This window comes from Geotrypetes seraphini, chromosome 14 (genome assembly GCF_902459505.1).
Source record: "Geotrypetes seraphini chromosome 14, aGeoSer1.1, whole genome shotgun sequence".
NCBI classification, from domain to species: Eukaryota; Metazoa; Chordata; class Amphibia; order Gymnophiona; family Dermophiidae; genus Geotrypetes; species Geotrypetes seraphini.
The window spans coordinates 1769871-1841959 of record NC_047097.1 but is presented as its reverse complement, the minus strand read 5'-3'; the positions used below and the strand labels follow the sequence as shown (position 1 = coordinate 1841959).

Here is a 72089-nt window from a genome sequence, read left to right as displayed (position 1 = left end):
TAAAGGGCCTAGGAATAACATACAAGTCCCTACATACCATGACACCCAGCTACATATCAACCAAACATCCTCCATATGTCCCAAACAGACCACTCCTCTCCCAGGAGGAAACACATCTGCAAATACCTCCTGGTCGTGCCCTCCAGCTCCAGAGTGCCAGAGGCCGTTCCTACTCCCACTTCCTACTAAGTTATTAGAATCAACTTTCTTCTCACATCAGATCCCTCAAAAGGCTTCTGAACTTCAAGAAAGCAATACAAAACTTATCTCTTCCCATAAATCCAGTCACTCCCTTCAAACCATATGTATTCTAATGTGCGCTGAGCTAGATCCACTCTGGTTAGTAACTGAAGATGAAAATAACCGTGTTAACTTAAAGACCAAATTGCTAACATTATTGTACAAATATAAATTCATAATTTGTCTATGCTTTATGTATGTCAACCTTGTTACCTGTTCTAAGCTTGTTGGGGAGGATGGGATATAAATCTAACCAAATAGATAAAATAAACAAAACTTTTGTCTTTCTTGTGCGCTACTCCACTGCAACTATTTGAGTGTTTCTTCTGCAGCCTAGACAGGGCCCAAATTAAGCAATATCTAGAATCTGGTAGGCAGCTCACTGCTGCTGTGATATAGACTGTGGATGCAATTATGTCTTATCATTCATTATAATTACCTTTTTATCCTTATCAGCTGTGTCAGTTCCTTGAAATTTTGCAAATGATGCTTGTGTATGCAAAAATTCAACTTGATGGCAAACATACCCATCTGCTCCGTGTTTTTCACCAATCATTCCTTAGATGTGATGAACTCAGCAACAAGGAAGCAGAAGTGGTGACAATTAAGTAAATCAATGCAGTTTGATTTGTGTTTGCCAGCGGAAAGCTACCTTATGGAGGGACATAATCAAGCCACGATGCTAGGATAGCTGTCACTATTCAGGAATATCCAGTTTATTGTACACATCATCAATTATTATCTGCACAGCAAAAAAAAGGTTCCTTATTGGTGATGCAACGTGACCTGGCTCAGTTCACCACTAAATACACCTTTATATCTAGGGGCAGCTGGAGGCACAAATTGACTGCTAGATGTGCTGTTTTCCTCTCCTAATCTGAACATGTGTCCTGAAGCACATCCTTGTACTCCATCCAAAAGGGTACATGTTTTTGCTGAGCTCGGAAGCACAATTTTCAAACATGACATTATGTAGCCAAGTGACTTGGGAATTTGCCATTTTAACATTTACTTCAGATCAGATTGACATGACGCCTCATGCCGGCATAGAAAATGCAGTTCTCCAATAATCTAGATTTAAGGTAGTTTTGTCCATTTCAATTAGTGTTCCGACAAATGAAAATTAAACAAAAATAGATAACTCAATGAAGAAGGTCACGTGATGCAAGGTTCCCTACTAGGAGTCACTGCCCAGGAAAAAGACCTAGGTGTCTTAATTGATGATAGGTTGAAACCCTTTGCTCAGTGTGTTGCAGCAGCTAAGAAAGCAAAACTCTTTTATCAAAGCAAATTTCCCTATAGGAAATAATGGAAACTCAGACAATTCATTCCACAACCCCAAAACTTTAATACACAATACTATACGTACTCGTATTGAAAGACCTTGCTCATTTAGAACAGTCACTACACTCCTGCAGCATCAGAGAGAGAGAAGAGCCATCACATCAGTTGTGATGTGCAGGACTTACATCCTAAATGGTGAGATCCTAGCAAGGACTGTGGCAGAACGTGACTTGGGGGTGATCATTAGCGAAGACATGAAGACTGCCAATCAAGTGGAGAAAGCTTCATCCAAGGCCAGACAAATCATGGGTTGTATCCTTAGGAGCTTCGTCAGCCGTAAGCCCGAAGTCATAATGCTGTTGTACAGATCAATGGTGAGACCCCATCTGGAATATTGTGTACAATTCTCACGGCCACATTATCAAAAAGATGTGCTGAGAGTTGAGTTGGTTCAGCGAATGGCCACCAGAATGGTCTCAGGACTCATGAATCTCCCGTATGAGGAACGGCTGGTAAGTTGCAGCTATACTCACTCGAGGAACGCAGAGAGAGGGAAGACATGATCGAGACGTTCAAATATGTCACAGGCCGTATCGAGGTGGAAGAAGATCTCTTTTTTCTTAAAGGACCCACGGCAACAAGAGAGCATCCATTGAAAATCAGGGGTGGGAAATTTCATGGCGACACCACAAAATATTTCTTCACCGAAAGGGTGGTTGATCGCTGGAATAATCTTCCACTACAGGTGATTGAGGCCAGCAGCGTGCTAGATTTTAAGAAAAGATGGGATTGGCATGTGGGATCTCTTCATGAAGGAAGTTAGGGGGTGGGTCATTGGTGTGGGCAGACTAGATGGGCCGTGGCCCTTTTCTGCCGTCATTTTCTATGTTTCTATGTTTCTATGACCTTGCATGTTTATCATGTTAAAATTTAATAAAATGTTTTGTTTGTCTTGCAAAACACTTGCAAACCAAGTTACATGCAATCTAAGGTTTTACTGTATTAGGAAAAGAATGGAAAACAAAACTGAGAATATTATGTTATATCTAACTGGAAACTGCTTGATTTTTCACGACTACAACAATCATTCGGTATTTCAAAATCTCAAAATTATAGGTGATTGCAGTTGAAACAGGCCATTCAGAGTGGGTTCCCTGATTGACAGAATCTCAAAAATCATTATAGCTTGCAGGTCCTATGCTTCCAGACAGATTTGCCGGGGCATCAGGCCGCCCAGTAGTATAAATTAATTCCTAAATTCTTGAATAAGAAAAGAGACATTTGGAGCATTGAGATAAAGCAGTATATTTCTGCATCTCGATGGCCATGAATTTGGACTTGGAGGATGAAATGTACAGCGTCAGCATCTATGAGACAAACATGTTTTTTTTTTTGTTATATAGATCTTTTTGGATCCCTGTTAGGTTACACAAATTAGACAGTTCTAAATCTAATAGATGCTGGCATTGTCATTTAGACATTGGGACACTGGATCATCTGTTGTTCTATTGTCCTTTGATACTCAACTTCTGGAAATCAATATGGGAACAGATTAACCTCATACTGGAATCAACAATCCCTTTGACGTATGAGCAGGGCCGGATTTTCCTATAGACTAACTAGGCTTCAGCCTAGGGCCTCAAGATCAAGAGGGGCCTACATTCAAATTGTTAGCAAAATTAAAATTACACTATTCTAAAAACAGTGAACACTAAAACACTGAGTCCTGGTGGCGTGAGGTGTGCTTCTGTGTCACTCCTCACGGCGCCTGCGCCAGCGACTCATCAAAATTCAGCCGGGGGTGGGGAATCCGAATTGCACACGTGCTCCAGCTCCAGATCAGATCCCGCTGCTCCTCTCTCCACCCCCCCCCCCCACCCCTTTCCCGGCTCCGGAGGGGAATCGGTCTCAGCCACGGGTGGCTTACATTACCAGCACCTTTATTTTTGATAGGTGTCATAAGGTACGATTCTGTATACGGCGCCTAAGTGTGATTGACACATGGTTGGTGTCCTTTTTCTAGCTGCCTGCCAATTTAAGCTCAACAACTATAACCCTAAAGAATAATCTGCCAATAAAATCAAAACTGAGTTTTCAAGAAAAAACTGGACAGAACTCCAGTTCTCATGGAAAAAATGTTTGGAGAATGTCTGTTAATAAATAATGGATATCAGTTTGAGCCTTGGTGATGCCGCACAAGAGATTATTTGGCTCAGGCAGATACTCATTAGTGACTAGCACTAGACCTTATGGGGGTAATAATCAAAAAAAAAAGTCTAAAAAGTGTCCTAAGTGGCTACTTGGACGATCAAAAAGCCTGATCGTCCAAGTACCCATAACCAAAGCTGGTTTTTAGATGTATCTAAAAACAGCTTAGGTCTTTCCCCTGCTACTAAACGCACAGAGAGAAAAGAGGTGTGTTTAGAGGAGGGGAAAGGGCGGGCAGTGGGCGGGAGGTGGGCCGACCTACACCTAGGCGTACAACAGGTATAACCAAAACAGTTAAAGGTTGTCTAGTCGGCACTTAGACCTTTTTGACTTAGACGAAATAAAACCAGGTCTAAGTGCCGAAAAAGGGGCCGTTGAGCTGATGGCCGCTGGTGCCATCAGTTCAGCGGCCCGGCAACCTATCCATCGCGGCAGGTGAGATGCCTCATCTCCCCTACCGCGATGCCATCACTCCTCTACCCGAACTGCTGCGACCCGCGGCAGTTCCGATAGAGGAGTGATGGCATCGCGGTAGGGGAGATGAGGCATCTCTCCTGCCGCGATGCATCACTCCCCCCCCACACACACAACATCGGGTTGGGCCCATGTGCCTAAGGCACGGCCACAGGAAGGACCTAAGGCTCCCTGGCCAATTCTGATTGGCCCAGGCGCCTTAGGCCCCACCAGTAGGCGGGGCTTTGGGACGGCTGGGCCAATTTGGCCCCATTCTGCTGTGGGCTGCCTGCCGGACAGACGGGAATGGCTCCCGTCTATCCGGCCAACGTTAAAAAGGTACGGAGAAGTGGGGTGGGGTGGGGGTCGTGGGCCCAATTGAGTAGTGGCAGGGGGGTCGCCAGGGCCAGGAGGGCTTGGGCTCCCTCCTGGCCCAAGCCAGTCGCGGTAGGGTGGTCGCTGGGGCCACGAGAGCTTGGGCTCTCTCCTGGCCCGATGTTAATTGGCAGGGCAAGAGGGCTTGGGCTCCCTCTTGCTCCGAGGTTGTTTGGGGGGGGGGGGTCGCGGCTGCCGCGGGGCAAGAGGGCTTGGGCTCCCTCTTGCCCCGATATCATCGGGGGTGCCGCGGTTGGCCAGGTGAAGAGGGCTTGAGCTCCCTCTTGCCCCGATGTTGTCGGGAGGGGGGGGGGGGGTCGTGTTTGACATGGCAGGAGGGCTTGGATACCCTCCTGCCTGGATGGTTGTGGGGGGGGGGGGGGGATTCTGTAACCGGTGTTGTTTTTGACAGACACCGGTTACAGAATCCAGCTTTTAGGCGAAGGAATGGCTTAGGCGTTTTTTTGTTTCATTATGGCTGAAAAGTGTAGACATGGTGTGGGTGTACTTTTAGACGTAGTGGTGACTGGGCGTTTAGGCAGAGGAAGGCCATAATCAAAACAAGGACGTTTGTTTTGGTTATGGACACTTTCCCTGCTTCTGGGTTGAACGTTTAAGGACTTAGGCCAAAAGGGGACTTAGACGCTTTTTTTGATTATGCCCCTCCACGTCTAAATAAGGACTGCCTCATGTATGAGTATCTGCCTGAGCCAAATAATCTCTTGTGCGGCATCACCAAGGCTCATACTGATGTCCATTATTTATTAACAGACAGTTTTACTGTTTTTCATTCTCCAAACATTTTTTCCATGAGAACTGGAGTTCTGCCAATTTAAGCGCCATTTACAGAATCTGGCCCTTAGAGCCCGATATTCCCCAAAAAGCTGAGTTCCTAAGTTATGCTCATTTGTGCCCTATTTTCAGCCACAAATTCATCTTAATTTGGAAGCTTAAAAGTTATGCTAATAAATTTTGGCCCGCCATTCATTTGCTTAGATTTATGAGCAAAATTTACAAGCCTGATGCTGAAAATCGGTGCTTAGCTCATAATTTCCTTCCCCTCCCATTCTAAATCAGCCCTTGTTTTTTATACTCCTAAATTTAAGAAAATTACCTATATCATTTCTGTCATTGGCAAACAAAAATGAGCAGAAAACCTCCCATAAACTTTCATGGTTTTCTTCATGTTCCATCAATAGCATGCATTCTTAAAAGTGTGCACACTATTTTCAAAGCATGTAGACAAGTCACTGAAACCATCCGCGCAATGCACGGTGGTATCAAAAAGGGCAAACAGAATGTTAGGAATGATTAAGAAGGGGATCACAAACAGATCTGAAAAGGTTATCATGCTATTATACCGGGCCATGGTACGCCCCCACCTGGAATATGCGCCCAACACTGGTCGCCGGACATGAAAAAAGACATAGTACTACTTGAAAGGGTCCAAAGAAGAGCGACAAAAATGGTTAAGGGACTGGGGGAGTTGCCATACGAGAGGCTAGAGAAACTGGGCCTCTTCTCTCTTGAAAAGAGAAGACTGAGAGGGGACATGATCGAAACATTCAAGATATTGAAGGGAATTTACTTAGTAGAGAAAGAGAGATTGTTCACCCTCTCCAAGGTGAAGAGAACGAGAGGGCACTCGCTAAAGTTAGAAGGGAAAAGATTCTGTACAAACATAAGGAAGTTCTTCTTCAGTCAGAGAGTGGTAGAAACCTGGAATACACTTCTGTAGGCTGTTATAGGGGGAAGCACTCTTCAGGGATTCAAGAAAAGGTTGGATAAGTTCCTATTGGAACAGAACAGACGCAAATAAGGCTAGACTCAAATAGAGCACTGGTTTTTGACCTAAGGGCCGCCGCATGAGTGGACTGCTGGGCATGATGGACCACTGGTCTGACCCAGCAGTGGCAAATCTTATGTTCTTATGTACACACATGTGAAAACTGTCAAGAAAGAACATGCACTCTTCTAAAAGAGCACTCACTCTTTGTGAATAGTGCATGCGCTTTCCAAAGGGCGTGAGCTCTTAATGACGTTCTTGTGATAAGATAAGGGAATTAAAAAACAAAACAAAATGAATATAGGAAATGACACAAAATGAAAATGTTCTGGTTGCACAGCCCTAATGATTTTTCATTTTCATAATGTGGACAATGTTCACTGCAATCAGCGGTGTTTGTCTAGCAGGTCGTGCCAGCGCACTGGCCAGGAATCTTTCATTATCAATATGGAATATTCTGGAACTTGTTTCCTTTTCTCCATTGCAGCAGCCTCTAATTTTTGGGGGGGAGGGGATTACTACTGACTGCAAGCCTCCAATACATTATCCCCTAAACTCTGTAATAAGCGATACATGTCACATATTCAAATTAGGATGCATGCCCAGTTTCCATACACACTTGACTTGAATAATGAGCCAATAACAGGGATATTAATGAGCAATTAATGTGCTAATTAGTTTAATTAAATGTACATGTGCACATTTAGGGTTGGGGATTCACACCTATATTATGTGTGAGTCCATAAAAGGTGAGAAAATGGCCGCACCTAAAGTTAGGCGTGGTTCCCGGTAAGAATTGCTGTTCTATAAATGGCACGTAACTTTAAATAATGTTGTTTATAGAATAGTGCTCAGGAATAGATTCTATATACAGCACCTACAAAAATCTGCACTCGTTTTAAGAAAGATTTGGACAAGTTCCTGGAGGAAAAGTCCATAGTCTGTTATTGAGAAAGACACGGGGGAAGCCACTGCTTGCCCTGTATTGGTAGCATGGAATATTGCTACACTTTGGGTTTTGGCCAGGGACTAGTGACCTGGATTAATCAACATGAGAACGGGCTACTGGGCTTGATGGACCATTGGTCTGACTCAGTATAGTATTCTTATGTTCCTACGTGAGCCAAGTATAGGACAATCAAGCCATTGTAATATCACTGATAAAGGTGGCTCTGAGACACTGTGAAATGAGGCATTATGACATCATAATCTCAGCTGTGGAATGTTGCTCTCATTGGGGTTCCAGAATCTTCCTATTCTTTGAGATGCTGGAATGTTGCTACTCCTTGGGTTTTGGCCAGGTACTAGTGACCTGGATTGGCCACTGTGAGAACGGGCTACTGGGCTTGATGGACCAGAGAAGGGGCAGGACCGTGGCAGAGAGAAGATGCTCCGAAGCCGTTCAGCAGCTTGCAAAGATCGCTAGCACCAGCGATCTTATTGCAGGGGGGACAGGCAGGCAGGCAGGTCTTCGGGGGGATGTAGGCCTTCAAGGGGGGTACAGGCCTTCACATGGAGATGCAGGCCTTCAAGGGGGGACAGACCAGGGGAGGGGGGCCCTGGTGTAGAAGTACACGGAGGGAGGGAAGGAGGGAAGGGGGGGTTCAAAGAGACGTGCATATGCCAGACTTTGGGGGGGGAAGAAATAATGGGTCTGAAAATAGAGGAGAGGAAGAGAGATGATGGACCATGGGATTTAGGGAGGGAAAGAACAGAAAGGGAGAGGTTGGACACAAGGGATGGTGTGGAGGGGGGATAGAGATACTGGATAGGAGGGTAGTTGGGAAAAGAAAGGGAGAGATGGTGGACCCTGGGGTGGTGGGGAAGGAGAGAGAGATGCTGGATGAAAGGGTAGTTAAGAAAAGATGATTCTGTGGATGGAGACGAAAAAAAAGAAAGATGCCAGACCTCTGGGGGAGGGAAGGGAAACGGAAGGGGAGGACAGAGATGGCAGATGGATGGTTAGCGTGCAGAAAGGAGACCCTGGCAAGCAAGTTATCAGAAGACAACCAGAGCCTGGGACCAACAAGATTTGAATGACCAGACAACAAAAGGTAGAAAAACTAATTATATTTTCCCTTTTGTGATTACAATATGTCAGATTTGAAACGTGTATCCTGCCAGAGCTGGTATTAGACTGCAAATGTGAGCTAGGATTTAAGAGAGAGAGGAAAAGTCTTTTTTGTTTGTTTATTTTGTTTACACCACAGTGCCAGTGTGGTTAGGAGAAGGCAAAGAGGGTGAAGAGGCTATAAAAGGGGTGACGAGGCTATAAAAGGGGTGAAGAGGCTATAAAATAAACCCACCAGGATGTTTGAAAAAAACACCCAATTGGGCAGGAAAATCGAATCGAAAAACCAATTCAGTAGGCTGAATCGAATTGAATCAAAATTTTTTTTCCTGAATTAGGCAGCACTATTAAGCACGGATCCCCCTAATTTATAACTGTGGGGTCCTTTTACTAAGGTGTGCTAGCCGATTTAGCACATGCTGTAGGGATGGAACACAACGAACACACACACAGGATGCGAGTCGGGAAGGAGGTGCTGCCAGTGGCTAGCTCCGAGTCACTTTTATTATGCTTCTAAGCTAATGACATTATAGTAACTCCCTCATTTACACATCTAATGAATGGTGGATACAAAGGTACATGCTTTTACAAAGGTACATGCTTTTACATCGTGATCACCCTCAACTCTGCATGTAGGCAAGGGCCTGATTAACACATGGATAGAACCTGAGTCTTTGCACTTATACAATTGCCAGCTAATGTCCTTTCCAAATAAGATAAAATAATCTGTAAATGGCTAACTGTTTTGCTCCTCGGGGAGAGTGTTGGACCTTGCAGGAATAAAAATCTATTCCAAACACATAAATAAGCGGACATCAGTATGAGCTCTAAGAGTATAAACGTGGGATTTTTGAGCTCAGGTAGCAACTCATAGGTGACCAGCACCAGACATAAGTCTAAATGAGTGCTGCCTCACACATCATTTAGTCCTTAATGTGCGAACCCTATAAATCAAATATTAATAAAATCAAGATCAAATAATCGCTCCGGGGAGAAAAAGTATTTAACATATATTCTATAAACTCCCTAGAATGTGCCCTAACTATTCTCTATAACAAATCATATCTAAAGTGCAAATGCTTTAAATATGAATTAATACAATTGATAGAAAATGGATTAACAATACACATTAGTATAACAAAACCCCTCACAGTGCCCTAGGGGGAAAGAAGCACAAAAAATTAACTGTAAGATGCCTAAAGGAAATTACAAGAAATTCATAAAAAACATGAACTAATAAGTGTCCTTATCCACATCAGAAAGTGCATTGTGCATACAAAAAGCAACAAAAAAAAGAAATCCAACCGAATCTGCAGAAAAACCATCAAAACAGGAAAACCAAACAAAAACTGCTGACAATGTACACGATGCAGGCAAGAATTTATTGTACCAAAGTTAAAATGCAGTAATAAAAAACCTTTTACCAATCAAGAGACCCAACACGGTCCGTGTTTCGGACAACACGCCTTTGTCAGGGTGAGTGATTTGTTTTTTGGCAGCGGCTCTTGGTGTAATACACAGGCATTTGTTGTTACCTTCATTTTTTGCAGTACATTGTATACCTTATTTACCATGGACCCCTGACAAAGGTGTGTTGTCCGAAACAAGGACCGTGTTGGGTCTCTTGGTTGGTAAAAAGGTTTTTTATTACTGCATTTTAACTTTGGTACAATAAATTATTGCCTGCATCGTGTACATTGTCTGCAGTTTTTGTTTGGTTTTCCTGAATACAAAAAGCATACATGAAAATACCCTAATATTTGATTTATCAAAAATTCATGAAAACACCTATAAATAAATAAATATTTCATAAAAACACATATAAATAGGTATTTAAAAAAAACATATTACATCAAACTCAAAAGGTACCAATCAATATGTATGAAAAAAGAGAAAGTCTTGGAAAAAAGTCTATAAAAAGTTCATATTGCTTCCAAACAAACTCATGTTGCTTCTTAACAATCCATGTGATACTCGTAGTAGTTCATCATAATTCATTTAACTAATAAGGACAGCTTAAATAAGATAAGGGTTAATGTGTGACTGGGGTTTTATGACAAGAGGGGAGGGAGCATTCTGTCACAAGGTGTAACATTTTCCCTTGCTTTAGAATGGCTACGTGGGAAGAGGGGAATGGGAATAATTCATAATTCTTTCACAGGGCCTCGTAATATCAGTGTGCTGATATTATCCCCGTTTCAGATCATTACTACAACGCGCTAGACGCTAATGCATCCATTATATTCTATGGATATGTTAGCGTTTAGCGTGCGCTAAAACGATTAGTGCGCCTTAGTAAAAGGATCTCTATATGCACAACTTGGAGGAATGCCCCTGATCTGCCTATGACCCTCTGACTTTCACACCCCCTTTCTGGACTTCTGCATAAAATCTAATTAAAACCTGTTAGCACCAATAATTGCTCATTAAGATCCCAATCATTGGTACTTGGTTCATTATTCAATTAAATTGGGAATGCAAACTGGGCATGTGCCTAAATTTTCACAGGTGATTTTTTAGTGCTTTTCTATAAAATTCAGAGAGTCAGCAGATTTTTTGGTGTGTCAATTTTTTTAAGCACCTTATATAGAATCCAGTCCTAGATGCAGAATTTGAGATACAATATCATCGCATGATAGCAAAATGAACAAAAGGACACACATCTGTGTTTTTCATTGATTTTGTTGATAAAATAATAGCAAACTCTTATTCAAAGCAGGGTAGTAGCATACTTGCTAACAAATATGAAGATTATAATTCAGATATTGAGCTTGTTAAGGGTGCAATGGTTGGCATTAGAAAAGCGGACGTGCAGTCCTTCATTAAAATATGAATTTGAATCAGAACTGGTAAGTGTTAACACGAAAGTTGAGCCCTAAAGGATAAGGTATCAAGCTCAAGCCTTGCAGCGTCATGGTAACTTCAACATCAGATAACCTCACTACTTAATTTAGTTAGCATTGTAGTGTGTGTGAGTACATTAAGTGCAGTGAAAGAAGGATGTCTATTATCAGCACAGACAAGTAGAAAACAACATGCAGCAACAGACTGTGTAAGAGACATGATATCCATGAGGAAAGGCCAAGGGATTTGTGTCAGCAGTTTTTCTGGCTTTTAACGTGTTTTTGAGCATTGGGTTTTGTAATGTATCATTTACATTCTGCGAAGACCCAATGAGGCCCAAAATGGACAACATACAAGTAACATTCACAATAATACAGGACAAAAATAAAATGCAATAGATATTTTTTAAACAAATATGCTTTCAAGCATCTTCAGAAAGAGGAGCGAGGACTCACAATTTTATTCTTTCTGAGAGGAGAAAGAGGGAAGAGGACATTCTCTTTCTGAGAGGAGAAGAGTAGAAGACATATCTTTGGGTAACTCTACATTATTTTGCTATGAGCTTTGATAAGTATGGGGAGAAAAGCTAAATTGTAGGTTCCCTTCTATAGACAATTTAGATCTTAAAAGAGCAAATTTTACTTAGCTAGTCTCCATAGAATAATAGACTTTTATAGTTCTACAGTTTTGTAAGTGTGAATCTTCTGCTAGAGATTGTCTCTGGCAGCCAGAGCAGGGTCTGGCTTAGTCTCCATTCCATCCTGTCCTCTCCTCTCATGCTCTCTCCCCCCCCCCCCTGCAGCTCATTTCTTTACTTATAGTCTTAATTTATCAATTATTCTAATTAGGCCAACAGGAGAACTCTTTACTACATATTTTTATTATATTTCAGTACCTAAGAATCAAACATTAAATAAGCATACAATATAACCCTAAGACTCTAAGAAACAAACACTAAATAAAGCATATAATATAATCCTAAGGCTCTCTGTACTAGTCTTAATATAATCCCAGTATCTTGATAAGGTTTAATTAATTAATCAAATCAATAATAAGAAGCAGACAGTAGTCCAGCAGCAAGAAGGGTGCTATCCAGTCTTTTGCACTAAGTGTCACATGTATGATTTTCTCCCAGTTGTTGAGAATTTATATGTGTGTACTTGCTGCAAAGAGCTCCTAGCTCTCAGAGAATGAGTACGTTCCCTTGAGGCTTGAGTAGCAGACTTGGAGGAGCTGAGGGAGACAGAGAATTACTCAGAGGAGACCTAAAGGGATGTTGTAGAGAAGTCCCACCTTCAGTCTGATAGCTCTAGGCTGCATTGGAGAGAGGTCTCCTAGAAGAAGAGCATGGTGAAGTAGGAAATAATCCTGTAGCCAGGGGATGCAATAGCCTCTCGCACCAAAGAATGTGTTTCCAGGGGCTTCAGCCCCAGAGGTAACGGTTAGGACAGCTGTTGTAGTAGGTAATTTGATCATTAGGCAAGTAGATAGCTGGGTGGCTAGTGGACGTGAGGATCGTCTGGTCACTTGCCTGCCTGGTGCGGTGGCGGACCTCATACGTCACTTAGATAGGATATTAGATAGTGCTGGGGAGGAGATGGCTATTTTGGTACATGTAGGTACTAATGACCTAGGAGAATGTGGGAGGGAGGTTCTGGAAGCAAAATTTAGGCTCTTAGGTAGAAAGCTGAAATCCAGATCCTCCAGAGTAGCATTTTCAGAAATGCTCCCCATTCCACATGCAGGACCCAATAGGCAGGCAGAGCTCCGAAGTCTCAATGCGTGGATGATGGATTTAGATTTGTTAGGAACTGGGCAACCTTCTTGAAAAGGGTAAGCTTGTTCCAAAAGGATGGACTCAACCTTAACTGGGATGGAACCAGGCTGCTAGTGCTAACATTTAAAAAAGAGGTAGAACACCTTTTAAACTGAGATGTGGGGGAAAGCTGACAGCCGCCAGGGAGCGGATGGTTTGGTGTGAGGTATCCTTGAAGGATACTATTGAAACAGGATATTTAGGGAGTCCCAGCAAAGAGGTTTCAATAATGGTGAAAGAAAGCCAGGAGTGTTTAAGAGGATGGCAGAGTAAAAGACTCAAATTTTCCCTGTCTTCTCAGCAGCCTGTAGTTACAAGGAAAAAACACAATTTGAAGTGTCTGTATACAAATACTAGAAGTCTAAAAAAAAAAAAAAAGGAGAGTTAGAGTATAAAGCATTGAATGATGAGATAGATATAATAGGCATCTCAGAGACCTGGTGGTAGGAGGACAATCAATGGGACACTGTATTACCTGGATATAAATTATATCGCAAGGATAGAGTAGATCAAATTGGAGGTAGATATAGAGATAGAAATGAATATTCCACCAAGTAATGAATAAATAAATTTAAAGATAGAATTAAAAATAAATAAGTAAAATAAATAAAAAATAGAGAAAAAAATAAGTATCAAGAGAAATAAAAAATATATATTTAAAGTACTCTCCCCTACTGGATCGGGGGAGGGGTGTAACTATGATCAGGTGCCCTGCTGGAGAGGGGCTCCCGATACTGCTGCTGGTCTCGGTGAGCCGTTGGCACCGCTTCTTTTGAAAGTGTTCTCCCCTGCTGGATCGGGGGAGGGGTGTAACTGTGACCAGGTGCCCTGCTGGAGAGGAAACTCGCAGAATACATAAGATCAAAATATAAATAGGAAGTGAACAGGATACTTAGGCGATCTGAAGTAGAGAGTAAAGAAGAAAGAGGAAAAAAAGGGGAAAAAGACTAAAATAAAAGGATATGGAGAACAATAAAAGTGCTAATGTGCTGATATCCATTAAGTACATATGAAAAAGTGCTACATGCTCAACGTAAATCATAGCATGAACCGCAATTGAATAAGTGAAATGAAGTGGACATAGGGGACCTACCATGGTTGATAAGGTTAAGGATAAACCGCAATAAAAATGGTATAAAGCTAAGGTAAAAGAAAACATTCATAAAAAATGTAAGAGTATACAGTAAAGATAAAAACATTAACTTATAGTTTATGTTATCAAATTCATATTATGTTAAAAAAATTAAAGAAGTAATCCTTTATTAAAAAAAGTTCAAGTTAAAAAGAAAGTTCATGTTATGAAAAGTTCACGTTAAAAAAAATTAATATTAAAAAAAATCCATGTTAAAAAAGGGGGTTAATTGATTTGGTCAGCGCTACCGAACTGTCCATCATGCACTGCTTGAAATCATTGTTTAGAAAAAGTCTAGGGTTATAAAAACATATATAAAAGACACATTGGGATAGGTATGGAAATAAATATTTGGGCACCATTACAGAATGTACTGCTGCCATACATATATGTGAAAGCCGTAATGAGTAAAAGTAAAAAATAACTATATGTTGTGACAGGGAAGCTCCTGTCACGTTGAAAACTACTACTAGAACTCCCCAGAATGCAGCTCAAGGCTGGATAAAACCAGGCATGGAGTCAGGACAGCTGGCTCAGGCAAAAGAAAGCAAGGTTCCAGCACAGCTGAAGAGCCAATTAAGAAAGGCTCTGCAGACCACTGATTTCCCCTATCACTCCTTTCCTGAAGTCAGGGAGAAACCTGAGGCTAATTTAGAAGGGGGTGGAGTCAGACCCCGGGGTTGGCCTTATAGGAAAGATCAATTTACTACAGAGGGAGGAAGGGAGGAAACGAGAGAAGGAACGAGAGTGAGGAGAGAGGAGAACCAGAAGGAGTGGTTGAGAAGCCAAACTACTCACGTGGGTTCCAGGTCACAGAGGGTGCCTCAAGCCCAGCAGGAACGTAGGGCAAGAAGCCCACACCTAGGGAAAGGTGTTACTGGCCTGGTGAGGTATTGTGACTGGCAACTCAAGTCCCAAAGAGCAGGGCTGGGAAAGTCTCCCCAGAGAAAAGCTGCAGATAGTTTTGCAGACGTGCAGAGAGGGGGAGGGGAAGCACAACCAGAAAGAAGTGAAGAAACTTCAAGCCAGAGTTCCCGGGAGTGTGAATGGGAAATGGGCAGCGTGCTAAGTAATGAGATAAGTGAAGAGGGCATGGACCTGGGAGAATATGATGTTTGCATGTCCTAAGTTAAACTCCTGAAGAACGGTCTCCTATTGTTGGTATACCCGACAGCATGAGCAGTGCGGGCCAAGTTAACAAGGTGCTAATAAAGTGTTAAACAAATGCAGAGAGCTGAGAAGGAAAGGCTGGACGCAAGCCGTGCTCAGCTAACTAGGCCCGTAAAAGGTGAAGATCAGAGAGAGAGCAATTAAGCCCGGCAGGGGCTACGAGCCAAGGAAAGCATTAACTGACTTATACGTTTGCTGGTATTTTACTTGTGATAAGGAAGTACAATCTTGCTCCTTAATAGCACCTGGACTGTAAGAGTATAATGTGGGAGAAGCACTCGAAGCACTGTAACCAACTGAAGTGAATGTTTTATGTTTTTCCTTCTGCTGTTTTATTTTCTTTGAACTTTGGGTTAGTAATAAACCTGATACTTTATTCTAAAGAATCCGGTATCCGGGTCTTCCTTCCACTGCCCTATAAAAGGCGTATCAAAAATTTTACTTGTGGTCCGGGCCGCAGTTTCCCACTTACTCAGGGACGGGCCCGGCCACAATGTATAGCCAAAAAAGACACCAGCCGTACCAAGGGGTATGCGCGATCTGTACAAATAAATAAACTTAAAACAAGCAGAATAAAGGTAAAATTTGAGCTTACCAAAGATCATGAGCCGGCAGTGCAACGCAAAAAATAAAAAGTCAAAACTTAGCAGATTATTAAAATAACATCATACAATAAAATAACAGCATACAATAAACAACTTTCACATGTGCCTTAAAATAAAAAGCCAAGCAATTATAAGATTACAAAGTAACCAAATTTGAAAAAGCAAGTCGAAAAAAATGGGCTTTCAAACTTTTCCGAAATGTCAAAAAAAAAAAGTCAGAAGGATAGAATCTGGAACCGTGTTCCATAGTAAAGGTCTGGCTACTTGGAACATGAGTGATTGATTTGCAACGTTGGAGACAGAATGAAGAGTAAGAACAGCCAAAAAAAGTTCTGTCTTGTGATCTCTCCCCCTCCCCCCATGCTGCCCTCAAAGCTGTAGTACATTTTGTTCCCTCCCTCATATTGCCATCTCTGCTGTACGCACAACACTAATTATACTGCAAGGCTGCACAGCACCACAACTCTTTGCAAGCTGTGGCTGCTACTGCTGGCCTACTTCCTTCAAAAGAAGAAGTTATGTCGGAGAAGACAGGCCCGGAAGATACAGCTGCTGCGTGTTGAGACCCATGGTCCTGCGTGCCTTTGCTATATATTAGGGCAGCAAAGGTAGCAGCAGGAGAGAGGGAACTTCTGCTGTCAGCTCTGCTGGTCATGCTTCCTCTGATGTCAACTTCCTGTTCTGGAGGGGGTTAAGGACGGGCAGAGTGATAACTGCAGCTTTGAAAACACAGTTTCTGTGCTTTTTTAAAAAAAATTATTTTCATTTTTTTGGCACATAACTCCCTGGAGTACTTGGCGAAGGCAGCTGGTAGAACAGGGGAGTCAAAGTCCCTCCTCAAGGGCCGCAATCCAGTCAGGTTTTCAGGATTTCCCCAATGAATATGCATGAGATCTATTAGCATACAATGAAAGCAGTGCACGCAAATAGATCTCATGTTTATTCGTTGGGGAAATCCTGTGTTATAAAGCAGTGTTTTTCAACTCGGTCCTGGAGTACCCCCTTGCCAGTCAGGTTTTCAGGATATCCACCATGAATATGCATAAACTTGATTTGCATACACTGCCTCTATTATATGCAGATTTCTTTCATGCATATTCATGGTGGATATCCTGAAAACCTGACTGGCAAGGGGGTACTCCAGCACCGAGTTGAGAAACCCTGTTATAAAGTGTTTGTGCTATCCCTTTCCTGTTGACATACATGTTCCCTCCCCCCACCCTCAAAGGTTCTTAACTTGATCCATCCCACCTTAGCTTCTCCAAACAGTTGAGTCACCCACCGCCTATGCTTGTAAGTTTAAATCAGGGATCTCAAAGTCCCTCCTTGAGGGCCGCAATCCAGTCGGGTTTTCAGGATTTCCCCAATGACTATGCATTGAAAGCAGTGCATGCACATAGATCTCATGCGTATTCATTGGGGAAATCCTGAAAACCCGACTGGATTGCGGCCCTCAAGGAGGGACTTTGAGACCCCTGGTTTAAATGGATAAAAAGCCATTTTAAACTTAGAGATACTCAGCAGTGGTAAATAAACAAGTAAATATCTTTGCACAACTTTATACACATTTCTTATCTGTATAAAGTTACACCTGCTATTTCTGTGGCAGCATTTATACATTTAACTTGAATGGATAGTGGCTGAATAAGGCCACTATCTGTATACATTTTCAGCTGGCATTTACCCTATTCTAAACCTCACCCCAAATGAAACATTTAACTTTTGACCGTATAGTGATCTATAAGTGTTGGCTGGTGTGATATTTCAAGGACTTGTGCAATCAGCATCTGCTGTCAGCCATATAAATCATTTTGAGAAAAAAAAATGACCTGTTGATATTTTCTGGGCCCTTTTGTGTTTATTAAGATTTGATACACCGCTCTAGCATGCCACAGACCTAAGCAGTTTACAATGCAACAATTGATTAAAGAAAGGAACTCCATTGAAGATAGGAAAGACTTACTCTCTCATGATTCTGTGCTATTTTGCTTCAGAAAGCCTTCTCGAGTTACATCATGCTTCCTCTCTGGCCAAATTCAAATTCCACCTCAAACCACATCCTGAAGTTGCTTTTAAGTTTTAGGGGCCCTTTTACCATGCTGTGGCAAGCATTAATGCGTGTTTACTGAATATTAAGATGAGGTTAAGGCATCCCACATTAAGGGGTACACGTGCACGCTCTACCCACACACTACATACATTTTATTTTTTGGCTGAAGGGATGTGGTTGGGGAGGAGTGTGGCGTGTCTGTGTTAGTGCAGTCACATTGCCCACTGATTAGTGTGTGATCAGCACATGAGCTTACAAAATAGATGGTGGTAAGGGCTCACATGCTAATTTTGGTAATGAGTGCTTTGAGTCCCCTTGTTTCCAACAGTTTAATATTAACTTAACAATTAATATCTGTTGAATCCCTTTTGTTTTGTGTACATTAGTGCATGGCCAGATTTGGAAAAGGCAAGCAATTAATTCTAAAATCAGGCATTTATTTTCACCCATTGTACCTTCCATGTTTTCATTTACATCAGGGGTGTCCAACCTGCGGCCCCGTGAAGTATTTTGTGCGGCCCCGGTCGAGGGCGATGCAGTGCTTTCCTCTGCTGCCCCCAGGTGTTTACCATCATGTCGGCTCCCTCCTCTGTCTTGCTGCAGCGTTTGCGCATTTGTGCGGCCCTAGAAACATATTTTTCAACTGATGCGGCCCAGGGAAGCCAAAAGGTTAGACACCCCTGATTTACATGGAACTGTAGGCAAATGTCTGTGTAATATTGAGAAACTGGAACAATTTGTGGAGTGTGTTCTGTAGCCCGCCCAGATGGAACAATCGCCTTGCAAAACACTTCCAATGAGCAGCCCCACGAAAGAGACTTGGGAGTACTGGTCGACAAGTCAATGAAGCCATCTGCGCAATGTGTGGCGGCGGCGGCGGCGAAGAGGGCAAACAGAATGCTAGGAATGATTAAGAAAGGGATCACAAACAGATCGGAGAAGGTTATCATGCCGCTATACCGGGCCATACTACGCCCCCACCTGGAATACTGCATCCAGCACTGGTCGCCCTACATGAAGAAGGCCACGGTACTACTCGAGAGGGTCCAGAGAAGAGCGACTGAAATGGTTAAAGGGTTGGAGGAGTTGCCCTATAGTGAGAAATTAGAGAAACTGGGCCTCTTCTCTCTTGGAAAGAGGAGACTGAGAGGGGACATGATCGAAACCTTCAAGATAATGAAGGGAATAGACTTAGTAGATAAAGACAGGTTGTTCACCCTCTCCAAGGTAGAGAGAACGAGAGGGCACTCTCTGAAGTTAAAAGGGAATAGATTCTGTACAAATGTAAGGAAGTTCTTCTTCACCCAGAGAATGGTAGAAATCTGGAACGCTCTTTCGGAGTCTGTTGTAGGGGAAAACACCCTCCAGGGATTCAAGACAAAGTTAGACAAGTTCCTGCTGAACCAGAATGTACTCAGGTAGAGCTAGTCTCAGTTAGGCCACTGGTCTTTGACCTAAGGGCCATCGCATGAGCAGACTGCTGGGCACGATGGACCACTAGTCTGACCCAGCAGCGGCAATTCTTATGTTCTTAACAAAAAAAATCCTTCCCACCATAGCTTTGGAAAACTACTTAATATCTCAAATAATTCAGACTAATGTATTAAAAACAAGTGAGTCACTACACAGGCAATTAGCGTTTCACTTCTATTGTTTATGTGAGCATCTTGAGCAGGTGCCGTGCCTTCTAGTCTCCTCCCCCTACCTCTTTCTCCAAGGCCTGGATCCAGCTATCATAATTTAATTGGCACTTACCCAGGTTTTGTTTAAAAGTTGGCAGCATGCTTTCAATGGTAATAACTTTTCAGTTGGTTATATCCTGTTCTTAAATGTTTTGATTTCCTAGAGAATTGAGTCAAAATTTAGCAATCAGGGGGACTATGAGGGAATGGGTGGTACCTGCATGGGTTTTCATAGGCTCACTCCCCTCATTGAGGCTGAAGTTGAACCACTTTAGAGCAGGTTATGCTGACCTGCTGGGTCAATGGGGCAGGGCTCAGGCAAGGAGGGTGGTTAAATATCCTAAAGCTGAATAATTTGGATCGGGAAGGCCTGAGTGAAGAGGTTTGCAGGAAGAGGCCTTGAGCAAAAAACGTCTCCAAGGGAATGACGACTGAGACTACACTAACTGAGGCGTGTGCTAGGAAAAAAAGTAGACTAGACAGAGCTAAGTGTTTCACTGGGGTGCAAAACAGTAAGCAGACAAGTCGGCCTCCAGAAGTTAATGTTACGTAAACAGAAAAGGCTGCCAAGGTACAAGAGAACCTAGCAGAGTATTCCTAAAATGTATAAATTTGCTGTATGATTGGAAGGGACTTGAGGTGGCATTAGTTGCCAGTGTTTGGGCCTGGCTATCAACTAGCCTCATGAACAGTGTTGACTGAGAGACTGTATAGAGAGAGAGAAAAAAGGGAGGCTCTACTTAAAAGGTCTAAGCCTGTGAAGTAACAGAACTGACCAAAACCCCTTTTGTGTACATAAAGTTCTTGTGACTTTTACTTGCAGCCTGTGTGTGAGTTTGCTGCACTTGTGTAAGAACGTGCAACCGGCCAATCAGTAACCATAGGGTAATATTTAAACAAATTTTACACAAATGAAAAAAAGGCTTAAGTGCAAAAAGGGCCACTTTAAAAATTTCAAGCGAAAAAGTTGACCCTGGTTGCTCCACAAACAAAAATCCAACAGAAACAAAAGGCTCTGAGGAGAGTTGATGTTCAAGATGTAGGCTTTATTTGGAAATCCACATAAAAATATCTAGGACCCAATACACTGGGAACTCTGGACCCAACACGGTCTGTGTTTCGACAATACAGTCTTCCTCCAGGGTCCCTCTTGGTCCTATGATAAGAGTGTGTGGATTAAGGAATAGTCCAAATGAACCGATTCAAAGAAAACTTTGCGCTGATGAGAGAAAGAGAGAGAGAAAATTGCACAGTGTCTCCTTTCCTTTATAGAACAGGCTCTACTAGGCACCTTCAAAAAAATTTCTGCAGTTGATTTTTTAAACACTTACGTATTAAATATCTCAAAAGCAAATTGTATCACTTTTCCACATGATCACCCTGTTGCCTGACTGGTCACATGACATTCTATGACACGCCCTCTTGCCACTTCCTGCCCCAACCATATTCCGCGAAAATATGAAAGTGAGGAAACATTTTGAAGAACCCTCGTAGATTTCCCTTTATAACATTGCCCTCATGTCATTTCAAACATACATTTCAGGAGTCAGAGCTGGGGTTTGAACTTGTGTTTGTACTTCTCAATTTTCCCTCATACGCATGTACAGTTTTGAGAAAATTAGTCTACACTAAACAGCAGATGTAAATGTGTGTGAGTACTTTAGCTTACACTGGATCATTTTCAAAGGAAAAACATGCACATTCTTTCTCTCAGAAAATCAGTATAACTTCACTAGGCAGACCCTCATAATTTTCTTTCTAAATGAAGACAGCATCTTACAGGTACTAATTAACCAGGGTTCAAGGTACACTCTAAGCCTCTCTAGTTTACATAACAGTGGCCCTCTTATACTATGATGTGATGGAAGTTTTTACTGCAGCCCATGGTGCTAAATGCTTCAACGTTCATTGGAATTCTATGAGCGTCAAAGCAGTTTAGGAGGTTTTTGGGTTGTTGTTTTTTTTTTAATAATTCTTTATTCATTTTCAAAATTACATTAAGTGTTAAATATACTCATTCACAGTAACAATAAATATATCACTTATAAACAATCATTGGTACATTACATAAATTCTTATCCCTTTCCCTTCCCCATCCCTCCCAACCATATACTCCATTATATAATATATGTAATAATAAAATACCCCCTCCCTACCTCATAAACTGATAAATAAACTGGGACATGATAAAAAAAACCTCTATCACAGCTTTGTAAGGGGGGAGGAAGGATAAGACTGACTTTTATGAAGTTAACCTAGCTGGCTAATTGTTGAATATTGGCACTTAATCGGCCATGTGTAAACTTCACTCTCAGAATGCCCCCAAATTAACTGGTTTATCTGTTCGGTACTAGCCGGTTATTTTTAGCGACATTAAACAGTTAAGTGCCATTAAAAATTAGCAGTTTATCCTGAACAGGTGATTTAACTGGACAGGAGCTGTTTCTGCCTTGTTAAATTGCTTTCAATATTAACCCCTTAAAGTTTTGGGGGTATCTCTTAGAACCTCCCCAATAAAACTTGTCTATTCACACTCATGAGCACTTTAATGCATTTAGTACTTTAAAACATTTTTTTAAGTAATCAGAGCAGTTTATCAGGTAAAGAAGGTAAATGTCTGGCATTCATGAATTCAAATATTGTTCTTAAGCAAATAACTTTACTTCCTTATGACCTAATTCCTTGATTTCCTCTGGATAAAAACAATGTTAAAAATTCATTCTCCCCATAGAAATTATCAGGGCCGGCTCAAGCGACTGTGTACGCTGAGCCAACATTGCATTACAGTCCTCCCCACCCCCAATCCTGCAGTTTGGTGCTTTTCTTTCTGCCCCCCCCCCCCTACATGTGATCCACCATCTCCTCCTTTTTCTCAAGTATCCCCCTCTTGCTGGACCAGGTGAGATGGTGGCTTAGGGCACTGGTGACAAAAAGTGTCAAAATCCCAATCTGGCATCTATCCCTCAGATTTTGGCATCTTTTATAACTGGTGTCCTGAGCAAGGGCGTCACTTGTTCAGCAGGAGGGGGAGCCTAGAGAGATGAGGACATACCGGATCACATGTTGGGGGGGGGAGGGGAGAAGAAATATACCAGACTGCATGTGGGGGGAGGGGGATGCCAAGGCAAAAGTTGGCTCAGCGCGCCACAGTCCCTTGAACCAACCCTGATGAGAACTTCCATGGGGAGAAAGAATTTTAATATTAGTTTTATCCAGAGAAAGTCAAGTAGTTAGACTTAGAGGGGACATGATAGAAACCTTCAAGATCATGAAGGGCATAGAAAGAGTAGATAGGGACAGATTTTTTAAATTATGGGGAACCACAAGTACAAGGGGGCACTCAGAGAAATTGAAAGGGGGAACAAACGCCAGGAACTTCTTTTTCACCCAGAGGGTGGTGGACACATGGAACGCGCTACCGGAGGATGTGATAAGCAGGAGCACGCTACAGGGCTTCAAAGGATAGGTACCTGGAGGACAAAGGGATTGAGGGGTACAGATAGGAGAAGAGGTAGGTTATAGGGATAGGATTAGAGGATTAGAGGCAGTTACAAAATTAGGCAGGGGCACTGTTCAGGCAATTAGGCCTGATGGGCCGCCGCGGGTGCAGACCGCTGGGCAAGATGGACCTCTGGTCTGCCTCAGCGGAGGCAACTTCTTATGTTCTTAGTTGGGACATAAGAAATGTAACCACACCCCTCAGAGCAGAAGCCCTGACTTACTTTACCCACTATTGTTGTAGCCACTGACCAGGCCAATACCTCAGGCAGTACTTTCACTCCGAAAAACGTGGGCACAAATAAATAGGAAAAGGGAACGAGGAACACAGCAAGCAACAGTTGCTGTACAAGCATTATATATAAATGACACAGAATCAGGATTTTATTTTAATGTTAATTATATTTTTTCTTTTAAAAGAACCTATCTATATCCAGTTCACAAACTAGAAAAAATACAATTAAAAACAATTGGTAATCTCTAATTAAAAATCTTCTTTAAAACATCCTACTTAACATTTCAATGTTTAAAAAATATAACAAAAAGTATAAGTGTTTTTCCTGGTTTCTCCTCTAGTTCCCAAGTCTCCAGACTCTACCAACTCACATTAATATCAGATAAGTATCTTCTTAGGTTTCAATAATTTACTCTATTTTCATAAAAGAAATGGTTCTTTGGGTGTACATCTCATTTCCTTTTCAGCTCCAGTGATACCCCCCTGAAGGCGACGTCTCTCCACCTGCAGACAAGTAAACTTAGACTGATGCTTTCAGTGTTCCAATTTAGAACTGTATCCTCCCTTTTTAATAAGTCCAGTTTCGGGACTGTGGTACAGCATGGGGTTTGTTTGGGTTTTTTATTATGCTTTCTTCTGTTTTTGCTTTGTGTATGTCTTCTTAAGCTTCCATCTTATCTTTCTCTTACCCTGGGGGGTTTAAAGAGTCTCAGTTCCTAGGGAAGGTACTCTATATATTACTTTGGCTCCTGTGGGAAGCTAGGGTTGGAAGGGGAGGGGGGGGGATTGCGGTGGAATTTTGTTTTGTTGCTAAGTTTGTACATTGTTGTGGTTTGTCTTATTGTATGTAATAAAAAATTGTTTACACATAATAAGTTGCCACCAGATCCGCCCACAGACATAATATATCCTTCCCCTCTCTAAACGGCATTCTCCATGCTGGCAAACTGGGAAAATCCCTTCTCTTCAAAATCACAGGTCTTTGGAACAACCTCACTATCCCGCTGCGGAACCTGGTCTCCCTTCAATTATTCCGCAAACAATTGAAAACCTGGCTTTTCTCTAATATATAATACTTTTTCCCCCCCCTTCTCTTCCCTCTATTTATATACGCTATTTCTTAGCTTGTAAACCGTGCCGAGCTCCACCTCCGTGGAGATGATGCGGTATATAAACTTATGGCTTAGATTATATTAGAATAAGTCCAGTTTTGCCAATGATTTGAGTACTCAATCAAGTAGGAACTTTTAAAATGAGAGCAAAAAGTCAGATCTCTACAAATAATATCAAATTACTACTTATTATGACTGGGGTTGCCATTCAACAAATTACGTATAATTGGAAAAATTGGAGTAGATCAAATTATAATTTCTGGTGGAATTCCTTATGTCATGTTTATAAAATGGAAAGATTTATTGCATTATAGTGGGGATGTTTCAGGAAATTTCAGGATGTGTGGGAGCCATTAACAAAATATTGTACTGATTAGATGAATTTTTTTTCCCCTTAAATTTACAAATTTAATTGTGAGGATTGGGGGGGGGGGGTGTAATTTTACTGTTGCTTATTGTATAGGGTATTGATTATATGATAGGAAAGGGTGGGAAGGGTGGGAGATAAAAGAATATTATTTGTACCATTGATGATTATTAAGTGATATATTTATTGTTTATTTGTTTGGACATATTATTACACTTAAAGTAAGTTTGAAAATAAATAAAGAATTTTTAAAAAACAGTTATATTTCTCAACATAAGGCTCATTTTCAAAGCACTTAGGCCGATTGTGTTGGCGCAGCTTTGGTGAGCACATATATTGATATATATTTTTTTGTTAATTAGTAAGTATGATTACACTATATTTTCACTGTTTCACCTCACACACGTGAAGACTCGATGATGGTCTGGTGTGTTGGGCTGGTGCCTACACACGGATTATAGTATTGAATGTTAACTCACTCATCTGACTTCTTAATCCACACTGAGGTCTTCTCATACTTTAAATATCATTTATTTATTTATTAGTTCTCTCCTTGCTGTGCCCCACAGCCGGCAAAACAGTGACACTATTTGAACTTTTTTGTTATACTTTAAGTGGGTTTTGCTAACCTTGATAGTACTTAATTGCAAAGCATGCGGGGAGTGTAAACCCAAGCAAATATACCAGTGAAACTAGCCAGAAACTGAATCCTTTCAGTATTGCAAAACCAGAGAACATGCCTGACCGATATGCTGTGGATAAGTTTTCAACTGTACACGCACAGGGAGAGAAATCATAGAGCAATCCTTGCTCACTAGTCAGTGCGCTATAAATAGGCATCGTAATATCCGCTAAAATAAAACCCTTAGCACGCATGCGCAGTTGAAACTTCGTGCGGCTGTGATCCCTGATCAGTGGCTCCATGTTGCCGCATGCACAGTAGGAGCCTTCAGCGGTTTGCAACACGTGCAGTGGTTTCTCCAGCAACGTTCCTGCCCCAATATCCGATGCCGGCTGACTTCTGACAATGCTTCTTCTTTTCACCCCCGGACCAGCAGTGGCAGCAGCCGTGGGGCATTTGCTAGGCTGGCCCACGTCGATAATGCAAAGCGGGCTGGCCTAGCAAAAGCCCCGAGGCTGCCCGGCCTAGCGGATGATGGACAGTGAGCAGGTAAGGGAGAAGGGGTACTACTGGACGGGGGAGGTAAAAGGAACGGAGAAGGGCTACTGCTGGACAGGGGGAGCAGGGAAGGAATGATGCTGGACATGGGGGAGGTAAAAGTAAGGGAGAAGGGAAGACAGACAGGGGGCAGAGAGAAAGAAAGAAAGAAATGCTTAAGTCTAGCACCTGTTAATATAACGGGCTAAAAAACTAGTATACAAATAAAATGATTTACCAGAAGGTCCCAGAAAGATTTATTTAGTTTTTTCCTTTTTAAAGCATAGATGTCTTTTTTTGGCAAAGATATTCAAGTAGCTCATTATTTATTTCACAATTTACTGCTGTTCATTTGCACATCTGCTTTAATATTGTATGTATTACGCATAATACAATTCTTCTAGGTACACCACTATAGAAACATAGAAAATGATGGCAGAAAAGGGCCAGGGCCCAACAAGTCTGCCCACTCTAATGACCCACCCCCTAATTTCTTCCTTGAAGTGATCCCACATGCTCTTATCCCATTTTCTCTTAAAATCCAGCACGCTGCTGGCCTCAATTTCCTGCAGTGAAGACTATTTCAATGATCAACCACCCTTTCAGAGAAAAAAATACTTCCTGGGTGTCACTATGAAATCTCCCACCCCTGAAGTTTCAAACGGATGTCCTCTTGTTGCCGTAGGTCCTTTAAGAAAAAAGATATCTGTCTTCTACCTCAATACGGCCCGTGACATATTTGATACGTCTCGATCATGTCTCCCCTTTCATCTACGTTCTCGAGTGAGTATAGCTGCAACTTACGGAGATCCTTGAGTCCTGAGACCATCCTGGTGGCCATTCGCTGAACCGACTCAATTCTCAGCATATCCTTTTGATAATGTGGTCTCTAGAATTGTAAACAATATTCCAGATGAAAGGTCTCACCATGGAATCTGTACAGCAGCATTATAACTTCGGGCTTCCGGCTGATGAAACTTCTTCGGATACAACCCATCTTTTGTCTAGCCTTGGATGAAGCTTTCTCCACTTGATTGGCAGTCTTCATGTCTTCACTAATGATCACTCCCAAGTCTCGTTCTGCTGCAGTTCTTGCTAAGGTCTCACCATTTAAGGTGTAAGTTCTGCAAGGATTTCTGCTGCCAAGGTGCATGACCTTACACTTTTTGGCATTAAAACTTAGTTGCCAAGTTGAGGACCAATGTTCCAGTAAGAGTAGGTCCTATGTCATACAGTCGGGCACTGTGCTTTTGCCTACTATGTTGCATAGTTTGGCGTCATCGGCGAATAATGTAATTTTACCTTGAAGCCCCTGAGCCATGGGCTCCTTTTACTGCGCTAGCAGTTTTAGTATGCGCTTGGCACACGCTACAATGCCTCGTGCGCTAAACGCTAATGCCTCCATAGAGCTGGCATTAGTTTTTCTGCATAGCGCGGGGATTAGTGTGCGCTAATCTGCAGCGCACGCTAAAAACGCTGCCGCAGCTTAGTAAAAGGAGCCCTATATCTTTCATATTCACTTATCTCTTACACTCCTAGCCATTCTCTTAAATCTCTTGATGCACATTGTCTTGTGTTACCATCACCAAAAAGGAGCACACTACAAATCCACCAGAAACTTCACCTTTTTTTTCAGTTTGCAAGTTGTAGAATGAGCTCCTTTCCACCATAAAATCAGAAGTCTCCTTTCCTAAATTTAAATCCCCCTTAAAAACTCAATTTTTTTTATGAGACACACTGGACTGGAATATTTCTATTGCACTTTGTGATTTCTGTTGTTGGGAGGGGGGGAAGACAGGGATGGGAGTGGAACTGGGCTGAATTTTGGTACTTGCTGCTTACTGTTGTACACTACGTTGCTGTTTATTTTTTGAAAACTTAATAAAAAAACATTAACCCCCCCTCATTTTTTAAGAATTGGCCTTTGGACTCCGGGAGACTGATTAAGGGGGTGTCCATCTCATGACGATATTGTCTACATCAGTGTTTTCTCAAGTTTTCAGGATAACCACAATGAATATGCATGAAAGAAATTTGCATATAATGGAGGCAGTGCGTGCAAATCAAGTTTATACATATTCATTGTAGATAGCCTGAAAACCTGACCGGGACCGATTTGAGAACTCTTGGCCTACACTAACTAATGGCACTGAATTTGGCCTTCGTTAATTACTATTTACCGGTATCCCCTCCTTCACAAAGCCACACGTTTTTAGCGCTGGCCGTGATAGTAACAGCTTGGATGCTCATAGAAATTCAATGAGTGTCGGAGCGGTTACCGCGGTGGCCGGTGCTAAAAATGCTAGTGCGGCTTTGTAAAGGAGGGGTGTATGTGATTTGAGCGATTTCTGTCCTGTCATTTTATGGCATTCATTTCATGTACCTTTTGGCATTTGGTTTTTATTCTGTAAATCACTGATCGGTGCACCTGAAATGGCAGCATTGAGCAAACATAAGGTGTGCTAACCGATTTATGGGCATCTTAGCATTTAGCGCGTGCTAAGCTGGTTAGCGCACCTTATTAAAAGGACCCCATAAGGAAGTAACCTCCTAGAGCAGGGTAGGCAATTCTGGTCCTCGAGAGCCAGAGCCAGGTCAGGTTTTCAGGATCACCACAATGAATATGCACGAGATGGATTTGCATGCACTGCCTCCTTGGGATGCAAATCTATCTCATGCATATTTATTGTGGCTATCCTGAGAACCTAACCTGGCTCCGGCTCTCGAGGACTGGAATTGCCTACCCCTGTCCTAGAGCTTTGTTGCTGTTTTCTCAGCAAATGCTTGTGTCAGGGATCTCAAAGTCCTTCCTTGAGGGCCGCAGTCCAGTCGGGTTTTCAGGATTTCCCCAATGAATATGCATTGAAAGCAGTGCATGCACATAGATCTCATGCGTATTCATTGGGGAAATCCTGAAAACCCGACTGGATTGCGGCCCTCAAGGAGGGACTTTGAGACTCGTGTTGTAAGTGCTTAGAATTTCACCATGAAATTTTACATCTTGATTTGTTGTTACTATCTAGGTACGTTTATGTGCCGAATAGAATGAAATTATCTTTAACAAGGTGAAATTACAGACTTTTTAGTATGACTACCTAGCTATTTTCATGTGTTTAAAAATGTTTTCATTATTAAACTGCCATTATTTGAAGAAAAAAAATAAAAGTAAAACCAATGAGGGTACCAGCCTACTGTTGATGCCACAGTGACGTAGACTTTTAAGCAATAATTTGAATAATTTATATCTGATAAGTTACAGATAATTTATTTAAGAGCATTTCAGATCAGAAAAGCCAAGGGCAAGGTGTTGGCAGCGGATCTAGGACTGCTTGCCTGCCACAGGGACCGATCAACAAAGTTGTTAAGAACTTCCTAAAAGGACTATGTTAAAGCTGGGGGGGGGGGGGGTGGCATTTGGAGCATTTATAGTGGCTGCAAAATTCGGATACATTGTTAATAGTATCATTTGAATGATGTTTTAGCACAGTCTTATCATAGACTGAAATAATCAGTGTAGTTTTTATTGCTCCATGCTCCAATCATTGGCCAAAAAAACCTGATTACTATTCTTTTAAATTTTTTCTAGGTTTATAATTTAGTTTAGTGTTTAACTTTTTTTTGACTTTTGTTGCTTAGTCTATACTATAAAGTATCATGCAACACTTTTCAAAGGTTGCCAGAAATGCACTTATCCCTTAATTTGAAAAAAAGTGACAGCAAACTACTTATCTTAGTCAAATGATTCTACTGAAAAATGCCGACGCAGCCGGCGTTTCACAGGATTTATTCTTATCCGCTGCTTCAGGGCCAGTGTTACAGCATCAAGACATATTACTGCTACAACAGGTTGTAGCAGTAATATGTCTTGATGCTGTAACACTGGCCCTGAAACAGCGGATAAGAATTAGAGAATGACACGGTGACAAAATTCATCACCGTCCCCGCGGATAACCGCAGGAAATAATCCCATGTCATTTTCTAGTGTCTATTTCAACCTCAGTCCTTCTACACCAGCATTCTTCAAAGCAAAGCTTGCGGGTCAGTGGTTGTGGCCATTCATACTCTGATTCTTCCCTCTCCTTAAAGAATGACATGAAGATGGTTTCCCGCGGGGACGGGAACGGTGATGAATTTTGTCACTGTGTCATTCTCTAATAAGAATAAATCCCGTGAAACGCCGGCTGCGTCGGCATTTTTCAGTACAATCATTTGACTAAAATAAGTAGTTAGCTGTCACTTTTTTTCAAATTAAGGGATAAGTGCATTTCTGGCAACCTTTGAAAAGTGTTGCATGATACTTTATATCATAGACTAAGCAACAAAAGTCAAAAAAAGTTAAAAACACTAAACTAAATTATAAACCTAGAAAAATTTTAAAAGAATAGTAATCAGGTTTTTTGGCCGATGACTGGAGCATGGAGCAATAAAAACTACACTGACTATTTCAGTCTATGATAAGACTGTGCGTAGGGCTCCGATTCTGAGGCCTTTTTCCCTGAGCAGTAAAGAAGAGCTGGTATATGCACTTTTCCCTGTTATAGTGACTATATTATGGTATATTGAATATTTATGTCACTCGGGTAGGTTAATTTCAATATGGGTAGTTTCCACCATAAATCTTCATTAGTCAATTTTTCAATATATTTTGAATAATTCAGGTCTAACAGTCAATGGTTATGGAAACTTAAATCAGCTTAGATCATACATATACAGATTTCATATACAGTAGAAAGATTGTTTTACCATTCTTCTGAATCAGTTTTTCATAAAGATACAAGGGTGGTTTTGAAAAGTTTGGTAAAAAAAATCAAGTTAAACAACATAGAGCTCCTTTTACGAAGGTGCGCTAGCGTTTTTAGCGCACGCACCAGATTAGCGCGTGCTATAGTGCGCGCTAGTTGAAACTCTACCGCCTGCTCAAAAGGAGGTGGTAGCAGCTAGTGCGCAATTTAGCATGCGCTATTCCACACGTTAAAGCCCTAGTGCACCTTCGTAAAAGGAGCCCATAGTTTCCATCGAGGGCTACGCACTTAGTCCAGCAAGCTTCCGGTTTTTTCATATTGTAGGAAAAACAGCGTAGAAAAAAAAAACCCAATGAAAGCTCGCTGGACTAACCTCCCCCTCCCCTTTACAAAACCGTCGCACAGTTTTTAGCGTTGGCTGTGTTGGTAACAGCTCCGAAGCTTATAGGAATTCACGGCCAGCACTAAAAACCGCGCTACAGTTTTGTAAAAGAGGAGGTAAGTGTATAGCCCTCGATAGAGAATATGTTGTGTAACTTGCTTTTTTTTTTAAACCAAATTTTTCAAATCACCTTCAGATATGGCTGTTCTTATAGTCTTAAATTAATCTACCTGTAGTTATTACATTAATATTAAAGTTACTCAATTCTAAAAGCTGCTTACACTATAAGAAATTATCTCAAACTATAAGAATATTAGATGTTAATTTGCTTCCAAAAATTTTTAGTCTAGTGTTACAAAAATACGGTTTCTCTACATCATTCGCTACAGTAATTAACCCCCCTTTTACAAAACTGTAGCGTGGTTTATAGCACCGGCCATAGCTTTAACAGCGCCAATGCTCACAGAATTCCTATGAGTGTCAGAGCTATTACTACTGCAGCTAGCACTACAAAATGCACTATGTTTTGTTTTGTTTTTGGGTGGGTTGGGGACTATTCATCCAAGAAATGAAAACAAACTGTTTACCTATCATGCGCCTTGCTTAACACTCCAAGAATTGTTGTGTCAGGCATTAACCATAGATAGAAATTTATTATTATTTTTTTTTTACTGTAATGTGCAGCTTCCATTGAAAACTATGAAAATACAAAAGGAGAAAATAGTCCCTGTAATAAAGATGAATTTTATTGAAAACATATATACTTAATACAAAAATAAATAAATATATCCATTTTTTTTTTATACTGGCAAGATGCTTATTAAGCGGAGTTCGCACTTCCCTAACACAAAGTCTCTTTTCATACTGTTACCCTTATTCACAGCTTTTAATTTTATAGATCTGTTAAAAAGGTCCTCTTTGCATATACCGTCAAAGAAAAAATCCTCATTGAAAATCGGGTTCCTGCTTTTCCTTATCACGGTGCTTTTCTGTCTTTGCACTTTCCCTGGCCCGAGAGACAGACTGACGCAACAGTTGATGCTCTTTGAGTTCACCGACGTATGATAAAGTCCTTCGGCGCTAATCAAGCGGATCCGAAGCCTTGCGTTTCGCGGACAGTACTCGGCGGACAGCCTCAGCAGGCCTCCTCTGTCCAGATGCACCGTGTTTTCCCGGACAAACCTCTCCCTGCTGTACACCAGGTCTAGCGGGAACATCTCCGGGGATGCAGGCTCGATCAAGCCCTCCGACGCCCTCCTGATGACGCTCGGGCTACTGTCCGTGGAGCTCCCCTCCTCCGTGGACAACGAGTTGTTCCTGGTCATGACAGATTTGTTGGGGACTTTGAACGCCCTGCAAAATAGTCGCTCTTGGCTTAGCGCTTTGAACAGGGAGCTGGATCGGTGGAGAAGAGGCGAACCGAAGGGAGACGATTCGGCGGAAGAGGTGGTGTCACTGTCCAAAGTCCCTTGTCCGTGCGGCGGTACGTTTCTGGGAGACAGCCTGGCAGGCACGGGGTTAACTCTGAGCGAAGGAGAAGCCCCTTGGCAACAGGTGCCGGATCTAGATCTCGGGCGCGCGGAGGGTTTCGCCAGTAAGTTGACGGGGCCGCCGTGGAAGAGGGACTCTTTTCTCCTGGTGTGGGGGCTTTCCAGCAAGGTGCAAAAGCCGTAGGAGGTTTGGGCTTTGGGCAGATGCGGCAGGGACAGCGCGGCCTGCGACTGAGGGTCGGCGTTGGTATCCCCGGCCCTCTCGAGCCGGGCGACGTGCCGCTCCGCGAAGGCCCAGCCTCCGGGCTCCGAGACGGCCACGTGGAGAGCGGGAGAAGATCTGTGGTGAGGGGCCGGCCCGAGCTCCGGGTGGGCCGTCAGCCTGGGAGGGATGCAGAATTCGGGGATCTGGTCGGGGGTCAGCACGTTGGGGAACGCCGCCCACCTCTGGAATCTGTCGGGGGAGAGTCGCTGTTTCCCCGGCATGATGCGGTCGATCTCCAGGCAGGAGAAGGACAGAGCTCCGCGGCTTCTGCTGCTGCTGCTGCTTTCCGCCGTGTCCCGTAACCTGTCCAGCAGCCACATCGAGAGGTTCGCAAGAAGTTTCTGTAGAACAGAACCGGCGACAATCGCGCTCCTCGCACCTGCACAACACCGGGGAAAAAAAGAGCAAAAATTTGCTATTGCTATCGTTAAGAAAGCATCCGAAGTTTTGACACTCTTGGTATGGCTGCGACTTTTACATAGAAATCTATCTTTTTTTTTCAATTCCCCACCCCGTTTTCATGCAACTTTATTTGAGAAACTAATCATTGCAGCTTCCACCTCTAAAGGGAAACGCATGGTAAAGACATTTCAGCAAACCGGTTTTAAATTTCCAGATTTATAAGGGGTGAACATGATGCATACATACCTTCAATTCTGATGCTGCAGAGGCATACGCGAGCTCTAAAAGATCCAGCTCTTCTCATTTATGTCAGTTTTGCAGCCAATCAGAAAATTCTCTCGGCGTTCTAACCACGCCTCCTCAGAACTCGACGACCTTCCCATCGAAGCTATTCTTTCTGTGAACCGGGAGCGCAGCTTCGCCGCCTCTGTCGTTGCTCTTTAAATTCAGGGACGTCTGACGAACCCCGTCCTAAAACCCCACCCAGAGAGGCAGGTCTTAAGTGACATCATGAAATACCGTGCTCTTCTTCCGTCTGCAGTGGTGCGGAAGGTCTAGCAAGAAAAAAAAAAAATAGGAGCAAGCTGTTTTTTCTGTTCTTTGCAGAATTCTGGGGAAGGGGATGAGATTTAGTATACCGCCTAAGCGATTTACATATTATATATAGATTCAGTACTTATTTTTTTTTAATCTGAGACGACATCATTGTTTGTCAATTGTTCACTATTGTTTGTAACTTTGATTAATGTGAACCGCCTAGAACTCCCTGGGTATGGCGGTATACAAAAATAAAGTTATTATTATTATCATAATGATTATACTTGTCCAGAGTCACAAGGAGCTGCAGTGGGAAATTAAAACCCTGTTGCTGCACTATTAGTCCACTGCTCCAGTAAGCACTGTGGCTGGAGGATTGCTGGAGTTACAATTTTTTCTATTATATTTCTTTTTTTTAATAGAAGTCTTTATGTTTCTTTAAATGAGAGCCTTGATAATTTCCTAAGTGTCCTATCTTGCACTGCTGGGACCCAGGATCCTGCATAATTCAGTATGAATAGATTCTCTGTTTATGGAAATATCCAATTTATGCAGTGTACATAATTCATTTTTAATTAAGGTTTTACATTTCTCCAGTGCTGGTGTATGTATATGTGTTATAGAATTTATTTAGACTGGAATAAAACATTTTTGGGAAACAGAGGAAAAAAAAGGGGGGGGGTGCTGAAAAGTTCTCAGCCCGACCAAGAAGAGAATGAAGTGGATATGGTTCAATCAATGATCTGAATTCTGAAACTGTCAAAAACAAAAAATTTCGTTTCTGTAAATTGGCACTTAAACAAATAACACTCTTTTCAGCTACAGTGGCAAAATAATGCTCAGAATTTAGGAAGTTGGGGCTAAGAACTTTTCAGCATCCCCTGGTATACTTTTAAACAAAGTCCTTGATCCTAAATGTAAGATATTATAATGATTACAAAATGATTCACTGTCCTTGTCTTCATAAAATGTTACATTTTAAATAAATCATTTCTAGAATGTTAAATTGTTTTCAAGGATGTGCAGATGCAATTTCATTGTTCTGTTCAAGGTCAGTCAATCATGCTGAAACTTGATGGGGCCTAATACCTGGCTGTAGACCAGTGGTCTCAAACTCCAACCCTTTGCAGGGCCACATTTTGGATTTGTAGGTACTTGAGGGCCTCAGAAAAAATTAGTTAATGTCTTATTAAAGAAATGACAATTTTGCATGAGGTAAAACTCTTTCTAATTTATAAATCTTTCCTTTTGGCTAAGTCTGAATAATAATATTGTCATTTATAGCTAAAGAGACCTATGATCAAGAAACTGTTTTATTTTACTTTTGTGATTATGATAAGAATACCGAGGGCCTCAAAATAGTACCTGGCGGGCCACATGTGGCCCCCGGGCCGCGAGTTTGAGACCACTGCTGTAGACTATGCCTTCTTCAATTTGAGGCAGGTATTGGGGACCCAAAGCAAATGCCAGACAGAACATAAGAATTGCCGCTGCTGGGCCAGACCAGTGGTCAATCGTGCCCAGCAGTCCGCTCACGCGATGGCCCTTAGGTCAAAGACCAGCGCCCTAACTGAGACTAGCCGTACCTGCGTATGTTCCGGTTCAGCGTGCATGCGACATCCGTGCATGTGCAGAGGCCCTGAGAGGGGGTGTCAGCAGGATAGAGGGCTGGAGAGAAGGAGAGGCACTGGCGCCAGCTGATTGTCTACAGCAGTGTTTCTCAAGTTTTCAAGTTTATTAGGATTTTATATACCGCCTATCTAAGCGGTTTTTACAATCAGGTACTCAAGCATTTTCCCTCTCTGTCCCGGTGGGCTCACAATCTATCTAACGTACCTGGGGCTATGGAGGATTAAGTGACTTGCCCAGGGTCACAAGGAGCAGTGCGGGGTTTGAACCCACAATCCCAGGGTGCTGAAGCTGTAGATCCAACCCCTGCGCCACACACTCCTCCTACTTTCTCAACTACTTCAATCTAAGTACCTCCTAAGTCTAACAAATATCAACTGAGTACCCCAACCACAGACCTCCCTAGGCCCAAGCTCTGCTCCAAATCCCCATCCCCTTTACTAATTGTAATGCAATTTTTTTTTTCCATTCATTTTTCATATACACACACAATATACACAGCAGATATAAATTCTCAAAAATGACACATTTCAATCACTATATTGAAAATGAAATCATTTTACCTACCGGCGATCCTCTGCAGGCTGCTGTGATTAGCTTTCAAGGTGAGACCAGGAGGCCAGGGGGGAAGCCAGAGGACGCTAGAAAGAAGGGGGAAACATGCAGGCCTTTGGCGAATCGGACAGCGCTGGCGCTGTACCGCATAGGGAAGTCAGCTGGCAGGTGCTTCTCTTCCTCCTCAGTGTGTCACGGCACACTTGGAATCTCAGGAGGCACACATTATGAGATACACTGGGTTAAAGCTACAGTAACAGCAGCCTGAGGTTGCTAGTTCAAACCCACACTGCTCCTTGTGAGCCTGGGTAAATCACTTAATCCCCCCATTGCCTCAGGTACATTAGATAGATTTTGAGCCCACTGGGCCAGACAGGGGAAATGCTTGAGTAGCTGAATAAATTCATGTAAACTATTCTGAGCTCCCCTGAGAGAACAGTATAGAAAATTGAATAAATAAATAAATATAAACATAAATCCAATGAACAAAGTAAAGTCAAAATCAGTAAATTGAAACTTATTAATATGACTAACATGAAACAGTTTAAAAACATACTTAACAGCACTGAAATTCAAATAAGAGATATATAATACATACTAAAAGGGAGACATAATACTTATGAAGCATGTAATAAGCACAATTCATAACATTCAAATAATATAGATTTGACACTAATTTTTTTTCTATAATACAGCCTATCCTATAGCTGAGGGGTCAAATGCAGATATTAGATGGGGACAAGATGGATGGTAGAGAGTGCATTGGGATAAACAGATGGGTGATTAAAGTCAAGGCAAGTTGTTTATATGGTTAAACAATGTATAAGGAACTTATTTACAGTAGTTAATGTGTGTGGCAGGCTAGTCCTGGTGCAGAATGAGTGTATAATCATCCTATATATTAAAGGCTTGGGTAAAGAGCCAGCCTTTCACCTGTTTTGTGAAATAGAGGTAATCTGGAGTTAGATGTAGCCCTTCTGAGATTTGTCTTGAATCCCTGACATTCAGCCTGTCTTCATAACCCAGAAATTGCCACTTCTGGGTGTTACACTTCTGGGTGCCTAGTTTTCAAAACAATAATAACTGAGACATGAAAACAAGGAACATGGTGTTAAAATGCCACAGACTGCATTTGACCTCTGGTTATGTTTTTTGGGGAAACAAAGGAAAAAGGGCAACTAAGGAACACTTTGTGCACATAAATATATTTATTGGGATCCAAGATAGTGGCAACCTCTGCTACTGATAGGGTAGCAGAGGCTCTGTGTTTCTGTTCATTTTTACTTGCCTACCTGACAGTCTTTCTTGCAGATCCTGGAGCGTCTAATTGTTGTTTGAACTGGCTCTGCACAGATGGGTTTGTCAGTGGAGCCTTTGGAGACTCCCTTGGCCTGGAAACACCTTTGAGCTCAGAGCTACAAATTCTGCTGAACATACCCACTTACAGGACCATCTATGGCAGTGGTCTCAAATAGAGAATGACACGGTGACAAAATTCATCACCGTTCCCATCCCTGCGGATAACCGCGGGAAATAATCTCTTGTCATTTTCTAGTGTCCATTTCAACCTCGGTCCTTCTACACCAGCATTCTTCAAAGCAAAGCTTGCGGGTCAGTGGTTGTGCCCAATTATACTCTGATTCTTCCCTCTCTCTTTAAAGAATGACATGAAGATGGTTTCCCGTGGTTATCCGCGGGGACGGGGACGGTGATGAATTTTGTTATTGTGTCATTCTCTAGTCTCAAACTCGCAGCCCGGGGACCACATGCAGCCCGCCAGGTACTATTTTGAGGCCCTCAGTATGTTTATCATAATCACAAAAGTAAATACAACAGTCTCTTTAGCTATAAATTACAATATTATTAATAAGTCTTAGCCAAAAGGAAAGATTAATAAACTATAGAGTTTTACCTCATGCAAAATTGTCATTTCTAAGACATTAATTATTTTTTCTGAGGCCCTCCAAGTACCTACAACTCCAAAATGTGGCCCTGCAAAGGGTTTGAGTTTGTGACCACTGATCTATGGCAACTTGATGCTATGAATTGTGCAGGAGGAAGAGCTTCCAATTTGAGTGAACAGGAAGGCATCCTGCCTCAGTTGAGCATAAAGATGGTGTGGTTGATGCAGCTGGAACCACTGAAGTATCATCTTTCAAGCCACAAGGGCCAGACCAACTGTTAGGCGAGACTACATGGTCAATCAGGGTGGCAGCATCTTAGGGGCAGCAAAGAACAGGCTGCGGTTGTCTGGGTCTCACCAGACGCAACGAGAACTGGACAACTGCAACAATCAAGCCTAAGAGAACAAAGCAATCTGATAGCCGCACAACTCAATAAACCATCAGTGTGCAATTTTACCTACAGAAAGGTTGAACATTTTCCAGTTAGCCCATTTTCCCAATTTCCCCCATTGCCCCAGGTACATTAGATAGAATGTGAGCCCACTGGGACAGATAGGGAAAATGATTGAGTACCTGAATGCAAACCACTTAGGGATCCTTTTACAAAGGTGCATTAGGGCATTAACGCGTGGAATAGTGCGTGCTAAATTGACCCGCGCGCTAGCCGCTACTGCCTCCTTTTAAGCAGGCGGTAATTTTTCAGATAGCGCGCGCTATAGCGCACGCTAAAAACACTAGCGCACCTTAGTAAAAGGAGCCCTTAGGCTATAAGTGGTATATAAATACTTAAAGAAATAAAAATGTAAATGACTTTTGGAAACTGCCCTCATTATTTGTGTGTGTTTGTGATATAAACAATTCAAACTGCAAACAGAGAAACAAAACTTGTACTCATACAACAAACATTAACAACAACTGTGTGTTGTCTGGCATGAAGAAAGAAATGAGGACAAAGGCCTCAGAGGTGCAAGCCAGTGTCTTTAATGGAGTACTCTGCTGCCTTCTGGTTATTCCTGAGGAGAGAATAAGCAGCGGCCATTATCTTTATCAATGCATAAGACTGAAGAGAAAGCACAAGAAAAAGAAAAATCCAACGTAGTCTGCAGTGAAACAAACAGCAAACTGCAGAAAATGTACAAGATGCAGGCGTTGTTTATTAGTGGAAAAAATGCAGTAAAATATACAACCTTGTTACCAACCAAGGTCTGTGTTTCAGATAACACGCCTTCCTCAGGGGTCCATGGTGGATGAGGTATGAGACAAACCGCCTAAAAATATATATCAAACGCCTTTATTGAACGAATGTACTCAAGCGAATCCATTGCTCCAGTGGATTATACTGAAACTGGATTGGAGTGCGACTTTTCCCTCTTTGGATTGGGACTTTGAGAGAAAAGAGTTTGGGATATAAATTGCTCAAGTTACTGGTGTGTGAACTGTGTTTGTTGAGTTCCTGTTCTGTAAAGCACGTTGAACTTAATCATGAGACTGCAGACTGCTTATAACATATGGATCGGGAATGGCCAAGTTGTCGCACTGCCCCTCGGAGGGATGTCCGATAAACCCCTTCCCATCATTCCCGGCCTCCCAGCGTGAAAACACGCCCCTCCTTCCACCTCCGACCCAACTACCTCCCCTATACCCTAACAAACCGTCTCAACATGAGCGACTACTTGAGCCATTGAGACAAGCTCTTGGGCTCTTTATTCGCTGAAAGTAAATTAAAGTGTGCCCAGGAAAGAGTACCCTTCAGCCTACAGAGTAAGTCCCTCCTTCTATACTCACAAAGTCTGCATGTGGCATGTGCATTCGTTCATTGGCTGTGCGTCCCTGATGTCAGAGGTAGGCGGTGGTCATAATAAAGGGACTCGACCGTGTATGATCATTCTTTTTCTGTACATGTAATTTGGTTACTATATTGAGGAGGAACTTTCTTTTCATGCACACTGAGTTCAGTGCTAGCACAAGGTTACTGCATCAGCTTCTAAATCTGTATATGAGGCAATAGAGATCACACGGGGCATCAGTGGCATTAAACCTTTTTTTTTTTTTAGTTTTCTGCTTTTAAACTTCGGGTACAATCTCTATTATTGAGTCTTTTGGATTAATGTAATATTGTGTATTTAACACACATGGTTCGACTCATACTGATTCAGAATACAGCGGATAGAATGATCTACGATCTTAAAAAAATATGATCATGTGACTCCATTTTATTGTGAATTGCATTGGCTGCTAATGGAGGTTCGTGTTTTGTTTAAGTTGGGTTGCTTTTGCTATAAGGTTATGTATGGTACAGCTCCGTTTTATATGGTTAATTGATTTTCTCTAGCATCGTATAAAAATAGTAGAAAATCTCATGCCTATTCACCTTTCCGCCAGTACAGGACTGTAAAAGTAAGAAATTTCTGGACCATATTCTCTTCTCTGGACCCTTTCGAGTAGTACCGTGTCCTTCTTCATGTACAGTGACCAGTACTGGACGCAGTACTCCAGGTGAGGGCGCACCATGGCCCAGAACAGCGGCATGATAACCTTCTCCGATCTGTTCATGATCCCCTTCATTATCATTCCTTGAGTACCTGATTGTAAAATCCGCTTATATAAAATCCTAATAAACTTGAAACTAGCATTCTGTTCGCCCTTTTCACCGCCGCCGCACATTGCGTGGACGGCTTCATCGACTTGTCGATCAGAACTCCCAAGTCTCTTTCCTGGGAGGTGTCTCCAAGTACCACCCTGGACATCCTGTATTCGTGCATGAGATTTTTGTTGCCTACATGTCCTGGCCTCCCTGGTTCTCAGCCTGCTTCTCTAAGCAGAGTACTCCTCCATTCTAAAAATATCCATCTTCATATTCAGTTTCATTGTCTTGATATTGAGAATACACAAAATCATTTGTTATGTATGGTGAGAGTGACAGCACAATCTTACTGGCATTTTGGAGTTATTTGGCCAGACTCTCCGGAGCCTACAGCAAGGCCTGCCAAATGAGTATTCACCCCCCCCTTCACCCCTCCCCCCATTTTCATGACTGTTTCTTTTTTTTCTTCCTGGTCTGATTATGGGTAGCCTCTTCACTCTTCCCCATTCCCCGACAATCCCATTCCTCTGAATAACTCCCTTTCTCTATTGATATTTAGTTATTTGAAATGGGAGATTTTAAGAAGCTCAGGGCATATTGCCCTGCTCTTTTCATCAATCCAGGCTTAACGTGAGCGAATGAAAGACTCATGATTACCTCTGGTAGATGTTTTGTTTTCTTACAGATAATTGAATTATGAATGTTTCTGAAAGACATACAAATGGACAGGAGCTATGGTTGAAGCCCCGTCCATTTATCTTGCTGCTCACAAGCTTGACTGGTGCTAATTTATGCCTCTGCTTGTGTGTAAAACCATACAAAAATTAGGGGGTAATACCATTAAATCTAGAGTAATATAATAATGAGGCATCGAGCAAAATACATCCCACATAAACCTAGAAAATACCTTCATCCCCCATCAAACCCCACTCAATCTATGTATGACTACATGTTTGAATCTATTTAATACCCTCTACCTTCCCTCCCCAAACCCTCCCTTCCCTTCCCCTTCTAATGGGTACTCTCTACCCCTCCTCAATCTCAGTTAGGACACCCATCTTAAAACCGCACTACGACCCTTAGGAAATAAGGCTTGCAAATATGGACCCAATATTTGCATAAACATCATTATTACACTAAGCACCTTGGTGTTGTATGTAATATTGACCACATCAATATGTTCATCATATTATTATATTTGATGCATCATCATTGTTATACAAGTTTTAATGTTGTATTTGTTGTTGTTTGCATCAATAAAAATTGTTTGAACTTAAATCTACAGTAGTTGTGGTGTGCTTATAAATACATTCAGTTTGAGTAAAAAGAAGGGGGTCCCTTCTTGTTGTTGGACAAAAGTAGGCTTGCATACACAGATCCACTCTCCCAACTGGCTACTAAGATATAACATCAATGCAACGTCCAAGACTCAGACTACTTAACCTAATTTTATTTATTTTCACTTGGGTTTTCAAAGGAAAACGAAAAACGTTTCTTTTATAGATACATTCAACCTCTAATGCACTTACCCGATGAAACATTATCTTCAGTTCTGCTTTGGTTATCAGACGGGATCTCCCTTCCTTTCGTATTCCCCCTATATGGGTCTCTCTCTTTCCTATTTTATGATGTAATTCTTTACCTTACTCACTGTTTTACTAAGGTGAGCTAACCGATTAGCGCACGCTAAACACTAACATGTCCATAGACTAACATGCACGCATTAGCGCTTAGCACACGCTGATTGGTTAGCGCATCTTAGTAAAACAGGGCCTTAATCCTATCGTTCCAGTAGGTCCTGTATGTTTTAATGTATGCTACCATATTTTACTATTTTTATTATGTACAAACCGCTTAGAAGACTGATAGGCGGTATACAAATGTTTATTAAACTTGGAACTTGAAACTTTTAGCACACCATGCAAAAACATTGAACATAATACAGTGGAACCTCAGAGAATCTGGAGAGAGCGAGACCAGAAGGCTTTGAGCATGTGCAGATGCAGAAGAGGGAAGATCTTCGGGCACCGGCACCTCCTTTGCATTGGTGCTGGTGCCGGTGCCCAATCGGGGTAAGCGATGTCGTTGCGGTGCTCGGGGGGGGGGATGCAGGATTGAAGGGGGGATGATGACGCGAGCGGGGGGGGGGGGGAGGGGGATGCCGGATCGCCCGGGGGGGGGGGGGAGGGTGGCGCTCGTAAACCGAGTCAAACTCGGTTTCTGAGGCGCTGATTTTGCGAATGTTTTGCTCGTCATGCAAAACATTCGCAAAACGGTGCACTCGTAAACCAAGGTTTGACTGTATTACGGTAACTACTGAACAAAACTGTGATATCCCTGCTTATTCATTTAAGATATAAGGTACTGATAAAGGCCCCCTTTTATCAAGCTGGGTAAGGGTTTCTTCTCGCAGACCACTGTGGTAAAAGCCCCAACGCTCATGGAATTCCTCTGAACGTCAGAGCTTTTACCACAGCAACCCGTAATTTATAAAAAACCCTAGTGCAGCTTGATATAAGGGGACCAAGATGAGATGAAGATAATTTAGCTCTGATGGATCCATCTCAGCATAGGGAGGGAAAAGTATTAGGATCCGTCAGCACTGAAATGTTATCAAGGTCTGTCAGAGCCAGAAACTAAAACCATTCCCCTTAATGAACTTTTGCAGAAACTAAAACCATTCCCCTTAATGAACTTTTGCTCTATAAACATTCAATTATTGCCAGCAAAGTAGTCTCTGGCTCTGACAGACTTCGGTGACATTTTAGCGCTGACAGATCCTAATGGCGCTGACGGATACGTCATAGCTAAATTGTAACCGAGGTCTGTCAGAGCCAGAAACTAACTACAAGTGGCACGGAGCTCAGATTTTTAAGGTCGTACGGTTTTAGATCCGTGAGGTCTGTGTTTTACCTCTTCCCCCCCTTAGAAGGATGGAACCCTGTTCACTACATGCCATGGTAGCTGCTAAAATATTTTAGAATCCAGCTGTATTAAGCCTGTACAGGGAGCCATGGTTATTACTGTAGCTAATGTTCTCCATGGATAGCAGGTTTAACCAGGCACACAATGGGGTGATGTCATTGGACAATGCTGAATAGAACAGCTTTCCTGAAGCTCAGAACTTGTAAAAAAGTTCTTAGTATGCACAGCCCTTGTATGTAGAGTCAGTTCCATAAGTCTGGAAGACATACAGCTCTAGAAGAAGTGATTCAATCTGTTGTTTATAGTGAACTCATATTACAGGGATGCAGGATTCAATCTGGCACTGAAATGGGCAGTTCTTAATATTAGTTGCTCCAGGTTACAGATAACTCTTCCTTGTTGAGGGACAACCCAGTCGGATGATGTAACAGTTAAATAGGTTAGAATGACAGACTGCCCTGCACTGCTTGACTGAAAGCATTGTCTCCGATACAGGTTTGGAGCAAGGACCAAGTAGGTGCTTTGCATGCTGCAAAGGCAATGTGGATTTTAAGAAAGCTATGGTAGTAGCAGTGGCTCTTATCCAGTGGTCTCAAACTCAAACCCTTTGCAGGGCCACATTTTGGATTTGTAGGTAGTTGGAGGGCCGCAGAAAAAATAGTTAATGTCTTATTAAAGAAATGACAATTTTGTATGAGGTAAAACTCTTTATAGTTCATAAATCATTCCTTTTGGCTAAGTCTTAATAATAATATTGTAATTTATCGCTAAAGAGACAAATGATGAAGATACTGTTTTATTTTACTTTTGTGATTATGATAAACATACCGAGGGCCTCAAAATAGTACCTGGCGGGCCGCTTGTGGCCCCCGGGCCGCATGTTTGAGACCACTGCTCTTATCTGATTAGGCTTGCCTACTGACTGGAGGCATATCAGCCTGTTCATAACAGAACTGAATATAGTTCACTAGCTGCAAAGATTTGTAACCCTGGTCTCTCTCCATTTGTCCTGTGTCCTGGGTAGCTCTTTGGATAAAATACCCTGCCCAGGATTTACAAAACAGCGTTCTACTTTTTGAGCTGCTGCTCTAAGTCCCAGTAAATGAAAGGGTACTCTTTCCTGTACACATTTTATTTCACTCTTAAATATAACAGCCAGCAGTCTAAATGATTAACTTCAACCTGCTTTACTAACAGGAACTTAATAAACATAATTTATAACTTGATCTACACAGTTCAAAATGTCCAAATAGTCCCTTCTTCTTCATACTCATTCCCCCTCAATTGCAGAGTTCAAAAGGGAAGAAAAAAACCCAGTCTCATTCAAGTCCAATCTCAGTATAATCCACTAGAGCATGGGTGTCCAACCTGCGGCCCAAGGGCTGCAAGTGGCCCCATGAAGTATTTTGTGCAGCCCCGGTCGAGGGCGATGCAGTGTTTTCCTCTGCTGCCCCCGGGTGTTTACCATCTTGCCGGCTCCCTCCTGCTGTCTGTCTGTCATTTTTCCCCATTTCCTTGTGCAGCAGCATTTCCATCCCACTTCCCTATGCAGCAGCAACAGCATTTCCCTCTTATCCCCCCCCTCTTTTCTGTGCAGAAGCAGTAGCAGCATTTTCCCCCACCCCCCTTTCCCTTCTCTTCCCTGCTCCGTTCGGCCCCTCCCCCTTCTTTTACTGCCGTTGTCCTGCTCGATCTGGCCTGCTCCTGACCCTCCCACCGCCGACAAACCTCGGAGCTCCAGCCACATAGGCAGCACTTTAAACACGCTGCTTTGCGGCCTTCTACTGCTGATTTCCTCTGCCACGTCTGTCTCCAATGATGTCATCAGAGACGTGGCAGAGGAACTCGGCAGAGAAGGGCACAAAGCAGCGTGTTTATAGTGCTGCCTACGCCACTGGAGCCGGGAGGTTTGTAAAGAGCACAGTCGCGTGCATGCGCCTCCAGCCCCTGCAAATGCCGTGAGGTGTCAATTAGAATGTTGCCACAGAAGCACACCTCACGGCGCCAGGACTCACAAATTTTTGAGAGCGCATGCGCGCTCTAGCGTTTTATTATTATTGATGGTGGTATCAGCCACTGTTGATTCTTTATTATTGCATAATAATGTCCTTGAGTGAAAGACAGTACATAGAAAACTAGAGCAGGGAACACTATAAGGAAGGCAACTCGTACACCGAGAATTAAATGGGAGCTGCAGAAAGTGCGATAATTATTTCTGGACATGGGCATGGGGAGGCAAAACAATAGTGCAAGACGCCAGCACTCTCCAAACACTTCTGGATTTCTGACCAATCCATCCTGGTGCACTATGGGGCTTGTAGCACTGATTTCAATGGGCGGGATCAGGTACTACAAATCCCACACTGCTTTGGGATGGAATGTTACCACTGTCTGGGTTTTAGACAGATACCTGTGACCTGGATTGGCCACCATGAAGATGGACTACTGGGCTAGATGGACCATTGGTCTGACCCAAGTAAGGCTGTTCCTATGTTCTTGGCATGGGTACTGAGGTGGCAAATGCAAAGTTAAACAGGTTCAGAAATGCAAGTGAAGGTGAATATTAAAGTACAGCAAAATACAAAAAAGAAAAAACGTACCAGCTTTTATTCCAGGTGTGAGCAAAGGCTGTGATTAGCACCAGCTGGATGAAGACAAAGGCAAACCCACCACAGATGCCCACGTAGTGCCACACTGGGGAAAGAGAATCACATCAATGGCCACAAACACAAGAGGCTTTTCCAGCCCTCTCACGGCCATTGTCACAATGAAAGTTCATGATATACATTTTCTGGCTGTACCCCACCAGGACAGGTTTGGAGAGCCATGCATAAGTACACACGAGCACAAGAAAGTTCCTGCAAAGAAAATGTCACTTAAATACACAATAGAATGGGCTGCTGCAGTAACTGCCCCAAAGCCCACAGGGATTTAAAGGGCTTTGGGGCTTTTGCCGCACGTCAGCCTCTAGCATGGCTTTGTAAACGGGGAGGTTAGTTTGCTCAGTTTATTACTTGCAGCTAAGGAAAGTCTTGTAGCATTGCCCCCTCCCTCCATGTATCATATAAATCATGAAAAAATGTGGATACACAAAAGCAGAACTATATAGAATGTAGCACCTGACTGGACAGACAGAGTCACAGCCCCCATTCTCAGAGATGCTAAGTTACCCAGTTCCAGGCTGGAGGTTTTGGAGGAGCTTCTGGATTTCTGGCCCCTCCATCCTAGTGCATTATGGGATGGGTAGCACTGATTTCAGTTGGCAGCATCAGGCACTACAAACCCTACACTGCTTTAAGATGTACACTTCTCCCTCCATATTCGCGGGTTCAGCACTTGCAACTTGAATTATTCACGCTTTTCATCTTGCTGACTCCGTCCCCGAACGATGTCATCCTGGAATGCTGAGAAAAAGTGCCCTTTGTCAGCAAACAGCAGCGTCGGAAAAAAGTGTGCAGAGAGAAAAGTTCAACACTTGCTTTGGTGGGGTGGCAAATATTAACGATAAGTTTTATTTGGGATTTCACGGTATTCACGAGGGCTATGCCACAAATCCCACGAATATGAAAGCGAAAAGTTATTCGCAGGCTGTCTGTTACGCTGACCCCTGCAAATATGGAGGGAGAATTTGTATTTAGCGAGCATCATCCCAGTGCTTCTCTTTAGGTGACCTGTAGTGAATTACTCCTAGGATTTTACTGTTTGAGCCTCAGTAAATAGTCCATTGAGTATTTAAGCCACAGGTCTACCACTTGCTCAATTAGCTCTATATATTGTGGGAGTGATTTGCAGTCTCTTCCCTCTGGAATTGGTGTCAGGAAAGGAATTTGTGATATCACTTTGATCATCATGGAAGATGCTATGAAGGGAAAATTGTCTTTGCCTCTTTTGTGCAAAGACACCAAGAGGAACCATGAGCCTTCTAAGGTTTCTAGGTTCTGGCTGGTCCCTGAAAAGGAAAAATTGAGGGGTTGTAGTTTTTTTTGCCTCTTTCTCACTGAAGAAGCCATAGAGAGGGTTGCCAGAGCCTTGCGACTTGTGGTGGTGGTAGAAGTCCATTAGGAAAGAGGAAATAAAGTGTGTTTCTTCATCTGAGGCCTGGAGTCTCTGCTAAGGAATGCTCCTGGTCTTTGGAATTTCCAAAGAGAAGTGTTGAGATGCCTATTTGAAGTTCCCATCTGGGTTGTGTGAGATAGAGTTGGATAAGGGAGATGCTCTGACGTGTCCTGCAGGTCAGAAGAGAAATTTCCACTTATATGAGCGAGAAAAGAGGAACCTAAAGCTCCAGGACTGGAAGTGTACAAAGAAGTCCTGAAAAGAAAGAAGAGTATTCTCTCTGGAAAGAACAGCTTCTTTATTCTGATTTTTAATAACCCTGTAAAGACTATTTTTGTATAAACAACTACTGTAAAACCTGGACTGGATAGAGCTTCTCCCCACCCCTCAGGAGCCAGAGAAAGTAAGGAGTGTGGTCTCCCCTTTGCCAATTGTATACCTTGGATACTCTTGGGAAAGTTTAATACTTGATGGAAAGGAAGATGTGTATTCTTTTCCACAGTTATGAAAGCACACATAAGCTCTCTCTGGCTAAAAATCTATTTTTGTATTTACTTAGTCTTATTTAGTGCTTAATTTTACCTTTGATGAAGTTATCACCAGGGATGAAGAATGCTGCACTACACATTCCAGCCAGAATCAGGAATTTCAGGAACCAGAACCTACGATAAGTAAACAGGTCAGTAATTTTGCAGCATTTTCAGTGAGCTGGTGCCAACTTTTTGGAACGACCAGTTACTGTTGGTGAAACATGGTTACACCACTATGATCCTGACACAAAATAACAGTCCATGCAATGAAGGCACTCAGGTTCTTCAAGGCCAAGGAAATTCAAGTTCTAAAAGTCAGCAGGAAAGGTCATTGGCCCAGTGTTTTGTGATCAGGAAGGTGTTGTATTGACTGACTATCTTCCAAGAGGCCAAACAGTTGATGCAGAAAACTACTGTAACTTGCTGTGCCAATTAAACGAAGAAATCTCACGACAAATAAACCCTCCTATGGCAAATAAGAATCTCACAATCCAAAAATCCAAAGGAAAAGAGCCAATTTCATTGGCACTACATGTGCACAAAGTCTAACTCAGTCACATTAAATGTCATATATTGTGATTGTATATCCTCCGTGTGTAAATATAGAACAAAGCAAAGGGAACAGAAACCCCACGTGAAATCCAACAAAGAGAGAACAAGTGGGGAGTGAGATAGAAGATGTCAACTTTGGGGCAAACCATCTTTTATTTCTATAAATTCAAAATAAATACAGAAACACATGTAGAACGTAATGTCCTTATATTGAAAGCATCCAGCCGATGACCGACACGGTCCGTGTTTTGGCTTCCAGGTGGAGGTCTGCGTACCATATTGATTCCGTCCTTGGGCTTTTTTTATGAGCATTGTGCATGTTCTCAGTCTTTTTGAAGACACACCCCTGAGGCAGGCCTCCAAACGTGGGCGAAACATGGACCGTGTCGGGTCATCGGCTGGATCCTTTCAATATAAGAACATTACGTTCATAGGACTTTTATATATGTGTTTTTAGTCATATGTTTCTGTATTTATTTTGAATTTATAGAAATAAAAGATTGTTTGTCCTAAAGTTGACATGTTCTATCCCACTTTGTATCCTCAGTGTGTAGTCATAAGCACTGAGCGCACCCACCCTATAAAGGTTGCACTCAGTTGCTCTCATTGCTTAGACTTCCCAAGGGCTTAGTAAACCATTTGACACACACCATCATGGGAAATTCATATTGTGACAATGCAACCAAAATAAAAGTTCTTGTACTTCCAGTATTGAGTAACACTTATTTAAGATGGTCAATCTGTAGCGGCTGCTATGCTTTTCAAAGGCAACGATGTCTCGATAGTTGAATAATGTTTCATGCCGCAAAAACCAGCACTACAGGCTGACCATCTGGTTGAGCTCCTGCTTCTGCACCCAGAGGTTGTGAGATCAAATCTCAGTGCTGCTCCTTGTGACCTTGGGCAAGTCACTGAATCCTCCCATGCCCACTGCTTTGAATGTAAGCTTTGAAATGCCAAAACCACAAAAAGGTGGTACACAAGTCCCTGTTCCCTTTTCCTGATCTCACAACCAGAAAGTAACTTCCGAGGGGGAGCCAAGGACAGTGCAAGCAGCAGGTTGTGCTGACAAAGAGTTTGAGGCTTAGAGAAGGGGAGGGCAAGGCACAAGTGGCAAGGAAGGTGCCAGCACCCTCACCAAGATGGCACCTGGATAGATTCCCCCCCCCCTTTACTATGCTAGTGTTTTGATGAGATTCTTACCCATTATGGAGCGCAGCTCGGAAGTCCTGAGTTGATTTCACATTTACGAGGAAGACAGCTTGAAGAAAGAAGAAGCAAGTTGTTCCAAAACAAATTCTGTACACAGCTGAGTACCCCACCAGCACGTCGCATGCTGACCCACCAGGCAGCTGTGAACACAGGGAAGAGTATAAAGGCACCTGCGGGTTGGAAGGGCACAGATAGAAAAAGGTAAGTGGTAGAACAGGCGTGGTCAACCTGCAGACTACCAATGAATTTTATGCAAGACCATGGGAACAGGGCAGGATTAATTCATCCAGGGCCCCTAGGCACACAAGTACACTGGGCCCCCTGCCCTGCCCCACCCCACCATGCGTCCAGGTGGAAACAGGAAGCTGCGTCAGAGGAAAGCTTTGGGCAAGCAGCACCGCTTGCACAATTACAGTTCCCGTTGCCTTTCTTACCCGCGTTGCTTGCTTGTCTTACTTTCCATCGATAGGGGGGGAGGGGCTGCGTTGCCGATCGATGCTGGAGGGGCCCATCGCCGTTTGGAAAAAACAATGTTGATGCCCTCTTTCATCAGGCCTCCCTGACCATTTCGGGCCCTAGGCACGTGCCTACTGGGCCTATTGGTTAATCCTGTCCTGCATGGGAAGTATACCCAGGAAACAACCTACACAACCATCCTTAAGCAGAGTTCTGGCAATTTTAAATTTTGTATTTTGCAAATATTTTCAGAATGGCAGCAGCGATCTCATTAAATTTTTAAGAAAGGAGAGAATTACTGTGTTCTGGAACAGACCATTCCGGTAATAATGTCTTAATGGATTACTGTATTCATTTTCTGTCCTTTGTCAGTGCACTGGGGCCAGGCTGCATTTCTCTCCCTTCACCGGCTCGGCATGGGAGGGAGTGAACTGTCCGATGCAACGTCCCGTTTTCCGAGCAGGGAGGAGGGAATTGTCAGCGTTTTGCAAGCCGGGCTGGGCTGAAAGAACCTGGCGAACGGCAGACGGAGCGAGGACACCAGGAGCGGCTGCCAAACAAGGCGATTGGTCTCCGCTCCCAGGCCTTCCGCCCACGTCGTTCGTGACGTGGGAGAGAAGGGCCGGCTCAGCCAATGGCTGCTCGCTGCAGAGCGCGTGAGAGAGGCAGCGCGAAGGCGGGAAGGCAGCGAGGGAGGACGATGGCTGAGGTCTGGAGGAGAAAGACAGAAAGCAAGCAAGGTAGGACGAAGGAGTTCATTTCCCATTTAGGCATAGTTGGAATTATATTTGTCTATTCTGAGGTGACATTGCATCTGCCTTGACCTCTTTCAATATAAATGATAATTAACATTTTCTCTGCATATGGAGCGCGTTGTGGGTTTTAAATTTTGTGCTTACCCTTATGTATTATTAAGATTATATTGTGTGTATATGAAAAATGGATGGAAGAAATTGCTTTACAATTAGTATTATTATTAAGGGGATAGAGTCGGGGCGGAGTTTGGCCAAGGTACTCCGTTGGTATTTGTTAGGCTTGAAAAGGTTGAGAAGCACTGCCATAAGGAACCTCAAAGCTGCCTCATGCTGAAAGAGGCAGAGGCTGCAGGAGGACTTTAGAGTAGAGAATGACACAGGGAATAAAATGATCACCATTCCCGCACCGTCCCCGTGACCTCAGTCCCCGTCCCTGCAAGCTCGGTCCCCATCCCCGCCCTGCAAACTGTCAGATCCCACCCGCAAAAGCCTCGAATAGTTATGATTTTATATTGAACTTATTTTATTAAAGTATAAAAAGAGACTACTCTGTACAATTGTCATTTTATAAATGCAAATAACACAGAGCAAAGATCAACAAAAACCCCTGTCTCCCTTCCCTTTCACAAATATCCCCTCCACTATTGTGAAAACTGAACAAAGCAAATTGCTACAGAATGCTACATAGAAAAATCAAGCTAACAGAATACTTCAGTCACACATGGCAGGAATAACGTTAGGGGAGAGCAACTAGGGCAACTGCCCCCTGGTCAGAAACAGAGCTCTAAGCTAGCTGGAAGCTAAAGAATCACAGCCTAGGCTTTGCGGTTCCCAGTTATGTCTAATACCAGCTCTAGCAGGAAATCTGAAATATTCAGATTATTTTATTCTTCAAATCATATTGGTTTCAGGCTTTGGTTTTGAGTTCCTTCTGTTTTCATTGTGGTATGGCTGGCTCCTGAAGGTAAAATAGGCCCAAGAGTAGCTGGGGAGGAGATGCCTAGTCTGACACGGGTGCAGTTTTTATACCACAGGAGCAAGACTTTTCACCGCTTCCAAGGGGCGGTGAAAGGTCTTGTCCCCATTCCCGCGGGGCTGTGAAAGGTCTTGTCCCCAGTTGTAAATGTCCCCATTACTGTGTGTTTACTGTGGTGACCACAGTTTACCACGGTAACCTGTCTCCATGTTATTCTCTACTTTAGAGCTCCCTCCCCAGGTTCTGCCCTAGGGTCCTGAATATCTAACAGCAGTTCTGATTTAGACTGCATACATTGTTAAAGTAATGATAGAAGCACTGGATGAGCTCAGAAGAGAGAGTTCTCCTCTTGCTTCTGGATGGGGCAGCTTTTTCCACCCTAGGGTTACCAGATTTGTTCAAGAAAAAAAAGAGGAAATGTGGCCCAGTCTGCCCCTACACAAACCTCTTCTTCCCCAAATCTGGGCTGCATCTAGAAGGCATCTGAGCATACGCAGATGCGATGTAATCAGGGCCGGAGCTCAGAGGGCAGATCTGGCAGCTGCAATGTTTGGAGGGGGAGAGAGAAAAGATCATGGAAGGGTGGTGGAGGGAGAGAAAGGGGGCAGGGTGATATGGAAGGGTGGTGGGAAGGATGGTATGGAAGGGTGGTAGAGGGAGAGAAAGGGAGCAGGGTGGTATGGAAGGATTGTGAGAAGGATGGTATGAAATCGTGGTGAAGGAAGAGAAAGGGGTCAGGGTGGAATGGAACGGTTCTTAGAAAGATGGTGTGGAAGGGTGGTGAAGAGAAAGGGGGCAGGGTGGTATGGAAGGGTGGTGGAGGGAGAGAAAGGGGGCAGATGCTGATGGAATTGGTGTGCAAAGAAAGGGAAGAGAGACATAAGGAGGAAGGATACTGGATAGAATTGAGCTGGAGGGAAAGAAAGGGGGCAGATGCTGATGGAATTGGTGTGCAAGGAAAGGGAAGATAGACATAAGGGGGAAGGATACTGGATGGAATTGGGTTGGAAGGAAAGAAAGGGGGCAGATGCTGATGGAAGTGAGGAGAAGGGAGAGGAGAGAGTGAAATGCCAGACCATGGGGGTGTGGGAGAGGGAAGCGAAGGAGAGGAGAGAGATGCCAGACCATTGGAGGAGGGAAGGGAAGAAGATGGATGCCACACCAATGAGGGGGAGGGAGAGATGGAAGGGAGAGGCAGACAATTTCTGGAAGACGCATAGAAAGAGAGCAGAGACTATATGGAAGAGGCAGAGAGAGGGCAGACAGTGGATGGAAGGAAGAGAATGATGAGAAAATGAGGAAAGCAGAAACCAGACAACAGAAAAAAAATTTATATTTGTTTTATTTATTTATTTTTGCTTTAGGATAAGTATTATTGTAGCTGTGTTGATAATAGTTTATTAATAGAAAATGGAAATATGATGATACTGTTTATTGAACTAATTTTAATACATTTTTTACTAATTCAGAGACCATAACTCCTTTTCTCAGGTCAGGACAGGGATACTGTAACAGCAGTATAGTTTACTGATCTGAAGAAAGAGGTTTAGCGTATAGCTGTTTGGCGCACCATCTAAGGCGCGTGTCAAAGGCGCACGCCTGCGCCTTTGTGAGCGCCTTAGCGAAGCAACGTGCGAAGTGACGGACTGATAAGTAGATTTTTTGATAGATTGTTTTATGTGATTTTTTACTGCTCAAAGTTTATCAAGTTTATAGCACAATAACACTTTTCTCAAAGAAGAAGTTGATAACTCTTGGTCTTATATCTGTTATGTTTTAAAAGCTGGATTTCAGCAATTACCTATTCTAACTTGATCCCAGCTCATTATTCTTGGAATAGACTCAGTAAGTCAAGAAATTTTATCAGTAGTTCTATTGTTTCCCACTATTTGTATGATTGCACTGAACAGGGGCCTTTTCATATTCTGGTAGTAATTATCTCTCACAGTCATTCTAGAACTTGGACCAAAAGACATCGTTCATTGATATACCCTGATTTCACATCTGATATTACAACTATATTATCAGACTCTATCTATACTAAAATTCATGGGGCTTATATGAATGTTCGTTCTATAAGGAACAAAGAGATTGGTTAGAGGAGGAAAAATTTGATTTCTTACTTCTGACCGAAACTTGGTTAATTTCGGACAATGATATAATAATAAATTATTTTTTACCCCAGGGTTTTAAAATTATCTCATTGTCTAGAAATTGGAAGAGAGGTGGTGGTTTAGCAATTATCTTAAAAGATTAATTCGATTTTGTAAAACTAGATTTTAGATCTGCACCCGAATGTGAAATTCTTACTTGTAGGCTGTCACATAACCATTTAGATCAGTGTTTCTCAACTCAGTCCTAGAGTACCCCCTTGCCAGTCAGGTTTTCAGGATATCCATAATGAATATGCATGAAAGAATTGAGTTTATGCATATTCATTGTGGATATCCTGAAAACCTGGATACTCCAGGACCGAGTTGAGAAACACTGATTTAGATGATGTATTAACTACAGGTCCTCGTCGACTTACGACCGCTATTGGTTCCGACTGATAAGTCGCAAGTCGATCTAGACGTAAGTTGGCCTATACTAACTACAGTATTGTTACCCCTCCCCATGTACCTTTTCCTAGGTGGTCCAGCGGTGATGGGTACAAAATAGTTAATATGGGCTGGGATGGGAGATGGGGGAAACGCGTCGTAAAGTCGAATCGTCGTAAGTTGCATAGGTCGTAAGTCGACAAGGACCTGTATTACCTTATTTTATATTCCTCCAAAGAAATGGTAAGTGGTTAAAGATGATTTTTATCAATTTCTTTTATCAAACACATTAGCAGGCTCTTATAATCTTTTGAGTGGAGACATTAACATCCATCTTGAACAGGAAGATTACCCTGAGGTCAAAGATTTATATTCCTATCGAACCTTATTAGGGTTTTTTAAACCTGTTCCAACAATAACTCACCAAAAGAGTCATCATTTAGATTTAGTGACCTTTTTTAAAAAAAATGTAACTTCATCAAAAATTAATTTTAAACAAGCCTCTTGGGCAGACTCTACTTGGTCAGATCATCGGTTATGTAATTTAGGGCTCCTTTTACTAAGGTGCGCTAGCGTTTTTAGTGCACGCACAAAATTACCACGCACTAAACTGTGCGCTACGCTTCTAGAATAACACCGGCTCAATGCTGGCATTAAGGTCTAGCGTGTGCGGCAACTTAGCTCACGCTATTCCGTGCATTAAGGCCCAACACACCTTAGTAAAAGGAGCCCTTAGAGATGGGATGGAACATAAGAACATAAGAAGTTGCCTCCGCTGGGTCAGACCAGAGGTCCATCGCGCCCAGCAACCCGCTCCCGTGGCGGCCCATCAGGTCCATGACCTGTAAAGTGATTTCTGTCTGAAATCCTTCATTCCCCTTTTCCCTTCTATCTATTAACTTTCTTAGTCCTATCTCTATCCCTATCTGTATCCCTCAATCCCCGAGTCCTTCAGGAATTTATCCAATCCCTCCTTGAAACCTCATAATGTACTCTGTCCTATCACATCATCCGGAAGCGCATTCCAGGTGTCCACCACCCTCTGAGTGAAAAAGAACTTCCTAGCATTGGTTCTGAACCTGTCCCCTTTCAATTTCTCCGAGTGCCCCCTTGTCTTGTAGTTCCCAAAAGGCTGAAGAATCTGTCCCTCTCCACCTTCTCTATGCCTTTCATGATCTTGTCGGGCGTTCAAAAAGCTATAAATAAGACAACCAAGATGAGTAGAGGATTTGTAAATCAGGCTGAATATTGATCTCACTATTAATTAGAATCTAATAGTTTTGATAGAGTTGAAAATTTTGTAGCAGATTGGACAGAATTTAATTTAAAGACATGAGATACAATGGCACCTTTAAAACCACATTTAATAAAACAAAAACCTATAAACATCTGGTTTGATTAAGAATTATTACAGTTTAAAAGGGAACTATGAAAAATGGGAAAAACTTTGTTTAAAACAGGCAAGGATGAGGACAAGGTGAGTTGGAGAAATAAACTAAAACAATGATTACTGATAAACGTGCTAATTATTAAGAACATAAGAATTGCAGCTGCTGGGTCAGACCAGTGGTCCATCATGTCCAGCAGTCCGCTCACGCGGTGGCCCTCTGGTCAAAGACCAGCACCCTAACCGAGACTAGCCCTACCAGCGCACGTTTTTGTTCAGCAGGAACTTGTCTAACTTTGTCTTGAATCCCTGGACGGTGTTTTCCCCTATAACAGCCTCCGGAAGAGCGTTCCTGCTTTCTACCACTCTCTGGGTGAAGAAGAACTTCCTTACATTATTCAAATAAAATTGGATCTGTGCATACTAATAGTAGAGAATTATTTAAACTGATAAACAACCTGTTTGATACAGAGTCAAATAAATGTTCTAAGAAGGGTTGTCCTCCTTCTGCTAATGATCTTGCTGATTTTTTTAATAATAAAATTGCCAATCTCAGAGCAAATTTATTACCATTAAATAATGAAGTTCCCTATATACTAAATGAACATCAGATTGTCTGTTCAACAGCAGATATGATATGGTCACATTTTGACCCTCTCGACTGGAACTTTTTTTGCACCTTATTTACTAAATATGCAAAAAAGAACTGCCATTTGGATAACTGTCCTTTGAATATTCTTACAGCTGCTCCTTATGTTTTTGAAGCAGATCTTTGTAATTGGACAACATTTTTATTGAATAAAGGTCAATTTCCAAAAGATTTAAGTCACATTTTAATCACTCCTATATTGAAAAACACTAAGGAATCTATCACACTAAGGGCTCCTTTTACGAAGGTGCACTAGGGCCTTTACGCACGCAATAGCGTGTGCTAAAATGCCACGTACGCTAGCCGCTACCGCCTCCTCTTGAGCAGGCGGTAGTTTTTTGGCTAGCGCGCACTTTAACGCACATTAATCCGGTGCGTGCACTAAAAACGCTAGCGTACCTTCATAAAAGGAGCCCTAAATTCCAACTATCAGCCTATAGCTAGTATCCCAGTGTTCTCCCTAGCGTCTTTTAGCCGGGCGTTCCACCCGCCTAATTTAGGTGAGCGCCCGGCTGTCTTCCTTGAATGACTCGCTTCCCCCCTAGTCAGTGTCTCACCTTTAAAACACTTATCTCTCAGCGTCTTCCTGCCGATCATGCCGCACACGCTCAACCACCCGCTGCCCATGTCCTGCAACTCGTGCATCACCTGCCCGCGGTACCACAGCAGCCTGATCCTTGACGAGCAGGGGCTGTGCGGGCCACTACCAGCAAATCAAGGCAGTGGTGCTCAAGTGCTAGCTCTGCGAGAAGATCCCCAAGGAGGCGGCGGTAATGTGTAAGCATTGCAGAGGTTTTTAATGCGGGCCAACGAGGTAAGTGCTCCGCTGCTCACATGAATTCTATGAGCGCTGGAGCATTTACTGTGCTGGTCTGCACTAAAATCCTGTAACGCAGCATGATAAAAGGTGCCCAAACTGACATCTATCACAAATGAAGGTCCAGAAAATACAACGTATGTCAAAACAGGAGTAAATATTGAAAAAAAATATTGAAAAGAACAAATCATATGATGAACAGGATATGCTAAAATGAGATGTGTAAATAGCAAGAAAAGCCATGGTGGATATATCGTGAGTGCAAATCAATACAGTAAACACCCACATATACATAGCAAAATAAAAAAATTCAGCTTGTGGATAAATTGTGGGTGAGAAAGTAAAAAATGAAAATAAGCTGATACTGCTGGAATAAAATGTTATGTATAACAGATAGGAAATAGTAATATCGCCATCTGGTGGAAACAGCAGTCAGAGAGGCCAGACTCCGGATGGAAGAGAATCTAGCAAAGAACATTAAAAAGGGGGATAAATCCTTCTTCAGGTATATTAGTGACAGAAAAAGTAACACAGATGGGATAGTGCACCTTAGGAAACCAGACGGGAATTATGTAGAATCGGACTCCGATAAAGCCGAACTACTAAATGAATACTTCTTCTCAGTCTTTACTTGCGAGGCACCGGGATCCGGTCCTCAGCTGCAGTCAAGGGAAAGCTCAGAAGACCCGTTTTGAGATTTTGAGTTTACGTCCAGCAGCATCTACTATGAACTTTCAAAGCTCAAAGTGAACAAAGCCATGGGACCAGACAAACTACATCCCAGGGTGCTTAGGGAGTTGAGAGTTGTCCTGGCGGAATGGTTATCCGCGCTCTTTATTCTTTCCCTAAGTACAGGAAGACAGCTAACGTCATTCCACTCCACAAAAAGGGATGTAGGACAGAGGCTGCAAATTACAGACCGGTGAGTCTCACAACGATAGTGAGTAAAATTATGGAAACACTAATCAAACACAAATATGAGATCCCCTTCAACATGGTATTACAAAGGGAAGGTCCTGCCAATCCAATCTGATCAGCTTCTTTGACTAAGTAACAAAAAAGCTGGATATGGGGGAGTCCCTGGACGCCCCAGAGCCACCAATACAAAGCAAACAATAAGGCTCCACAATGCCAGCCTCTACCAGGGGACCCTTGACACCCAACAGCATAGTCTGGTAAGACCACTCCAAGGACTATCACAAAATATCCTCCACCACCGAAGCACTTGCACCAACGTACCCCAAAGAGCCTGGCAGCCTATCAAGGAGCGGTGCAGGGCTGGCTGGGAGCATGAAAAGCTCGCACCTACGTGCCGGCCCAGGTGCACCGCTGGCTAGAAACATAGAAAAAAGCGGCAGAAAAGGGCTATAGCCCACCAAGTCTGCCCATTCCAAGTATCCCCCCCCTGAATTTATTCCCTTAAAGATCCCACGTGAGTATCCCATTTTTTCTTAAAATCTGTCACGCTGCTGGCCTTTATCACCTGGAGTGGGAGTCTGTTCCAATGATCCACCACTCTTTCGGTGAAGAAGTACTTCCTGGGGTCGCCATGAAACTTCCCTCCCCTGATTTTCAGCGGATGCCCTCTGATGGTCGAGGGTCCCATGAGCCAGAAGATCTCATCTTCTGACTCGATGCGTCCCGTGATGTACTTATACGTTTCAATCATATCTCCCCGTTCTCTTCTTTCCTCAAGTGAGTACAGCCGCAATTTCTTTAGTCTTTCTTCATACGTGAGATCCTTGAGCCCCATGACCATCCTGGTGGCCATTCGCTGAACCGACTCGATCCTCAGCACGTCCTTTCGGTAGTGTGGTCTCCAAAACTGAACACAGTACTCTAAGTGAGGCCTCACCATGGCTCTGTACAACGGCATCATAACTTCAGGTCGCCTGCTGACGAAACCTCTGCGGATACACTCCATCATTTGTCTTGCCCTGGAGGAAGCCTTCTCCACTTGATTGGAAACCTTCATGTCCTCGCTAATGATCACTCCTAGATCGCGTTCCGCCGTGGTCCTAACCAAGGTCTCACCATTTAGTGCATAAGTTCTGCGCGGATTTCTCCTGCTCAGGTGCATTATCTTGCATTTTTTAGCATTGAAGCCTAGCTGCCAAGTATTTGACCATTGTTCCAGCAGCAGTAGGTCGTGTGTCATATCATCAGGTGATAAGCCTCTGCCTACTATATTGCAAAGTTTGGCGGCGTCGGCAAACAGTGATACCCTTCCTCTAAGTCCTTGCGTCATATCTCTTATGAATAAGTTGAATAGAATCGGGCCCAGGACCGATCCCTGCGGTACTCCACTGATCACATCAGATGCTTCGGATGGGGTACCGTTTACCACTACCTTCTGAAGTCTACCGCTCAGCCAATCCCCAACCCATGTAGTTAGAATGTCTCCTAATCCCATCGATTTCAGCTTGTTCAGTAATCTTTGATGAGGGACGCTATCAAATGCTTTACTGAAGTCCAAATATACCATGTCCAGTGACTCTCCGGCGTCCAGTTGTCTAGTAAGCCAGTCAAAAAAGCTAATCAGATTAGATTGGCAGGATCTGCCCTGGGTGAACCCGTGTTGGTGTGGATCACGCAGTTTTTCTTTGTCTAGGATTGTGTCAATATTCTGTTTGATCAGTGTTTCCATGAGTTTACAAGTTTCAAGTTTCAAGTTTATTATGTGATTTGATTAATCGCCTAATCTACATTCTAGGCGATGTACAAACAATAACGAATAAATAAAAACTTGGGTAATTATTAAAAAAACAAATAATATTACATAATTACAAAAACTTACAGTCATAAAACATTAGGAAAAATATATTTAAAGGGTTACAATCTGGTTCAAATTTTATATTTCAGGATTAAACAACAGGGAGGGAATAAAAGCACAAATATGAAAATGAGAGGATAGGAAGAAATATAAAGTTATTTAATTAACTAAAAGCATCATTGAAAAAAAAACTTTTAAGCTTAATCTTAAAATTAACTAAATTCTTTTCTTCTCTGATAAAAATAGGAAGATTATTCCAGGTTTGTGGAGCAGTTACTGAAAAAATAGTAAGCCGTCGAGTGTTGATGACTTTCAATGATGGGATAACCAATAGATGTTGATCCTGTGATCTAAGTGTTCTTGAAGTTATATACGGAATTAGAACTCTAAAAATAAAGGCTGGGGTTTGAGACATTATTGATTTGAACGTAAGCAAACATATTTTATATAAAATACGGTACGCAACGGGAAGCCAGTGAGATTCTTTGAGTAAAGGAGTGACGTGGTCGAATTTCTTTGCTTTATGAATTATTTTTATGGAAGCGTTCTGTATGATTTGTAAGCGTCTGATTTCTTTTTGGGGTATGCCCATATACAAAGCATTACAATAATCTAATTTGGAAATGATTAGGGAATGTATTAAGATATTTAATGATTTTGGACATAAGAATTTTGCAATAGAACGAATTTGACGTAATTTATAAAAGGTAGATTTAACCACACTGCTTATATGATCGTGGTATGATAATTTAGCGTCGAATGTTATACCTAAGATCTTAATATTTTGTTGAATCAACAGAGGACGTGAGACTCACTGGTCTGTAGTTTGCTGTCTCTGTCCTGCAATCCTTTTTGTGGAGTGGGATTACATTGGCGGTTTTCCAGTCCAAGGGGACCCTTCCTGTGCTTAGGGAAGGATTGAAAAGAACAGATAATGGTTCCGCCAGGACTTCCCTTAACTCCCTGAGCATTCTGGGGTGTAGGTTATCCGGCCCCATGTCTTTGTTTACTTTGAGTCTTTACAAAAGAGGATCTCAGTGCATACACGCTGGACCACCAGGAAACAGGTAAGCGAGGGAGGGAAGGAGGGAGGGTGGTAATTAATAGTGTCGACCGGGGCAGGAGACGGGAGGGATTCCTCCTGTGCCGGCCTACCACTAGGTGGTTTAAGTTAAGAGGAATGGTTACAGTAATCTGCTGGCTGGGTTAGAGGGCAGAAGGGAGTACAGGACAATCAAGCCATTGTGAAATCACTGATGATGTTGGCTCTTTTTAGGGGGAAGAGGGTACAGGGGAGGAAGGTGGGACAGTGTTCAGAGCCTGGCAGAGAAGGGGGCTTGGTACACAGCCTGGTAGGGAATGGGACTGAGTGCAGGGCAGGGAGGAAAGGAGGCTGGGTGCAGAACTTGGCAGGGCAGGACACTTGAATATTAAGCTGCCTGACATATTCTAGTCAACCATTTTTCCTCCTTTTTTGGGGGGAAAATGGGGGTCTCGACTTATATTTGAGTATATATGGTACATCTTTTTCAGGGGAGATAAAAAACCAAATTTCTTCTTTACTAATTCATATCGAGCAATGGACAACGAGGGCCAAACTCAAACTTAATACGGAAAAATCAAAATCCTTTTCGGCTAGTCCTGATAATATAAAAGAAAAGGTACTACAACTGAATGGTCAAACTTTCTTAATTTCTACCTCTATTAAAATCTTAGGTGTTATATTGGACCGCCACTTAACTTTGGATGATTACACAAATTTATTGACAAAGAAATGTTTCACAATTTTGTGGAAACTTCGAACGATAAAAAAATTTTTTGACAGTGTATCATTTAGGTTATTAGTACAATCTTCCATTTTATCTGTTCTGGATTATTGCAATATAATATATTTGGGATCTCATAAAAAGCTTCAAAAAAGAATGAGACTTGTCCAGAAAATGGCGGTCTGTCTGATTTTCGGTCTAAAAAAGTATGACCATGTTACTCCATCTTATCAATAGTTGCACTGGCTGCCTTTTGAGGCTAGAGTATTGTTTAAATTTGGTTGTATTTGTTTTAAGGTCTTGTTTGATATGGCGCTTATGTACTTGTCCTCATGCTTTGAACTATATAAACCTAATAGGATTACTTGAGGGCATTATGTATTTGTTCATCCGACTATTAAATCTTGCCAATACAAGAGATTTTGTGATAAATGACTCGGTTTTCAGGCAGGTAAAATGAACTTATGTTTATATACCATCATTTCTCAGGCTCATTCATATATGTCCTTTAGGAAGCTTCTAAAAACGGATTTGTTTGATAAATTTGTAAATTGATGTTCTAGAATCTTGGTAAATAGCGCACCGTTTTTATAGTTTGATTATTTTAGTTTGATTCTAACGCATTTTTAGTCAATTGTATTTTACTTAATGATTGAACCGCCTAGAACTATGTGGTATGGTGGCATATAAAAATAAAATGATGGTTCATAGTCAGATGCGCACAAGACATATGCGTGAGGACAAATGGGCACGCATTTGACTTGCCACCAAGAAAAACTGTACACCGGCACTGGTATGGTAATCTTTGTTGTTTGTTTTAAATTTTAAAATAAAAGAAATAAAGTGGAAATAAAGAAGTGAATGCATGGGGGCGGGGAAGGTGGGCGGGGCATAGTGGGGCGGGGCAGGGGGTCCCAGTGTACTTGTGTGCCTAGGGGCCCTCGATGAATTAATCCTGCCCTGGATGTAATGACATAACATGCAGGCGTGCAGGTGTGTGACATCACCACGTTGCATCAGCACATGCTCAGAGGCCCTCCAGACACAGCCCTGAGCTCAGGCCCTTCCAAAACCTAGACAAGCTGCCGCGTTTTGAAAATCCATTGGGACACCCAGACAGTCCTCTAAAAAGAGAACATGGCCGGATTTTCCCAAACAAATAGTAACCCTATTCCACCCCAATGTTACAATGGTAATTAGAGTGGCTCCATTCTTCAGAGACAGGTAATCATCATAAGGTTACTACATGGCTCCAGAAAAAGGAGGACGGATTGAGACATCCAGGTTTTACTTCCACAATGGAAGTAAAACCCGGATGTCTCACTCCATCCTCCTTTTTATAGAGCCATATGGTAACCCTACACCTTCGTCCCCTTTCTAAGACAGTTCTTTTCATTTCCGTTTCCTTGATGCCACTCACGTGTTCTTTAAGAGCTTCTTCCACAGACTGGGACATCATGAGGCAGCAGACTGTGGAGGCCAAGATATGGAAAAGAGTGTACAAGAGTCGTGTTGCTGTGGAGACTCGGATATCAGGACAGAAAGAATATGGTGCTGGACCACAGCAGCAGCTCATCTAAGCGGAAGAAGAAGGGGAATTTTTTTCAAAAAAAGGAAAAACGAAAGTTAAATGAGAAAGTCAGAGCAACTAAGGCTCTGGAGGCAATTCAAAAACTGGCCACCCATGTTTACTTATTATTTATTGATTAGGATTTATGAACCTCCTTTATGAAGAAATTCACCCTAGGCAGTATACAGTAGGTACAATTTAACATAAAACTTACATTATCCCAGGACAAGCAGGCAGTTATTCGCCCCGATGCGGACGCCTCACAAGCAGACTTGCTTGAAGAAACAAGAAGTTTCGAGTCGCCCGCACTGCGCATGCGCGAGTGCCTTCCCGCCCAGCGTCGGGCGCGTCTCCTCAGTTCTTACTTTTCCGCGGAGCCAAGAAGTCCGTCTTTGACTCTCTGCGTTCATTTTGTTACATGTGCCTTCTCTACAACCGCGATTTGTTTGAATTTTTCTCATGAATCGCTGTTTTTTCTTTTATTTCTTTCATTTAAAAAATAAAAAATAAATTTCTTCCGTTCGTTTTTCGGGACAGGCCGCTCGGCTGCAGCCCAAGACCTTCGATCTTGAGGCGGCTATTTTACGCCTATGTCCCGACCTGCCACAGGCTTTAAGAAGTGTGTCAAGTGCCAGCGCGCGATCTCTCTCACGGACCCACACCGTCGCTGTCTTCAGTGCCTTGGGTCCAAACATCATTCTCGGTCGTGCCTGCCTTGTCAAACACTTCAGCCTCGTGCTTTTCATCGTCGTCGTATTTTGGTGGATAAGCTCTTCAACATGGAGTCTTCTCTCGAACCATCGACCTGGACTTCCCTCGAGACTCCTCCTACGACGGCTTCCACCTCGAGCCTCGTCAGACCTTCCTCGTTGGCAGTGGCTCTTACTTCGACAACTTCTGCTGTTTCTTCCCCTGTTTCCTCAGGTCAGATAGCTCAGCAGACACTTCCTCCGGTAGTGATTAAAGTTCCTAAGACTTCCAGGTCCAAGCACAATCACACTACCTCGAAGGAACCTCCAGCCAATGCAAGTGGTCCGGTTTCAGACGTGGATCCATCCTTGCCGGCTTCTTTCCAGACCATGTTAGAGAAGCAATTCATTCAGTTCCTTACTAATATGGGTCCGAAGCTTCTTCCTCTTATCCAGCCTGGGCATTCAGCAGACTCCTGCGAGATCGAGCCGCTTCCTTTGCCTCAGTCTCAAACACACTCTTTGCAGGGAGCAGAGTCTCTGCGAGTGTCTGGTCTGGCATCCAAGCATGAACAGCAAGGAGCAGATTCTTTGCCAGTGCCTCGGACGGATTCCTCACACTCTATTCAAGGAGCAGAGTCTTTGAGAGTGCATCGAGGTTCCTCCTCCAAGCCTCCACTGCTTCGATCGACAGCCTCCAGTCCTATCCATTCGTTGGTGGCATTGGCTGCTTCTCTCTCCGAAGCGAAGTCTCCTCGATCCTCGAGACCTGCTTCTAGGCACAGTTCTCATCGAAGATTGAGGCATTCTTCTAGGCATGCTGCTTCCACTGAGATGAAGCATTCATATTTTCCACTTTCGTCACCGACTCCACGATCGAGGTCTCCGATGCCGAACCTCGAGGATCCAGCGGTTTCGATTGCTTCATTCAGGTCTCCAGGTTCTTTGGACCCCTTTTTTCATGCCGACGCATCTTTGGCCCAAGCTGCCTCGACGTCCTCGAGTCCTTCTCGAGGCAAAGCATTGGCGGATCAGCTATCTTTTTCATCTTTCCTTCGTCAGATGGTTGTGGACCTGGATCTTCAATTGGATACTGGCTCTAAGTACTCTAAGGAGTATCTCGAAGTCATGCATCTTTCTCAACCTCCGGCTGAGTCATTCAAGCTTCCTCTTCACAAGCTTTTGAATCAGACTTTTGGTCGATGCCTGGAAACACCCTACCATACCAGCTATTCCAGGAAAGTTGGACTCTAGGTATAAAACTGTACATCGCAAGGGTTTTGACAATTCACAGTTATCTCATCAATCCCTGCTTGTAGAGTCCTCCTTGAAGAGGTCTCATCCTTCCAAGGTTTATGCCACCGTTCCTCCTGGCAGGGAGGGTAAAACTATGGACAAGTTTGGACGTCGCATCTATCAGAATGCTATGATGTCATCTAAAGTCCTCAATTATAATTTTCATTTTATCACTTATTTTGAGTTCTTCATTTCTCTACTTCCAAAGTTCTTGAATTATTTGGATGCTCAAATGCATTTTGAGTTTCAAGAAGTCATTGCTTCTTTATCTCAACTCTTTCTGCATCTTCTCCAGTCATCTTACGATGCCTTCAAGTTGTCTGCTCGAACAGCTGCTTGCTCTGTGGTAGTGATGCCCGATTCAGGAAAAAAAATTTTGATTCGATTCGATTCAGCCTACTGAATTGGTTTTTCAATTCGATTCGATTTTCCTGCCCAATTGGGTGTTTTTTTTTTCAAACATCCTGGTGGGTTTATTTTATAGCCTCTTCACCCCCTTTGCCTTCTCCTAACCACACTGGCGCTGTGGTGTAAACAAAATAAACAAACAAAAAAGACTTTTCCTCTCTCTGTTAAATCCTAGCTCATGTTTGCGGTCTATCACCAGCTCTGGCAGGATACAAGTTTCAAATCTGACATATTGTAATCACAAAACGGAAAATAAAATTAGTTTTTCTACCTTTTGTTGTCTGGTCATTATTCAAATCTTGTTGGTCCCAGGCTCTGGTTGTCTTCTGATAACTTGCTTGCCAGGGTCTCCTTCTTTCTCCGTTCTAACCATCCATCTGCCATCTCTGTCCTCCCCTTCCGTTTTCTTTCCCTCCCCCGGAGGTCTGGCATCATTCTTTTTTTCATCTCCATCCACAGATCCACCTTTTCTTAACTACCCTTTCATCCAGCATCTCTTCCTCCTTCCCCACCACCCTAGGGTCCACCATCTCTCCCTTTCTTTTCCCAACTACCCTCCTATCCAGTATCTCTAACCCCCCTCCACACCATCCCTTGTGTCCAACTTTTCTCCCTTTTTGTTCCTTCCCTCCCTAAATCCCATTGTCCATCATCTCTCTCCCTCTCCTCTATTTTTAGACCCATTATTTCTTCCCCCCCCAAATCTGTCATATGCACGTCTCTTTGAACACCCCTTCCTTCCCTCTGTGTACTTCTACATCAGAGCCCCCCTCCCCTGAAGGTCTGCACCTCCCTCCTGAAGGCCCGTCCCCCCTTGAAGGCCTGCCTGTTCCCCCTGAAGGCCTATGCCACCATCCCTGGCCTGTCTCCCCTTTGAAGACCTGTGCCCCCTTTGAAGGCCTTTCCCCCCCTTGAAGACCTGTCCCCCCTCTTGAAGGCCTGTCCCCCCTCTTAAAGGCCTGCCTGTCCCCCCCTTAAAGGCTTGTCCTCCCTCTTGAAGGCCTGTCCCCCCCCTTTGAAGACCTATCCCCCCTCTTGAAGGCCTGTCCCCACCCTTGAAGGCCTGCCTGTTCCCCCCTTAAAGGCCTGCCTGTCCCCCCCCTTGAAAGCCTGCCTGTTCCCCCCTTAAAGGCCTGCCTGTCCCCCCTTTGAAGACTTGTCCCCCCCTCTTGAAGGCCTATCCTCCTTTTAAAGGCCTGCCTGTTCCCCCTTGAAGGCCTGTCTGTCCCCCCCTTGAAGGCCTGCCTGTCCCCCCTTTGAAGGCCTGTCCCCCCCTTAAAGACCTGCCTGTCCCCCCCTTGAAGTTGCACCACTCCCTGAAGGATTGCCCCCCCCCCCCGAAGGACTGCCCCCCACCCAGGAAGGCCTCCGTGTTCCTTCTGGCCTCCCGCAGCGTTTACCTTATAGCTGCAGCCTTCAGCAAAGATCGCGGTTCCAGCGTCTGTACTAAGTGTAATGTAATGTAATGTAATTTATTTCTTATATACCGCTACATCCGTTAGGTTCTAAGCGGTTTGAAGAAAATATACATTAAGATTATAAATGAGAAGTAAGAAGGTACTTAAAAAATTCCCTTACTGTCCCGAAGGCTCACAATCTAACTAAAGTACCTGGAAATTAATAAAGAAGAGAAAATAAAGATGGTTGAAAAAAGAAAAATTCTATGTGAACTTATAGGATGGAAATTAAACTGACAGTGAAGAACTGTATGAAAAATACATATGGAATGCAGTTAGAGAGGGTAGGTTACAATCTATTTATGGTATTTGTTTAATTGGAAGTTGTTAAGGTGGGTAATTTGGGGAAGGTTATCTGAAGGTAGGTGAATCTTCTGGAGGTAAAAGAGGAGGGGTTATGATATTTGGATGAATTTTTTGAAAAGCAGGGTTTTGATTTCTTTTCTGAATGTTTTGAAGTTGTCTGATATTGTCATAAGATTGGAGATGGAATGGTTGATTTTTGCTGCTTGTGTTGCCAGAAGGTTGTCAAACATTTTCTTGCGTTGTGTGCCTTTGAGTGGGGGGAAGGCGAAAGGGTTCGAGGTTCTTCTGTGTCTTGAGGTGGAGATTTGGTTTAAGCGGTTGTTTAGATAGGAGGGGGAAGAGCCGTGTAATGCTTTGAATATCAGGCAGTGGAATTTGAATTGGATTCGTGCTTGTATGGGTAGCCAGTGAGAGTCTAAGAAGGCAGTTGTTATGTGATCATATTTTTTGAGTGAGTAGATCAATCTGAGGGTGGTGTTTTGTATGGTCTGGAGTTGTTTTATCATAGTGGCTGGACAAGGAAGATATAGGGAGTTGCAATAATCCAGCAGACCTAAGCTATATGGTAAACACTGCGGGGAGACCAGAAGGACCACAGAGGCCTTCCCGGGGTAGGGGGGTGCACAGTCCTTCGGGGGGTGGGATGGGATGCGATGTCCTTCGGGGAGGCCAGGGGGGAAGCCGACAGCACTTCCCGACTGACCCTCCCTCCTGCCCTCTAAAGCAGATGTGGCAGCGCTGCCGCTCCTGCTTTAGGGGGCTGGGGGGGAGGAGGGTCCGAATCGGGAAGTCGATTTTTAAAAAATGTAAATCGATTCAAATAGATTCACCCGAAGTGGATCGGTGAACCGATTTGAATCGTGAATCGGGCAGCACTACTCTGTAGCTATGCGTTGCCTTGCTTGGTTTCGTACCATTGATGTGGACCCTAATCTTCAAGACCGCCTTGTGAGGGCAATGACCGCTTTGATGAATCTATCGAGGCAGCCACCAAGAAATTGTCTGACCATGAAAAATCTTTTGCTTTTATTGTCAAACCTAAGCCAAAACCAGCTCCTGCTAAGCCTGCACGACCTGCTCATATCTATCAACGGCGTTTTGCTCCGAAACAGGCTCCTTATACTCGTCCTCCTCTAAAGAAACAGCAGCCTCAGAAGCAACAGAAACCTCAGCCTTCTGCTGTATCTAAGGCTACTAAGCCTTTTTGACTGCTTAAAACAGAGCATAACCTCCATCGTTCTGACTCTGCTCTTTTTTCCTCCTATAGGAGGTCGTCTCCATCTTTTCTACCACCAATGAACGACAATTACATCCGACCTCTGGGTTCTTTCCATCATCAGGGAGGGATACTCTCTTCATTTCACTCAAGTTCCCCCAGAACTTCCTCCAAGAGAGTATCCTTCCAATCCCTCCCAGACCGCCCTTCTTCTTCAAGAAGCTCAAGCTCTGCTTCGTCTTCGAGCCATCGAACCAGTTCCCCTGGAGCAGCAGAACAAGGGATTTTACTCCCGTTACTTCCTTGTTCCGAAGAAGACGGGTGATCTGCGACCCATTCTGGATCTCAGGGCGCTCAACAAATTTTTAGTCAAAGAAAAATTTTGCATTTTGCCCTGGCATCCCTTTATCCCCTCCTCTAGCAGAACGACTGGTTATGCTCTCTGGATCTCGAGGAGGCCTACACTCATATTCCCAGTCATCCAGCCTCCCGTCAGTACCTCAGATTTTGGGTGGGGAATCTGCATTATCAATACAGAGTACTACCATTCGGCCTGGCCTCGTCTCCCAGAGTGTTCACCAAGTGACTGGTAGTGGTGGCAGCAGCTCTAAGGAATCATGGTCTTCAGGTATTTCCCTACCTCGACAACTGGCTCATCAAAGATTCAACATCTCAGGGGGTTATAGTAGCGACCCAACGGACTATCTGGTTCCTACAAAGTTTGGGATTCGAAATCAACTTTCCAAAATCCAAATTTCAACCCTCTCAGAATCTACAATTCATTGGAGCTGTTCTGGACACTGTCCATCTCAGAGCATTCCTCCCGCAACAACATCTGGAAGCTCTTCTCCATCTTTGTCACTCAGTGTCTTCCCGCTCCTCCATCTTGGTGAGACACATGATGGTACTACTGGGTCACATGGCTTCCACAGTACACATGACTCCTTTTGCCAGACTTCACCTCAGAATTCCTCAGTGGACCCTGGCATCTCAATGGACACAGTTTTGCGACCCACTTTCTCGACACATAACAGTCATTCCTTCTTTGAAGCAGTCTCTCCGCTGGTGGATGCTCTCTTCCAATCTCTCCAGAGGCTTGCTTTTTCAAATGCCCCCTCATTAGAAGGTTCTCACGACAGATTCTTCGACTTATGCTTGGGGGGCTCATCTCGATGGTCTCCGTACTCAAGGCTTCTGGACCAGTACGGATTGTTAGTATCATATCAATCTGCTGGAACTCAGAGCGATCCTCACAGCTCTTAATGCTTTTCAGCATCTTCTTCACGACCAAGTAGTCCTCATTCGGACGGACAATCAGGTCGCCATGTATTATTTCAACAAACAGGGGGGCACGGGATCTGCCTCCCTCTGTCAAGAAGCTCTGAAAGTTTGGAATTGGGCAATCCGTCACAACACCTTCCTCAAAGATGTTTACATTCAAGGGGTGGACAGTGCCTTAGTGGACAACTTGTGTCATCTTCTGCAGCCTCACGAATGGACTCTCCATTCATCGTCCCTTCATCACATTTTCTCTCAGTGGGGAACACCTCAGATAGACCTCTTTGCAGCTCCCCACAACTTCCTCAGTTCTGCTCCAGGATTTACACTCCTCTTCGTCTCGAGGCAGATGCTTTTCTCCTGGACTGGACGAATCTCTTCCTATATGCATTTCCTCCATTCCCTCTCATTCTAAAGACTCTGGTCAAATTGAAGACCGACCATGCCACCATAATTCTGATTGCTCCTACTGAGTGTTTTGCAAGATGAGCAAAACATTCGCAAAATTGATGCCTCGCAAACCGAGCTTGCCTCGATGTACGAGCGCCTCCCCCCTGCGATCCAGCACACCCCCCCCCGGCGATCCGGCACCCCCTCCCCCGCTCGCATTGCCCCCCACCCCCCCCCGCCGCGATCCGACATCCTCCCCGTACCCATCACCCACCCGAACAAATTACTTACCCCCCATCTGGCACCCGGCACCAGCACCAACTCTCAGGACATGCCGGTGCCCGAAGATCTGTCAACCTTTTTGCTGGGCCTTGAGCATCTGCTCATGCTCAAGGCCTTAGTTCCTGCTCTCTCCGAGATTCTCGGAGATCTCGAAAATCTCAGAGAGAGCAGGAACTAAGGCCTTGAGCATGCGCAGATGCTCAAGGCCCAGCAAAAAGGTTGACAGATCTTCGGGCACCGGCACCGGCATGTTTGGGTGGGTGATGGGTACGGGGAGGATGTCGGATCGCGGCCGGGGGGGGCTATGCGAGCAGGGAAGGGATTCCGGATCGCGGGGAGGATGGCGGATCACGCGGGGGGGGGGGATGGCAGATCATGCGGGGGGGCCTTTGTGAGCGGGGGGAGCAATGTCAGTTCTCGGGGGGGGGTAGAGCAGTGCCACTAGCCTCGGGGGGTGGGGTGGGAACGAATCAAGCGAGTTTCCCTTACTTTCTATGGGGAAACTCGCTTTGATATACGAGTAATTTGGTTTACGAGCATGCTTCTAGAACGAATTATGCTCATAAACCAAGGTACCACTGTACTATGGTTTTTGCTATTATTCCTTAAAATCAATCTCTCAGATATGTGAATTGTTTCTCCTCTAGAATGTGGACTCATTTAGAGTGAATTTTGTTAATCATGTAATGGACACCGGATTCAGGTATATTATTTCCTAGAATAGTGGAAGTTCTCTCTTTATTTTTCATATACGTTTTGTTTATATATATATAATGATAATGATAAATAAAAAGTAAAAAAGGAGCCTCAGCATTCCTCCTTATCTTCAATTTTGGATTACCTTTTGCACTTATCTAATTCTGGCCTCAAGTCTACATCGATCCGAGTCCATCTCAGTGCAATTGCGGCTTTCCATCAGCCTATTGATGGGAAACCCCTCTCTGCTCATCCAGTGGTTTCCAGATTCATGAAAGGACTTTTCAATGTCAAACCTCCTCTCAAACCTCCTCCTGTTGTTTGTGACCTCAATGTTGTTCTTGCTCAACTGATGAAGCCTCGTTTTGAACCCATTGACCAGGCTCATCTGAAGAATCTCACTTGGAAAGTGATGTTTCTCATAGCTCTCACTTCTGCTCGACGAGTCAGCTTTAGTTGCGGATCCACCTTTTACGGTGTTCCATCATGACAAGGTGGTTCTTCGTACTCATCCTAAATTCCTCCCTAAA

General features: G+C 43.2%; 2 protein-coding genes across 2 annotated transcripts; both read right to left on the bottom strand.

The window, feature by feature from the left end:
• Positions 1-31837: 31837 nt before the first annotated feature.
• LOC117348714 (C2 calcium-dependent domain-containing protein 4C-like) lies at positions 31838-33806 on the bottom strand. The gene is made up of 2 exons (XM_033921132.1): positions 33615-33806; positions 31838-33345 (listed from the first exon to the last, which is right to left on the bottom strand). The coding sequence occupies exons 1-2, from the start codon at positions 33670-33672 to the stop codon at positions 32012-32014; spliced, it is 1392 nt and encodes a 463-aa protein (XP_033777023.1). The 5' UTR covers positions 33673-33806; the 3' UTR covers positions 31838-32011.
• A 5145-nt stretch (positions 33807-38951) lies between these two features.
• On the bottom strand, positions 38952-63547 carry LOC117348510 (serine incorporator 5-like). The gene is made up of 5 exons (XM_033920725.1): positions 63392-63547; positions 49844-50022; positions 48141-48220; positions 46103-46196; positions 38952-39006 (listed from the first exon to the last, which is right to left on the bottom strand). The coding sequence occupies exons 1-5, from the start codon at positions 63545-63547 to the stop codon at positions 38952-38954; spliced, it is 564 nt and encodes a 187-aa protein (XP_033776616.1).
• Between the last annotated feature and the right edge of the window lie 8542 nt (positions 63548-72089).

Excerpts from the sequence above, each read along its gene's own strand:
- LOC117348714 (XM_033921132.1), bottom strand. The coding sequence starts at position 33,672 with ATGAGAAGAGCTGGATCTTTTAGAGCTCGCGTATGCCTCTGCAGCATC. Across the intron at positions 33,346-33,614 it reads CTGCAGCATCAGAATTGAAG|GTGCGAGGAGCGCGATTGTC; the intron begins GTATGTATGCAT and ends GGTGTTGTGCAG.
- LOC117348510 (XM_033920725.1), bottom strand. The coding sequence starts at position 63,547 with ATGAGCTGCTGCTGTGGTCCAGCACCATATTCTTTCTGTCCTGATATC. Across the intron at positions 50,023-63,391 it reads AAGAAGCTCTTAAAGAACAC|GTGCCTTTATACTCTTCCCT; the intron begins GTGAGTGGCATC and ends TCCAACCCGCAG. Across the intron at positions 46,197-48,140 it reads TGGTGATAACTTCATCAAAG|TGTGGCACTACGTGGGCATC; the intron begins GTAAAATTAAGC and ends CTCTTTCCCCAG.